The 72,089-nt window shown below is 42.2% G+C and overlaps 1 protein-coding gene across 24 annotated transcripts; it reads right to left on the bottom strand.

Moving 5' to 3' along the window:
• Positions 1-16,495: 16,495 nt before the first annotated feature.
• Positions 16,496-50,661, bottom strand: LOC145824542 (putative aarF domain-containing protein kinase At1g71810, chloroplastic). 24 transcript variants are annotated; one of them, XR_014366290.1, is made up of 7 exons: positions 49,525-50,028; positions 48,068-48,139; positions 47,848-47,928; positions 47,303-47,584; positions 18,642-18,720; positions 17,540-17,590; positions 16,496-16,890 (listed from the first exon to the last, which is right to left on the bottom strand). XR_014366290.1 is itself a non-coding variant. In XM_082924550.1 (7 exons), exons 2-7 carry the CDS (start codon positions 49,542-49,544, stop codon positions 16,773-16,775), a joined length of 426 nt encoding a protein of 141 aa, XP_082780676.1. In that variant the 5' UTR covers positions 49,545-49,610; positions 50,050-50,661; the 3' UTR covers positions 16,496-16,772. The 24 variants fall into 24 exon arrangements, 12 of the variants coding, with proteins under 12 accessions (XP_082780676.1, XP_082780677.1, XP_082780684.1 ...); XM_082924550.1 differs by lacking the exon at positions 47,303-47,584 and adding an exon at positions 50,050-50,661 and having other exon boundaries at positions 18,637-18,720; positions 49,525-49,610; XM_082924551.1 differs by lacking the exon at positions 47,303-47,584 and adding an exon at positions 50,050-50,175 and having other exon boundaries at positions 18,637-18,720; positions 48,068-48,131; positions 49,525-49,610.
• Positions 50,662-72,089: the final 21,428 nt, after the last annotated feature.

A 72,089-nucleotide genomic window follows, 5' to 3' on the forward strand; every position in this document is an offset into this window, starting at 1 on the left:
AAAGGTTACTGTGATGCAAACTGGATATCGGATACAAGAGACTCAAAGTCCACTAGCGGGCGTGTTTTTACTCTTGGTGGGGCAGCTGTATCTTGGAAATCTTCCAAACAAACTTGCATAGCTAGGTCTATTATGGAATCAGAATTCATAGCCTTAGATAAAGTTGGGAAAGAAGCAGAATGTCTTCGCCACTTCCTTGAAGATATTCCAATATGGCTAAAGTCGGTGCCTGCTATATGCATACATTGCGATAGTCAATCAGCAATAGGTAGAGCACAGAGTCATATGCATAATGGTAAGTCACGACACATTCGTTGTCGACATAATACAGTGAGACAACTATTCTCTAATGGAATTATTTCCATTGAATATGTGAAGTCTAAAGACAACATAGCGGATCCACTAACCAAAGGGTTAGCCAGAGAGTTAGTTGAAAATTTATCGAGGGAAATGGGACTAAAGCCTATTAAATAAGAGTTACCACAACGGCAACCCAACCTAGTTGACTAGAGATCCCAAGATCTATGTTCAAAGGGACAACCGAGTTGTGTATGACTCAGAAGGATCACTGGGGAGTCCAACTCCTACCCATTTCTAGGATGAAGTAGTGATGTCTACAGCGTTTTAGGTTAAGTAAAATTTTAATGATTCTTATATCTAGGTAAACCTAGTGGAGTATGGCAGGATACTCTTCATAAGAATCACCTATATGAGTGCGAACTGAGTCGGTTCTATGAGATTTGTGAAGGACTACAATTCTCTAGAGCTCTCATGAAAGACCAGGTTGTTTAGGGCCAAAATGAACACAATAGTGAAAACTAAATTGTGTTTGGAGATATATACTTTGTGAGTTCTATTGTCTTGGTTTACACAAACAGCTGAACAGTTCAAGACATCATGTTTACTGGTTAGCTAGTAAATCCGATAGTGTCTCACAAGGGAAGGTTCAAAGCCAAAAGCTACTTATCCTTTGCAAAATATTTCCAATTTCTATACTCTCTGTAATTAGATTATGTTGTTGTATTTTCTTTCCGTCAAATTCCATTCATGTGGGGGATTATTGGAAAATTGGTTTATATAAGGCTTATTTTGGGCCAACTTTGAGCCCAAAATTGAGTAGGCCCCAAATGTCTTTTGGAGTTGGTCCGAAGAGGTGACGTGTTCCTTGCCGCATGGCAAGTCACACGGTGAAGACGGTTAGTCAAAACCATTTATGAGTGAATGAGAAGTTGACGTCGTTTTTGGGTTCGTAGAATGAATAATTAAAGAAGTAAATGTGGGTTTCTTTGAAATAGGTTGTCTCACATTGAAACTTTAAGAGAGCTTGCGTATGTATATAAGCTCTAGACTACAACACTTGGGTTTGGCCCCGTGGGGCACCCCAAGTTTGTAGAAGGGAGGAGTTATGGACAAAGTGAACCTTGACCCAAACCACCACACATACGTGCGCGCGACCGCTGTCGTTCGTCCGCCCTGCCAGCCGTGCTGGGCGTGGGTGTGGGTCGGGTTGGTTCTTATATTAATTTTTTGGACAAAATTTACTTAAATTTTTAATGAAATAAAATTCAAATTTTGTGCCAAAAATTGAATTTATTTTCTGTCCATTTCCAGTCCGAAATTCAAACAGATTAAACAGTTCAAAACTGTTTGAACCCCAGACAGATTCAGTTCTAGCCAGATAGATTTAAATCTGTCCAGCAGTTTCTAACAGATAGAAATAGCTGGGCAGTTATCTGTTGCACTTGTCCAATTTGAAATTGCATCTGTTCACTTCAAAATTTTGCACCTGTTCAAGTCTATAAAGCCAAATCTGTTCCAGCAGATTTCATATCCAAAAATCAGTCTGAAAAGTTCCTTTTGCTGTCCAACTTTGCTCTTTTGGTGCATTATTCTTCATTCTAGTTTTGGAGAAAATTTTAATGAAAGCATAGAACCAAGATTCTAGTTCGCCGGACAAATTTGTTTGGAGTGCTACTAACCGTTAGTATCGCAGCGGGGCGAATCTGTCTTAAGGACAGAGTGTTACACACTCGACTTGGTCTTTTATTTTTCATTCGGTTTGATAAATAAATTCTGTAAGTTATTTATTTTATTTTGTTTGATTTAGTTTCAATTTATTTATTTACATAGAAGATTGTTCCAACAATCTTAAACCAAATTAATTCCAAAATAAAATAAATAACTTACAGAATTTATTTTATCGAACCGAATAAAAAATAAAAGACCAAGTCGAGGGTGTGACACTCTGTCCTTAAGACAGATTCGCCCTGCTTCAGTGCTTACGGACTAATGATGTCTATCTCCCAGGATACAATGATCTTCACAAATTTGTAGCAGCACTCTAAACAAATTTGTCCGGCGAACTAGAACCTTGCGTTCTATTACTCTTTGAATTTTTCTCTAAATAACTAATATGAAGAATAATGCAAACAAAGCAAGAAGTAGACTGCAAAAGATGATATTCTAGATGTTTTCTGGATGCACAAAACTGCTGGAACATGGCTGTATTTATAGGCAAAAAATCGGACCCGAATAGGTGATAATTTGAAGTGAACAGGTGCACATTTAAATTGAACAGGTACAAGCACTATTCAAACAGATAATTGCTGGAATAGTTGATCTGTCCGAAATGTATGAACCTATTTGAACTGGTAAAGAATCTGTCTGGTTCAACTGGGCAGTTTCTAGTAGTTAAAAAATTGTAAAACCAGTTTGAAACTGTGTGGAATTTGGACTGGAAATAAATTCAACTTTTGGTACAAAATTTGAATTTTATTTTTTTAAAAATTCAAATAAATTTTGTCCAAAAAATTAATATAAGACCCGACCCACACCCGGCACGGCTGGTCGGATGGACGGCGGCGGCGACGTGCGCACGCGTGTGTGTTGGTTTTGGTTAAGGTTCACTTTGTCCATAACTCCTCCCTTCTACAACTTGGGGTGCCTTTTGGGGCCCAATCCAAGTGTTGTAGTCTAGAGCTTATATACATACATAACCTCTCTTAAAGTTTCAATGTGGGACAATCCATTTTAAAGAAACCCACATTTACTTCTTTAAATTGTCCATTCCACGAACCCGAAAATGACGTCAACTTCCCATTCACTGAAAAATGGTTTTGACGAACCGTCTTCACCGTGTGACTTACTACGCGACAAGGAACACGTCACCTTTTCGGACCCACCCCAAAAGACGTTTGGGGCCCACTCAATTTTGGGCTCAAAGATGACCCAAAATAAGCCTAATAAAATCAATTTTCCAACATTCACATCCCTCAGAATGATTCTAGCATCTTCAACGAGTCCATTAAATCTTCCTCTAGGAGTTGAACATGTTCCGTATCTATTTCCACAATGACTTTGTCCATGCCTCTTTGGAGTAGTATGATAAGCCCCTTATACACAGCCCAGAGCTCCACTTCCAAGCTGGTGCAATTTTCCAACCTTTCATAGTAACCACTGATCCAAGCTCCCTTCTCATCTTGAAATAAACCTCTGAAGCCACCATGATTAGAGTTCCTTTTAGTGCATCCATCCACATTAAGCATGATCGTACTTGCAAGTGGACAAGACCACACTATTAGATGCCTTTTGAAGGGAAATTATACTCATATTGAAAGATTGAAAGATCTCATAAGAGTAGTTAAAAACAATTTTTACGCTCTCCTCGAGAGTTGTGGTTTTGTTCTAAAAAATTATTTTGTTCCTATTTTTCCAAATGGTCGAAAGAAAGGTGATAAACACAAAAACCAAGAGAGTAGAGGGTACAAAGACATTTTACTCATGGAATTACTCTTGATCTATAGCAGCTCGAGTTTAGACCCGACCCTTTTACATTCTTTGATTCAGGATCCGGTACTTATTGTTGCTGTTTATACTCCTTAATGTCTTCTTTTTGTTTGGGATTGGTTGTTTGGAGTTGCTGGTTGTGTTTTGAATAGGTTGGGAGTTAGTGTTTCAAAGGCATTTTTGTCTGTTTGTTATTAAGTTCGCTTGAGTAGTCTTTCATTTCTTCCAGAATTTGTGTTGTAGATATGAATTTCTGGAAGTGAGGTGTTCTTTGCTGAAGCCATGGTTTGGTTGCTCGAGCAGTATTATGTGCCTTACACTCAAGCAGCTTTTCTTGCGCTCGAGCGGTCTCTTTGCAAGTCTAAAATTCTAGGAAAGATCATTCTTTGCTCGAGTGATGACTAGTTCACTTGAGCTATCTGCTCTGTAGGGTTAAGGTTCTGGGTAATTGGTTTTTTAGCTTGAGCCATGGTTTGTCATTGGCGTGTAAGCTCTTAGGGTATCTCAGGGTTCGAGAATAACCAGTTTTAGTAGTCTAGTAAGGGATGGTAATGTTGTTAGTGACTGGTGGGGTAGTTTTGTTTTGGTTATTCTGTTTTTGTAACCGTGGGTTATCGTTTTGTAATCGTTATGTTGTTGTTTGTAACCAATGTGTCATGAGGATGTTAAGACATCATGATTGCTTTCTTATGTATGTATGTTTGTTTTTCTATTCCAATGGATTGGGGCATGTAATGAATTTGAAGTTTTCTTAATGTGATAAGTTGTCGTGGAATTGGAAAATTTGCATAGTGATGTGCAAGTACGATTACGTTTTGATTTGCGAAGGTGATATGTAACGCCCTCAAAAAAATACATAATACCCAACATTTCAGACATGCATTGATATAAAAGAAATCAACCATTTCTATTTATCAGAGTAATTCTTACAACTGTATTACATGTTAACAACAAAAACAAATGCCCTATGGGCTTACAGCTTTCCAAGTTAACACTTGGTTACAAAAAGAAGAGTACTAACTCAATACATATTAAGCCCTTGGCTGGAATTTACATGTAATACATCAAAATAAACAAAAGAAAGAGTCTTCAACTCTCATTATCATCCAAGCTACGTCCTTGGAGGTGGCATACTACCTGTACCTGAAAATAATGTCCCATAAAGGATGAGCCAACGCCCAGTAGAGATATGCTAAACACAGCATGAGCAATAACTAAGACATTAGCAATTGATAAATGTTCAATTTTCATAAACCAATTCATAACCCATTTCCATCTCATGACCACTACGTTCACGTTTCCTTTCAGTTTCCATTTCTTATCAATTTCACAATTTACATCAATGGCTCAGAACCTGGCCAACCACTTATATGAGACAGTGACTCATATTAAACATTTCTCATTATCACAATAGATAAACATACTAGTTGTATCAACATCTCAACAGGTGAGCATACAAGCTGTACCCGCATTTCAACAGATATGCATATTAGCTATATCAACACTTCTAATGACAAGCATATGAGCTATATCAACACTTCCAAAGATAAGCATATGAGCTATATCAACACATTATCTGACAAGCATATGAGCTGTATCAGTGGAGTCCATCTCCTATCTCCTCCCAAACAACATCCGGTTTAGAGGTCCATCCCCTATCTTCCCCTAAACCGTGGAGTACATCCCCTATCTCCTCCCACACACACACAATGCATATAAACACAAAGGTCATATACACAATCAATCAATACATAACGTTAATGTATTCTATCAACTGCCATACTCTATGACATATCCAATTGATTAGTTTTAGTTTGCCTAATCATCATGCATTGTCTACAACAATCAAAACTACCGTCCACCGGTAGCCCAAGCAATTATTTCTAAACAGATAATAAAAGCTCCAACAGATAAAATATCAATGTTTTCAAAAGTGAGCGATTTATAAATCCAACTCCATCATTTCACAACATAATGAGCCAATTTCCTTATTTCCAACTCAATTCCATAAGTTCACAATTTTCCCAAATTAATTATACCAATTAATTTTAAACAACAAATTAGGGCTTTTACCCCCAACTCTCGATATTAATCCAAAGGTTCCAATATCACCAACCAACAACAACATCATCATTTTGAAATCCAAAATACATATTATGAGCTAGGGGTGAGCAGCGGATATACCGATCCGCCAAAACCGACCGAACCGAACCGATCCGCCACATTTTGGACGGATGCGTGATGATGAGCGGACGGTTGCGGATTGATTTTCTCCAATCCGCCAATTTGGCGGACGGATGGCGGATTTGAGATTTTTTGGCCGCAACCGAACCGCCAAACCGCCAAATCGCGAGCACCTGTAGTAATTTATAAGACTTTGTATTTTCAATTTGTTTAAATATTATGTTTGTGTTTTCAATTGAAAAAGAGTTTAAATATTTTGTTGAAAAAAAGTTTTCAACTTGAATATATTTTTGAATTGAAAAAAATAAACATATTATTCATCTATATTTTTTAGTTTTTAAATCTAACTCTAAAAATAAAAAATAAAAAATATGATATATGCTGGTTGGTTTTTGTTTTAAAAAACATATGTAGATGTAACAATATAGAGACATTCAATCTCTACTACTGCTCTGTTTATGGTTTTGGTGGTTTGAATTGTTATTATATTTTAAGAATCACATATTGTAATACTTTATAGGGATGAATCATGCTGTAATTGTAATATGTGGATGAAGCATACAGTGATCGTGATATTCTAAAGTTTCAAACTTTCTTTCTTTGGATAAGGCATACAGTGATTGTAATACTTTTTTAAGTCATTGACTGTAATATTTTTTTTTTCTTTTTTTTTAAGGAAGTGCACAAGTTGAATTATGTTGAAAATTTATAAAATTTTAAACCGCCAAACCGATTCGCATCCATCCGCCAAACCGCCAATCCGCTCAATCCACATCCGCCGGATTGGCGGACGGATGCGGATTGATTTTCTTCAATCCGCCAATCTGGCGGACGGATGGCGGATTGGAGGTTTCGTGGCCGCAACCGACCCGCGCCCACCCCTATTATGAGCCCAAAATCATAAAACCCTCTTTAACACATTTTGAAACCCTAAGTTCCAAAATCAACCATTTAAACAATAGGCTCAAAATCTAGGTTAAAACCCATAAGAGTGAGTAGGAATCCCTACCTCAAAAGATGAGACCCAAAGAAGAAGATGGTGAAAACGAAGTTGCTCCAAACCACGAATTCCTCGGATCAAAAGATAGCCCTCGACGATCAACAACCTTTTTGTAAAGACCAAAGGTGAGGAAAACACCCTAGCTAGATCAATATCTAGAGAGAAGGCAAGGTTTTAGAGAGAGAGACTCTCAAATGGCCTTTTCGGAAAAGTAAGAGAGAGAAAGGATGAGAAAAAGTGATTTAAAACTGCCTCACAGCCAACTGATATACGACATTCCCGCTCGAGCGGAAAACACAACGCTCGAGCGTCAAGAACAAAAACTAGGTCCGCTCGAGCGCAAAAGGACCCGCTCGAGCGCCAAGACACAAGAATAAAGTAAACCCGCTCAAGCGCGAAAACTAGTCCGCTCAAGCATAGATTTCCCCCTCCCAGAACTTACACCTAAAGGTACTACCCGCTCGAGCGCCAAAGTACCCGCTCGAGCTCCACCGCTCGAGCGTAGAGAAACCCGCTCGAGCGTAAAAATCACACCTGCAGAAGTTTTGCAGGGACACGAAAATACTGGGAGTGTGCAATATCCGCTCGAGCGCAAGAAGACCCGCTCGAGCGGACCTCCTAAAATCTGGGCAACAAAGAATTGAAACCAAAGCCAAACCAACCTGTAACAACTCTGCCCAATACATCCTAAAACTCAATCAAGTGGAATTAAAGGATGACAACAACGTGGATACAACTACCATCATCACGGAACCGAGTCCGGAATACAACAGAATAGTAAAGGGACAACTGGGATCGCTATAACCTCCCCCCCTTAAAGAATTTCGTCCTCGAAATTAAACATAAGTTTTTCAAAAACAAGAATTTTCTCAATTCTCAACAATATTACAATAGAATATTAAACAACCCGACCCATTACCGGTCAATCCCATCTCTTTTCAAGAGGCAAAACACATTATTTAAAACAACTTGCATTATCAACATGCATTTTTTTGAAATTTACCAATTTCAACTCATTTTCCACAATTCAATCATACATGCAACATTATCATCATGCTTGCATTTCCACGATACATTAACATACGCAATGTTAAAACAAACTTCCATTAGCCAAAACATTCACAATGCTTTACAACTTAAGATACATACAATGTTCTTAAAGTTCAACAATATTATAGAGTTTCATTACAAAATTACACATTGATAAACATGTCTAGATACTTCTCACGGACTTCCGACTCATGTTCCCAAGTGGCTTCCTCCACTCCGTGATGTTTCCACAAAACCTTTACCAAGGGAATGGCCTTGCCTCGCAAGACTTGATCCCGCCTATCCAAGACCTGCACCGGTCTCTCCGCATACGAGGCATCCTCATCTACCTCCAAGTCGGTCCAATCTAACACATGGGATGGATCCGGCTCATACTTCCGAAGCATACTAACATGAAAGACGTCATGAACCCTGGACAACTGTGGTGGCAAAGCCAAACGATAAGCAACTTCCCTAATCCTCTCGAGGATCTCAAAGGGACCAATAAACCGAGGGGATAACTTCCCACTCCTCCCGAACCTCATCAAACCTCGCCTAGGTGATATTTTCAAGAAGACATGATCACCTACCTCAAACGCCAAAGGCCTCCTCCTACGGTCGGCATAACTCTTTTGGCGACTCTGGGTTGTAACAAGCCTCCTACGGATAAGCTCAACTTTCTCCGTCGTCTCTCTAACCAACTCCGGACCCAACAAAGGTGCATCACCCACCTCGGCCCAACACAGGAGACCTACACGGTCGGCCATACAAGGCCTCAAACGGTGCCATACCGATGCTAGACTGAAAACTGTTGTTGTAGGCAAACTCCACTAAAGGCAAGTGCCTCTCCCACGTCCCACTAAAGTCAAGGACACAACCTCGAAGCATATCCTCAAGGATCTGAATAGTACGCTCGGGCTGCCCGTCAGTCTGAAGATGATAGGCCGTACTAAAGGTCAACTTAGTGCCCAAGGCACTCTGCAAACTCTGCCACAACCTAGCAGTAAAACGAGGATCTCTATCTGAGACGATCGTCATTGGGACCCCGTGCAATCTCACTATGTCCCGAATATACAAGTCGGTGAGATGATCTACCGAATCTCTCACGCGCATAGGAATGAATTGCGTTGACTTAGTCAACCGGTCTACAACCACCCAAATGGCATCACTACCCCGCTGAGTCCTCGAAAGACCTACAACGAAGTCCATAGTGATATGCTCACACTTTCACTCGGCAATAGGCAAGGGTTGCAACAAACCCGCTGGCCTCTGATGCTTGGCCTTCACTTGCTGGCAAGTAAGGCACTTAAACACGAAAACAGCCACATCTCTCTTCATACCCCGCCACCAAAACTGACGACCCAAATCCCGATACATCTTAGTGCCTCCCGGATGCACCGCAAGACATGAATGATGGAACTCTCGGAGTACTTCCTCTCGGAAAGACTCTGGCACACATAGACGGTCTCGGTATCTCACACTCAGGTCGGGATACACCGTCAAACCCTTCTCAGCCTTTTCATTTGAGATCTTCTCTTGGAGGGATTCTACCTCAAGGTCACCCCTCTGTGCCTCTAACACTCGAGTCACAAGTGTAGGCTGTGCAACAACAGAAAACAAGGCCGCAGCCTCAACAGATTCGCCCAGATGCAAATCAAACTCGCCAAGTACACCCAACATCCCCCATTCCCGGATGGCTATACAAGCTACATCACTAATGGATTTCCTACTAAGGGCATCGACCACAACATTGGTCTTTCCCGGGTGATAGTGCAACTCAAAATCATAGTCCTCAATGAACTCCATCCATCTCCTCTGCCTCAAATTTAAGTCCCTCTGTGTAAACAGGTACTTCAAACTCTTGTGGTCCGAGAACACCTCGAACCTCTCACCATAAAGGTAGTGCCTCCACATCTTCAAGGCAAAGATCACTGCTGCTAACTCTAGGTCGTGTGTAGGGTAGTTCTTCTCGTGTATTTTCAACTGACGTGAGCCATAAGCTACCACTTTCCCCTCTTGCATCAACACACAACCCAAACCCTCTCGTAAGGCATCACAGTAAACCGCATAACCCAACCCTCTCTCCGGAATAATCAAGACTAGAGCGGTGGTCAATCTAATCTTCGACTCTTGGAACGACTTTTCACAAGTCTCACTCCACACAAACTTGACCCCCTTCCGCGTCAATCTAGTCAACGGCGAAGCTAGCCTGCAGAAATCTTTCACAAACTGACGGTCATACCCAGCTAATCCCAGAAAACTATGGATCTCAAACACACTCTTAGGCTGTGCCCAATCTTGCACTACCTCAACCTTGGATGTATCTACAGACACTCCTTCCCCGGATACCACGTTGCCTAAGAATTTCACCTCTCCTAGCCAGAACTCACACTTCCCAAACTTGGCATACAGCCTATGGGCTCTAAGCAACTCAAGCACCACTCTCAAATGTTCCTCGTGCTCCTCCTCAGAAGGCGAATAGATAAGAATGTCGTCCACGAAAACGACTACAAAACGGTCTAAGAATTCCCGAAAGATCCGGTTCATCAAATCCATAAAGACTGCTGGTGCATTGGTAAGCCCGAATCGCATCACCAGAAACTCATAATGGCCATAACGCGTACGGAATGCCGTCTTTGGAATATCCTCCTCCCTGACCCTCAACTGGTGGTAACCCGATCTCAAGTCTATCTTAGAGAAACAACGGGAACCCTTCAACTGGTCAAACAGATCATCTATACGGGGCATATGGTACTTATTCTTGACCGTAGCCCGATTCAATTTCCGGTAGTCCATACACAATCTCAAGGCACCATCTTTCTTTTTAGCAAAGAGGGCCAGTGCTCCCTACGGCGAAGCACTAGGGCGAACGAAACCCTTATCTAGCAATTCCTGGAGCTGAACTTTCAACTCAACCAACTCTGCTGGGGCAAAATGATAAGGTGCCACAGAAATCGGCGCTGTGCCGGGCACTAAATCAATAGAGAACTCTATCTCTCGGTGGGGTGGCAAACTAATGAGATCCTCGGGAAAAACATCTGAATACTCACAAACCACCCTTGGCAAAACAATCTGGGTCTCGTCACACTCATCACTCATAAAGCTAGCAAGTAGACCACTAAGCTCATTCCGCCTTCGTGGACCATACATCGGTGGCAACACACTACCAACCCGATCCCCCAAGAAATGGAAACACTCCTCGCTCAAGGTACAAACCGTGACCCTCTAGCGGTAGCAATCAATAACAGCCCGGTATGACGATAGCCAATCCATACCCAAAATAACATCAAAACCCTTCATGGGCATGACAACAAAAGGAAAAAGAAGCCTATGGTCGGCGACCTTTATATCACAACCCCTAACACCTTGTTTCAAGATCAACTCACCACCAATAGGCAATACCACACATATAGGAGATGCTAACTGCGCTAACTCTAATTCCAAAACAGATGCAAATGCAGCAGATACAAAAGAATGAGATGCACCCGTATCAATCAATACACTAGCAACCGAGTTGCAAAACAGAAAGGTACCTCTCATTACTGATGGAGCCGATACTAGGTCCTGCGCGGTAATAGCATACACGCGCCCTATAGGCCCCTGATCTACCTGCTCACCTCTAGGAGCAAAAGACTGCTGAACTGACTGGGATAACGAAGCTCCCGGATTGGCCCTCGAGGCCTGCACAGACTGAGTTGGCTGATAACTCTGCGTCTGCCTAGAACCAGACGCTCCTGAAGTAGCACTCAACTGTGGGCAATACCTCTTCAGGTGCCCAGGCTGACCACACTGATAGCAAGACAAAGGCTGGCCCCTGCCCTGACTCTGGCCCTGAGGTCTAGCTGAAGAAGAAGCAGCTCACTGACCCCCTCCCTTCTGCGGGCAAACCGAAGACTTGTGACCCAGCTGGCCATACGTAAAACAAGTCAAGCCTCCCTGACTACCTCTCCCAGAGCCCGTACTCGGCACTGGAAAGGTCGATCTAGCCACACCACCCTGAGACTGTTGAGGGTTAGAACCCCTCTGTCTCTTGCCGTCACCCTGACCATCATGGCTCCTCTTGGAGCCTCTCTGCCCCTCATCCTCCTCCTGCATCATAATCTCCATATGAGCAGCAGCATCCACCAAACGTCTGTACTCTCGGATGAAAGATCCACCAACCCTCAACTTGAGGCCTCGCCTCAACTTCCGCTCAAACTCAAAGCAACGGCGTTCCTCGGACGCCACTAGTTTAGGTGCAAACCTGGGCAGACTAGTAAAAGTAGCCTCAAACTCGGCCACTGACAAGCCCTGCTGTTTAAGTTGGCAAAACTGTTCCCTTAGCTTCTCCCTTGCAGCTGAAGATAAAAACTTCTCCTGGAAAGCATTCACAAATGCCTCCCATGCACCACCAACACTACCCTTCTCGTACTTCCACCATTGACCCGTATCTCCCTTCAGCTGGAAGGATGCCAGGGTCACTTTCAAAGCCCCGTTCTCGATGCCCAGCATCTCGAACGTCTTCTCCATCTGTTCCAACCACTCGTCAGCCTTAAGTGGCTCCCTTGGATCCCCAACAAACTCGTCCGAATTAGATCGGAAGAATTCCCTCTTCAAGAAAGAAGGCCCTGCCTCAGCAACCTGATTCTCAGCTCTGAGAATACCCAAAGCTCCCGCTATCTCTCGGGCCAAGACACCCATAGCCTGCTGACCCGCTGGCTCGGCCACGTTGGCCTGACCAACTCCCTCCTACACTGCCGGAACGTCATCCGGTAGAGGCACTTCCTGCCTACCATGCCTGCCACGTCTACCACGCCCTCATCCTGACATCCTAATGAAGGTAACCAAGACTATTAGCACATTCACAAATGTGCCGAAGCTATAACACTCGCGTCCTAATGCATGGACAACTGTAATTCACTCCACGTAAGCACATAAACACATAACCACTTACGAATTTCATTTCCGGATAATGACAGTCTCGAGGCGTTACTATAGTTCCGGTTAGAAACAGCATTGATCAAGTGCTTTTCCAACAAGACTCCCAGAAACCCAAGGATCCAATCAATATCCTAGAAACTAAATCCCATACCCACATAGTCACATAAGCATGTTATCAGTTAAGCACATGGCATATCACACTACGTCTAAGTCTCTATCAAGAGAGACAAACCCATTGTGATCCTAATCACTTCCCACGTACCCAAAGTATTCGAACTTGGTACGCTCTGATACCAAGTTGTAACGCCCTCAAAAAAATACATAATACCCAACATTTCAGACATGCATTGATATAAAAGAAATCAACCATTTCTATTTATCAGAGTAATTCTTACAACTGTATTACATGTTAACAACAAAAACAAATGCCCTATGGGCTTACAGCTTTCCAAGTTAACACTTGGTTACAAAAAGAAGAGTACTAACTCAATACATATTAAGCCCTTGGCTGGAATTTACATGTAATACATCAAAATAAACAAAAGGAAGAGTCGTCAACTCTCATTATCATCCAAGCTACGTCCTTGGAGGTGGCATACTACCTGTACCTGAAAATAATGTCCCATAAGGGTGAGCCAACGCCCAGTAGAGATATGCTAAACACAGCATGAGCAATAACTAAGACATTAGCAATTGATAAATGTTCAATTTTCATAAACCAATTCATAACCCATTTCCATCTCATGACCACTACGTTCACGTTTCCTTTTAGTTTCCATTTCTTATCAATTTCACAATTTACATCAATGGCTCAGAACCTGGCCAACCACTTATATGAGATAGTGACTCATATTAAACATTTCTCATTATCACAATAGATAAACATACTAGTTGTATCAACATCTCAACAGGTGAGCATACAAGCTGTACCCACATTTCAACAGATATGCATATTAGCTATATCAACACTTCTAATGACAAGCATATGAGTTGTATCAACACTTCCAAGGATAAGCATATGAGCTATATCAACACATTATCTAACAAGCATATGAGCTGTATCAGTGGAGTCCATCTCCTATCTCCTCCCAAACAACATCCGGTTTAGAGGTCCATCCCCTATCTTCCCCTAAACCGTGGAGTACATCCCCTATCTCCTTCCACACACACACAATGCATATAAACACAAAGGTCATATACACAATCAATCAATACATAACGTTAATGTATTCTATCAACTGCCATACTCTATGACATATCCAATTGATTAGTTTTAGTTTGCGTAATCATCATGCATTGTCTACAACAATCAAAATTACCCTCCACCGGTAGCCCAAGCAATTATTTCTAAACAGATAATAAAAGCTCTAACAAATAAAATATCAATGTTTTCAAAAGTGAGCGATTTATAAATCCAACTCCATCATTTCACAACATAATGAGCCAATTTTCTTATTTCCAACTCAATTCCATAAGTTCACAATTTTCCCAAATTAATTATACCAATTAATTTTAAACAACAAATTAGGGCTTTTACCCCCAACTCTCGATATTAACCCAAAGGTTCCAATATCACCAACCAACAACAACATCATCATTTTGAAACCCAAAATACATATTACGAGCCCAAAATCATAAAACCCTCTTTAACACATTTTGAAACCCTAAGTCCCAAAATCAAGCATTTAAACAATAGGCTCAAAATCTAGGTTAAAACCCAAAATAGTGAGTAGGAATCCCTACCTCAAAAGATGAGACCCAAAGAAGAAGATGGTGAAAACGAAGTTGCTCCAAACCACGAGTTCCTCGGATCAAAAGATAGCCCTCGACGATCAACAACCTTTTTGTAAAGACCAAAGGTGAGGAAAACACCCTAGCTAGATCAATATCTAGAGAGAAGGCAAGGTTTTAGAGAGAGAGACTCTCAAATGGCCTTTTCGAAAAAGTAAGAGAGAGAAAGGATGAGAAAAAGTGATTTAAAACTGCCTCACAGCCAACTGATATACGGCATTCCCGCTCGAGCGGAAAACACAACGCTCGAGCGTCAAGAACAAAAACTAGGTCCGCTCGAGCGCAAAAGGACCCGCTCGAGCGCCAAGACACAAGAATAAAGTAAACCCGCTCGAGCGTGAAAACCAGTCCGCTCGAGTGTAGATTTCCCCTCCTAGAACTTACACCCAAAGGTACTACCCACTCGAGCGCCAAAGTACCCGCTCGAGCTCCACCGCTCAAGCGTAGAGAAACCCGCTCGAGCGTAAAAATCACACCTGCAGAAGTTTTGCAGGGACACGAAAATACTGGGAGTGTGCAATATTCGCTCGAGCGCACGAAGACCCGCTCGAGCGGACCTCCTAAAATCTGGGCAACAAAGAATTGAAACCAAAGCCAAACCAACCTCTAACAACTCTGCCCAATACATCCTAAAACTCAATCAAGTGGAATTATAGGATGACAACAACGTGGATACAACTACTATCATCACGGAACCGAGTCCGGAATACAACAGAACAGTAAAAGGACAACCGGGATCGCTGTATGATAGCTGATGAGCCTTATTTTGAAATAAAGGTAGTTGTTAAGTTGAGTAATGCGTGTTTTGGTTAGGGTTACCCTTGGGGCAAGTAGAGTTATACTTGTTGAATATGTATGGTTTCGGCAAGAACTACCTAACAAAAGTTTTGGTCTATTATTATGAGAGTTCCTTGATGGGGTGTGAAATTTGTGTTTTGGATGTAAAGTGTGATGATTGGCACTTAGTTATGAACAATATAACGTGTTGTCTCGAGAGTAAAAGTTATAGGTTTTGACCTCAGAGAGTTCACTTCAGACTCAAGGGTAAGTGAGTGAGAATGTGTGGAACCCCATGTAGGGGTGAATGGTATTGAGTTATTGTTATGTCTGGTGTTGAATGTGAAGAGTTGTTGAATGGGTAATGTATTTAAGTGGCTTGAGTGGTGTTGAGAAGGGATTGTGGCAGTTGTACCAAGAGACGGATTAGCAGAACCAATATTCTTAGGAAACCTTTAGGAAATTGCGGGCAATGTTAGGAGTTAATGGTATTGGTGTTTGGGTGCTTGGACATTGTGGGCATAGTTACGAGTTGAGTGTTTTCATCACTATAACAAAAAAGGTTTTTACGGCACGCAATGCATGCCGCAAAAACCCTTCTACGACGTACAGCGCGCGTCATATTATGACTAGTCATAGAAAGTCATTCACTTTTAACGACATACTTCGTACGCCGTTAAAAACTATTTAACGGCATATTTTATGCGTCGTTGTTACTTTTTCTATGACATGCTAGAGTACGTCGTTAAAAACTATTTAACGACGGATTTTGTGCGTCATTGTTACTTTTTCTATGACTTCTTTTTCATGCCGTTAATTGATGAGACAAATAACGACACTAATTGCACACCATAAAATATGTAATACAACGACTTATTATGTCTGTCATAGAATATGCAGTTTTTTTTATTTTAATAAATTCAGCAGGTTATATTTGACCAATTTTGTACAATCTAATAAATATTACAAACAAGCATCATAAAACATCAATCAACCACCAAAATATTGTTTGAAACATTAAAAGAAGCTATATCTATAAATTATAAACAATCAACAATTGTCTACACATTTCAAACATTCGAAAACTATATCCTTAAGTTCTAAACTGTACAAAAAGTTTAAACCATCCAAAACTATGCATATCTAAGTTTCTAAACATATCGACAACTATTAAGAGATTTTCTAAAATTACCGACAACAGTTCCTATAATAGTTGCAGCTGCAGCTGTAGCAAATCCACTTGCTCCTATCACATGAGTACCATATTTTCAATGTTGTTCCATATTCATACCTCCAAATCGCCACAGCTACTTGCTATTGCCTCTGCTATATCAAGGGGTCTCTTCAAGTCAGACGAGTATACAAGAGAGATCTTACACTTCATGGATAATCGATGAGCTATCCTACATGCCATGATAATAAATCCAAATTCAAAAAACAACACACACAAATAAAGCACACATATAAATGTGTTTAAGCTATTATCATGATCTGTCAAAATTTAAGCATGTAAACCAATATATTATCATGATCAGTCAAAGTATTCATCTTGCATAAAATTCATGTAGAATGATTTTGTTCAAATGCTTTCAAAAATAGACATCTTAAATGATTTTTTTTTTTGAATAGTAAAATAGGGGTTCTCCTGGGAGGCATCATCTTAAATGAGTGTTCATAAGCATCATTCCTATCTAGTCTATTTAATATTAAAAGGAAAAAAAAAAAGAAGCAATAATTGAGAAATCAAAATTCATAGACTTTGACAAGCTAAGTTTAAGAAAGCGAATCATTCTAAACCCCTGGAAACAGAAATATATGCCATAGAAACAATTTCAGTCAGAGTTGGTAGCCTTCCAAACCAGCAAGGCTGGAATGTGCCATAAAACTTTTCTTGAGCATATTATATGAAGAATTATGGCAAGAAAAAAAAGGAAACCTGAAGTTAATCAACAAGTCCAATCAAGAATAGGCCAAGAGAATTATCCGACTATCACAAACATTAATCCAACACATAGATAGGTATATGCATGCACTAGTACAAGAGAATGGTACCTTCGAATAACAAGAGAAAAATATGAAGGTATTTGGAATTTGAACTTGTACCTACAAAATAAAAGAAGCAAACATAATTCAAACATGGAAAGGCTCAAAAATAGTAACAAGGGCAACAGGTGTGTACTCCACAAGAAGATGAAAACCTCTTCTTTGAACAACAACAACGCTCTAAAAAATTTGCATCACACAATTTGCATGTTTTAAAACTTCAACATTTTACTGGCACCAAGACTTTGAATGTGTCAATGAAGATTTCATTTTCTATTATTCTATAATTCTTCTTTTTATATTGTTTGTTAAGGATTACATGGTCAACTAAGACATTCTTGCCCCAAGACGAACAACATAAACTTGGGAAGAGAACTAATGCAACATCATTTGACTATCTTAACGCTCATATAATTTTGTATTTGTGCATCCAACATTTCACAAGCACTATGCTTGTGAAAGGAATCATATGCACAGTGGACTACAAGTCTCATGTTCTTAACTCTTAAGAATATGTCTTCTTAATCTCAATTCTATGGACTTACCACATAAAATAACACAAAGAAAACATGATAATGAAACTTGCCCTTTAATTATTAATTAAATGAAAAGAGTCTTTTACAAAATTATCCCATCCATGTCTTCAAGATTGGCTTTTAGGGCACAACACTAACAAGAACTTCTACATGTAGTCATTATCATGGTTGCCACTACTTTGGTATCCTAGGGCTGGAAGCAGGTACTAGCCATTACCTATGGCACTCATGCTATTTTTTGTTCCTCTTTTGTTTTTTTGTCCTTTTGCTTCCATTGCCTCAGAGGAGTTCTCCTTAGTTCTTAGCATGTTGCTCTTTATCCTATATTCCTCTACGAAAAAAATGTATGGATGATCTTACTTAGGGATGTCACCATAGCCTCAGTAAAACCAAACAAATAGAGCATGTATCCTTCAAATGTTTACATTAGCTACCCTCATAAGGTCCAAAACAATACCCTGAACCGAAAGAAGAAAATTATCCACAAGAAACATCCAAGGTAGCACATGAACCTATTTGTTCAGTGCAGTGCTAAATTAAGTACAAATATATAACAGTGCATCAAAGCACCTTACATGGTGGTTCCCAAATTTCCTAGAAGATCTCCAAAGCTTATATTGTGGACACCTTTGGCAACAGCATTTTTGAACACTCCTACAGAGAAACTTCCTATATCAGTGTGGGGGCCGAATACATGGAAAAATCAGATGGTACGTACCATTGGAAGACTGATATTAATTGGCTATATCCTACGAGAGTTGGGAGCCGAATATAATATATGTGCCGAATAAGTGTAAGTCCTTAGGGCCGAATAAAAGAAAGGACAATGATTAAAAAGTAGGCCCTGGCCCCGAGGATCAAAAAGAGCAGGTATAAATACAGGAACAACGGTTGTAGAAAGGTATATAAGATCACTTCACAAAAATTAATAAAGAAGCTATCCTGAGTGTCTGAACTAACTTGTCTGTCGGAGTGCTAATTCCGACACCCCCGACCGGAGTGTTTGTATCTTTTTAGGTGACTAGCTGAGGATCACTAGCATCTCCCAGGATCTGAAGAGTATTTCTAAACCACTTCTCCACAATTGGCGCCGTCTGTGGGAATACTCAAATACATCCATGCCAGGCGTGACTGAAGATCCTCTGGTAGCCATTGACGAGACCGCACAGGGAGATGACCTCACTCCAGCAAATATGCTCGGAAAAGAAACCATCACTGCAAGACGCGCCTTGAACTTCGACTCACCAACGACGTCAGCGCACGAGACAATGCAGGCGATCATCGAACAAGCAAAGCAGAATGAACAAAGGCTAGAGAACATGATCACTGAAAATGAATGTCTCCGTCAAGATTTGGCCCTCGAAGTCGCAAAATCGAGAGAAGCCATGTGCCAAGATCCCGAACGACCCCCGAGGGCCGGTGGACAACGACCTCGAGCCCTTCCAAAGGATACCGATAACGACTCCAACTCATTAACCACAGAGCTCAACAAGAAGGGACGATCTGAAACTCCCAGCTCCTCTGAAAAGAGTCTACATACAAGGAACAAGCGCAGGAGGAGCCGTTCAGATGAAGAGGACCAGCACGATCCTTTTGTCCGACGGATTGCAAGGGCGACCCTGCCCAATAAGTTCAAAGCTCTGTCATTCACTCTCTACGATGGAAAATCAGACCCCACTGATCATATCCGTCACTACAAGCAGGCCATGACATTGCATGCAGACAACGAAGCCCTCATGTGCCGAATATTCCCCAGCAGACTAGGCCATTAGCTGTCAGGTGGTATTACAAGTTGGAGCCGGCCTCGATCAAAAGCTTCCATCAATTACAGAAATCCTTCAGGGCCAGGTTCATCACCAACGAGGTGCAACCGAAACAGGCCGACTCTCTCTAGGCTATACAGGTTCAGTCAGGAGAAACGCTCAGAGCGTATTCGGCGCGCTATTGGGAGTGCTTGAACCTCGTCGACGATGCTTGCAACGACTTTATGGCCATCACCACCTTCAAAATGGGACTACATCCTGACAGCCCTCTTCGCAGTTCCCTGACTAGAAGACCCCCCAAAACAGTCTGGGTGTTGATGAAGAAAGTTGAAGAGTATTGCAAAGTGAAAGATGATGCCTTGAGAATAAAAGCCGGCCAAATGTCCAACAAAACGGCACCCCCTGAAATTGCTCAACCAATAAGTTCCGCGCCACCTCCTAGCCCAGAGCCTCGGCAATGCGCTAAACGAGACAAAAGGCAGGATAATCGCCGATCAAGCGATCAATGCTCCCATCGGACGAATGAACAACCGCAAGTCGACAGCAGGCATTCGAGGCGTGCCGACAAGAAGTTCACAGAGTTGTCAGAACCAATTGCTGCAATAATGACCAAAGTCCAACACCTTCCATTCTTCAAATGGCCGTCAAAGATGGTGAGGCCACCCGACACGTAAAAGAGGGATAGGTGGTGTAATAACCCGACCCTCATATGTGTTTCTGGTATCATATCAATCCCACGTTCTGTGCATTCAAATGCTTATTGTGAAATTTTATGTGAAATTAAGATTAATTAAATGAATCCTATGATTAAGGATGCGCATCTGTTTGATAAGAAAAAATCTTTGTTATGATTGTAATGTTTGGATCGGAAATTGAGGGCCTTGGAAGCCTGATTATCCGAAATTGCTTTTGTATTTGGAATCATCGTAAATTTTACGTAATAAGAAGCATTTTTGTAATAACCCGACCCTCGTGTATGTTTTCTAATATATTTTCAAACCCTATTCTGTGTTTTTGAATGCTTGTTGTGAAATTCCATGAGAAATTGAGGCTAAGTAAGTAAACCCCATGTTTAAGGATATCCATCTGTTCAACAAGCGAAAATATCTGTTACATCTCTAAGTTAGAAGCAGAAATTGGAAGCCTTAGGGCCTTAATTAACTGAAATTGATTATATATATATGATCAGCATAATTTTTATGTAATATTGAGCATGTTTGGGAAATTTCAATTTCGGATGTTTGAACGATTGATTTTTGTCTTTATTCAATATATGTATATATATATATATATGTCTATGAGAAACCTCTTTGAAGAAGACTTAGGAATTTCTCATAAAACCCCATTGGGAGACAAGTGAAGGGAAGAGTGGAACAAGGAAGGATTGAGTGAGAGAAGACCTAGAGGGGAAACTTCAACAAGATTAGAGATTGAATAATCTAGAGAGAATTGGAAAGATCTAAGCTCAGAAGTAAGTTCTTTAGCTTCTCTAACTCCTCTCTTGAATTTGAGTGTGATTCCATCATAATTGTACAACCTGGACTTGGAACATGCTTTCAAATTGGATGATTTTCAACTATGTTGTCTATGCATATATGTGGAGAAATTATCTTTTGTTTCTCATGAGAATTATGAAGAATTCACCATGCATATATATGTGATGTTGAATGCATAAGAAAGTTTAGTTATGTTTGAGAATCAAGAATCTAGTTTATGTCTAGATTGATATGTATGTATTTGGAGATCCTATTAACATGAGTTTTAGGTTATGTTTTATTGATTAAACATGTTAATTTGAGCCTTGTGGAAGTATCCCAAAAGGATGTGATTTTGAAGCAAAATTCGGACTGAAATTGCAGAATCGCCGCGCGTGCGGGATTCATGGCCGCACGTGCGGGAGCCAATGGCCGCACGTGCGGGGGTTGTGGCCGCACGTGCGGGAGAAGAACAAATTTGGGGTTTTGATTCTGCCAAAAAGGCACGTGCGGGCCGCACGTGTGGGACCAGCCGCCGCACGTGCGGGGATCCCAGCCGCACGTGCGGCACATGTGGGAAAATACGAGTTTCTCTGTTTTGCGTGTTGAACCCTCGGATATTTTTAGAATTTGCATTTTATGCCTATTAACATGTGTAAAATTCATTCGAAGTGAATTGAACCAAGAGAGGATTTAACAAGGAGAAGTGAACTAATTTGTAAGTTTGAATGTGTGCAGGGCACACTACGGGAGGAACAAGCATGTCATCACAACACTGTGAGTAATAGTACGAAGACATACATTTTATTTATCATTGATAACTATTATCACTAACGCTTTGTTTCTTGTAAGTGTTACATGAACATTTATGATGATTGAAAGTCAATGTGAACGTTGAAAGATTGGCATACATCGGCATGACTTTGAAATGACTATGTTCTGTTAATAACGAATAATAATTCTCTGTTATTTATAAGCAAACCACGTCGTTTCTGAATGAATATATGGAATTATGTTCATCTTTAAACCAAGTATCTGTATGAAACTAAGATTATTCCATTGTGATACATATGGACCTAAGGTCGTTAAGAACCTATGACAAACATGCAAATGTGTAACATTCTTATGGGACTCACGTTAGGATGTGGGTTATTCTGTCCTTATTAAGCATATGGTAATGATATATGTGGCCTCAGTTAACAGTTGTTATTATTATTATTCAGTTGTCTGCGAGACACCTGTATTAATTTGTAACCAAGCTATGGGAAACTTATGGGCATTATTACATAATGGTATTCTACGAAAACTGGAATTATTTCTATTACTGTTCCAATTATGCTATGCTAAGACATGATATGATGATTCGGTCTTTAAGACTTATGAAATTCTGGTATGGAGCAAAGTGTTGTACGGAACTAAGTACTGCAATGCGAGTTACCTCTAGAATCCGTACGAGCCACCTCTTGAGTCCATACATATGTGAAAGTTATGAGGCCAATGGCCATTTTGTATGAAGTATGAAACAAAGTGTTGTACGGAACTAAGTGTTGCAATGCGAGTTACCTCTAGAATCCGTACGAGCCACCTCTTGAGTTCATACATGTAAGACAAGGGCTTTATGCCATTACATGGGCTTTATGCCATTACACGGGCTTTATGCCATTACATGGGCTTTATGCCAATCTGATAAGGGCTTATGCCATTCTGGTATGAAACAAAGTGCTACACGGAACTAAGTGCTACGACGTGAGTCACCTCTAGAATCTGTGTGAGACACCTCTTGGGTTCATATATCTCTATGTTCAAGGGCTTTTTATGCCATATGTTTCAAGGGCTTTAATGCCAATGTGTTTCAAGGGCTTTATGCTATTCTGATAAGGGATTCATGCCATTTTGTTAAGGGCTTCATGCCATTTTGTTAAGGATTTCATGTCGTTCTGTTAAGGGCTTAAAGCCACTGTGTTTAAGATTGGGGCCAAGGCCGTTCTGTAAAAGATACTTTAAGTATAAATGATTTTGAACATGACTATGCTATACAATGTTTAATGAAATCCGTATTTTGAGTTACGAAATGTTTCATATGATAAGTAATTTCTGAAATGAGAAAAATGCTATGAACTTCTGATATGTTTATGATATGATACACTTTCTGGATAATTTTCCCAAAATGCCTAGATGCACTATGAAACCCCGAATATTCAAGATATGACAAGTTTTCTGAAAAAGATACTTTGCTATGCATACAGAAATAAATAAACCATATGTTCTCTTTGTTGATAAATGCACGGATATGTATTATAATTCACGTTGAGCATTGAATTGTTATGTGCTATTATTCACTGAGCTTGACTCACTCTATTCTATGTTTGTTTCTGTAGGCACTCAACCTGGAGGTCAACCTTAACTTGTGGCTTTTGTTACCCAATTGTCAATCCCTGAGTATCTAAGTTCCTAGATGTTGATCGTTCAAGTTATGGAGTTTTGCTAAGTTTTTAATTTGTACCCTAAATGTCTGTTAAGATCGATGTATATGTATATGTATATGTATATGTACATAGCTGTCTTCAGATGCACGTCTCTGTATATTTATTTGCATTATGTAATTTGTGATCCTAGCATGGTAGTGGTAGCTCAATGGGTATTATGTTACGCTATTATATGTTAATATATGCTTCCGTTCAGGGCCCATAGGTTATATTCATCAGGTTTTATGTCCGTTTCTGAGGTGGTCATACCCAAACTTTTAGGGGCGAGTTTGAGATGTGACAGGCGGTGCGAATATCACAAAGATCACGGCCACGAAACGGAAAGTTGTTACGCATTAAAGGATCACCTAGAAGAACTGGTGCAAGACGGCCGACTGCAACAGTATGTGAGAAAGGGAAAGCCAACCCAGGCATTGGCCTTGAGGCAGGACTCACCTCCACTTGGCATGATCCATATGATCTACAGCCTGCCTGCACCCCCAACCGTGCACTTAAATCAGTCGCATCCAATCCCCCAAAAGCAACGTATTCCGACTGAATGGCCAAAAGAAGCTCCGACAATTACTTACAATGACTCCGATCTTAGCAACACAATAGCTTCCCACATCGATCCGTTGGTCATTAAATTATGCATAAATCGGTTCACCATTGAACGCATTCTCATAGACCCGGGGAGTACTTCAGAGGTTATGTATTACCAAACTTTCATCAAACTTGGCCTCAACGAGTCAGATCTGTCTCCGGCGCCTCACCCATTGTTCGGCTTTAATACGAATCCTGAATACCCGTTAGGGAAGATCATACTACCTGTTCGAGCGGGCCCCAGAACGGTCGAAGTTGAATTCCTGGTTGTAAAGCTCCCTTCGCCGTATAATGTCATCATGGGGCGAACCTGGATACATATTATGAAGGCCGTTCTAAGCACTTATCATCAGCTTGTGCGCTTCCCGACAGCCCATGGCATTGAAGAGATCCGTAACTCCCCCCAATCGGCACAAGTAGAGATTTAATGAAAACCCTATCACTGACCCGACCTGTGGGCTTTGATACTTGTATATATATCACTTCTACAATGCAAACCATTTTTCTTCGTGGCTCCATTCATTTCTCAACGCCCCCTTTGGTGTATGACACCTTAGGACCAATTAAAGTCTCCGGATTCGGAGCCCCCTTTGGTGCATGACACCTTAGGGCCGACTAAGTCTCCGGATTCGGAGCCCCCTTTGGTGTATGACACCTCAAGGCCGATTAAAGTCTCCGGATTCGGAACTCCTTTTGGTGCATGACACCTCAGGGCCGATTAAAGACTCCAGATTCGGAGCGCCCTTCGTGGATATCATAATTGGCCAAACTAAGTCTCCGGATTCAGAGCCCCCTTTGGTGCATGACACCTTAGGGCCGATTAAAGACTTCAGATTCGGAGCGCCCTTCGTAGATATCACGATTGGCCAAACTAAGTCTCCGGATTCGGAGCCCCCTTTGGTGCATGACACCTTAGGGCCGACTAAGTCTCCGGATTAGGAGCCCACTTTGGTGCATGACACCTCAGGGCCGATTAAAGTCTCCAGATTCGGAGACCCCTTTGGTGCATGACACCTCAGGGCTAATTAAAGGCTCCGGATTCGGAGCACCCTTCGTGGTTATCACGATTGGCCAAACTAAGTCTCCGGATTCGGAGCCCCCTTTGGTGGATATCACGATTGGTCAAACTAAGTCTCCAGATTCGGAGCTGCCTTTGGTGCATGACACCTTAGGGCCGATTAAAGTCTCCGGATTCGTAGCCCCCTTTGGTGCATGACACCATAGGGCCGATTAAAGTCTATGGATTCGGAGCGCCCTTCGTGGATATCACGATTGGCCAAACTAAGTCTCCGGATTCGGAGCCCTCTTTGGTGCATGACACCTCAGGGCCGATTAAAGTCTCCGGATTCAGAGCCCCCTTTGGTGCATGAAACCTTCGGGCCGATTAAAGACACTAGATTCGGAGGCCCCTTTGGTGCATGACACCTTAGGGCTGACTAAGTCTCCAGATTCGGAGCCCCTTTTGGTGCATGGCACCTTAGGGCCGATTAAAGTCTCCGGATTTGGAGCCCCCTTTGGTGCAAGAAACCTGAGGGTCGATTAAAGTCATCGGATTCCGCGCCCCCTTTGGTGCATGGCACCTTAGGGCCAATTAAGGACTCCGGATTCGGAACGCCCTTCGTGGATATCACGATTGACCAAACTAAGTCTCCGAATTTGGAGCCCCCTTTGGTGCATGACACCTCAGGGCCGATTAAAGACTCCAGATTCGGAGCGCCCTTCATGGATATCATGATTGGCCAAACAAAGCCTCCGGATTCGGAGCCCCCTTTGGTACATGACACCTTAGGGCCGATTAAAGACTCCGGATTCGGAGGGCCCTCGTGGATATCACGATTGGCCAAACTAAGTCTCCGGATTCGAAGCCCCCTTTAGTGTATGACACCTTAGGGTCGACTAAGTCTCCGGATTCGGAGCCCCCTTTGGTGCATGACACCTCAGGGCCGATTAAAGTATCTGGATTCTGAGCCCCCTTTGGTGCATGACACCTGAGGGCCGATTAAAGTCATTGGATTCCGCGCCCCATTGGTGCATGACACCTCAGGGCCGATTAAAGACTCCGGATTCAGTGCGCCCTTCGTGGATATCACGATTGGCCAAACTAAGTCTCCGGATTCGAAGCCCCCTTTGGTGCATGACACCTTAGGGCCGATTAAAGTCTCCGGATTCGTAGCCCCCTTTGGTGCATGACACCATAGGGCCGATTAAAGTCTCTGGATTCGGTGTGCCCTTCGTGGATATCACGATTGGCCATACTCATTTGGGAACAGGCTATTTTAGTAACTTTTTAGCTTTTTACGAAAAGATGTGCAGAAAAATAGAGAAGTGATGTGACTAGTTTTAGTTGGCTTTTTGGCTTTTTGGCTAAAATAGCCACTCCCCAAATGAGGCCTAAGTCTCCGGATTCGGAACTCCCTTTTGTGCATGACACCTCAGGGCCGATTAAAGTCTCCGAATTCGGAGCACCCTTTGGTGAATGACACCTCAGGGCCAATTAAAGACTTCAGATTCGGAGCCCCCTTTGGTGCATGACACCTTAGGGCTGACTAAGTCTCCAGATTCGGAGCCCCCATTGGTGCATGGCACCTTAGGGCCGATTAAAGTCTCCGGATTCGGAGCCCCTTTTGGTGCATGACACCTGAGGGCCGATTAAAGTCATCGGATTCCGCGCCCCCTTTGGTGCATGACACTTCAGGGCCGATTAAAGACTCTGGATTCGGAGCGCCATTCGTGGATATCACGATTGGCCAAACTAAGTCTCCGGATTCGGAGCCCCCTTTAGTGTATGACACCTCAGGGCCGATTAAAGTCTCCGGATTCGGAGCCCCTTCTGGTGCATGACACCTCAGGGCCGATTAAAAATTCCAGATTTGGAGCGCCCTTCGTGGATATCACGATTGGCCAAACTAAGTCTCTAGATTCGGAGCCCCCTTTGGTGCATGACACCTTAGGGCCGATTAAAGACTGCGGATTCGGAGGGTCCTCGTGGATATCACGATTGGCCAAACTAAGTCTCCGGATTCGAAGCCCCCTTTAGTGTATGACACCTTAGGGCCAACTAAGTGTCCGAATTCGGAGCCCCTTTGGTGCATGACACCTCAGGGCCGATTAAAGTCTCCGGATTCGGAGCCCCCTTTGGTGTATGAAACCTCAGGTCCGATTAAAGACTCCGGATTCGGAGCGCCTTCGTGGATATCACGATTGGCCAAACTAAGTCTCTGGATTCGGAGCCCCCTTTGGTGCATGACACCTTAGGGCCGACTAAGTCTCCGGATTCGGAGGCCCCTCTGGTGCATGACACCTCAGGGCCGATTAAAGACTCCGGATTCAGAGAGCCCTTCGTGGATATCACGATCGGCCAAACTAAGTCTCCGGATTCAGAGCCCCCTTTGGTGCATGACACCTTAGGGCCGATTAAAGACTCTAGATTCGGAGCGCCCTTCGTGGATATCACGATTGGCCAAACTAAGTCTTCGGATTCGGAGCCCCCTTTGGTGAATGACACCTTAGGGCCGACTAATTCTCCGGATTCGGAACCCCTTTTGGTGCATGGCACCTCCGGGCCGATAAAAGTCTCCAGATTCGGAGTCCCCTTCGGTGCATGACACCCCAGGGCCAATTAAAGGCTCCGGATTCGGAGCGCCCTTCGTGGTTATCACGATTGGCCAAACTAAGTCTTCGGAATCGAAGCCCCCTTTGGTGGATATCACGATTGGCCAAACTAAGTCTCCGGATTCAGAGCCCCCTTTGGTGTATGACACCTCTGAGCCGATTAAAGTCTCCAGATTTGGAGCCCCCTTCGGTGCATGGCACTTTAGGGCCGATTAAAGTCTCCGGATTCGGAGTCCCCTTTAGTGCATAACACCTTAGGGCTGACTAAGTCTCCGAATTCGGAGCCTCCTTTGGTGCATGGCACCTTAGGGCTGATTAAAGTCTCTGAATTCGGAGCCCCCTTTGGTGCATTACACCTGAGGGCCGATTAAGGTCATCAGATTCCGCGCCCCCTTTGGTGCATGACACCTCAGGGCCGATTAAAGACTCCGGATTCGGAGCGCCCTTCATGGATATCACGATTGGCCAAACTAAGTCTCCGGATTTGGAGCCCCCTTTGGTGCCTGACACCTTAGGGCCGATTAAAGTCTCCGGATTTGTAGAGCCATTTGGTGCATGACACCATAGGGCCGATTAAAGTCTCTGGATTCGGAGCGCCCTTCGCGGATATCACGATTGGCCAAACTAAGTCTCTGGATTCGGAGCCCCCTTTGGTGCATGACACCTCAGGGCCGATTAAAGTCTCCGAATTCGGAGCCCCCTTTGGTGCATGACACCTCAGGGCCAATTAAAGACTCCAGATTCGGAGCCCCCTTTAGTGCATGACACCTTAGGGCCGACTAAGTCTCCAGATTCGGAGCCCCCATTGGTGCATGGCACCTTAGGGCCGATTAAAGTCTCCGGATTCGGAGCCCCCTTTGGTGCATGACACTTGAGGGCCGATTAAAGTCATCGGATTCCGCGCCTCCTTTGGTGCATGACACCTCAGGGCCGATTAAAGACTCCGGATTCGGAGCGCCCTTCGTGGATATCACGATTGGCCAAACTAAGTCTCCGGATTCGGAGCCCCCTCTGGTGCATGACACCTTAGGGCCTATTAAAGTCTCCGGATTCATAGGCCCCTTTGGTGCATGACACCATAGGGCCGATTAAAGTCTCTGGATTCGGAGCGCCCTTCGCGGATATCACGATTGGCCAAACTAAGTCTCTGGATTCGGAACCCCCTTTGGTACATGACACCTCAGGGCCGATTAAAGTCTCCGAATTCGGAGCCCCCTTTGGTGCATGACACCTCAGGGCCAATTAAAGACTCCAGATTCGGAGCCCCCTTTGGTGCATGACACCTTAGGGCTGACTAAGTCTCCAGATTCGGAGCCCCCATTGGTGCATGGCACTTAGGGCCGATTAACGTCTCCGGATTCGGAGCCCCCTTTGGTGCATGACACCTGAGGGCCGATTAAAGTCATCGGATTCCGCGCCCCCTTTGGTGCATGACACCTCAGGGCCGATTAAAGAATCCGGATTCGGAGCGCCCTTCGTGGATATCACGATTGGCCAAACTAGGTCTCCGGATTCGGAGTCCCCTTTGGTGCATGACACCTTAGGGCCGATTAAAGTCTCTGAATTCGTAGCCCCCTTTGGTGCATGACACCATTGGGCCGATTAAAGTCTCTGGATTCGGAGTGCCATTCGTGGATATCACGATTGGCCAAACTAAGTCTCCGGATTCGGAGCCCACTTTGGTGCATGACACCTCAGGGCCGATTAAAGTCTCCAGATTCGGAGCCGTCTTTGGTGCATGACACCTCAGGGCCGATTAAAGACTCCAGATTCGGAGCGCCCTTTGGTGCATGACACCTTAGGGTCGATTAAAGATTCCGGATTCGGAGCACCCTTCGTGGATATCACGATTGGCCAAACTAAGTCTCCGGATTCGGAGCCCCCTTTGATGCATGACACCTTACGGCCGACTAAGTCTCCGGATTCGGAGCCCCCTTTGGTGCATGACACCTCAGGGCCTATTAAGGTCTCCGGATTCGGAGCCCCCTTTGGTGCATGACACCTTAGGGCCGATTAAAGACTCTAGATTCAGAGCGCCCTTTTGGTGCATGACACCTTAGGGCCGATTAAAGATTCCGGATTCGGAGCGCGCTTCGTGGATATCACGATTGGCCAAACTAAGTCTCCGGATTCGAAGCCCCCTTTGGTGCATGACACCTGAGGGCCGACTAAGTCTCCGGATTCGGAGCCCCTTTGGTGCATGACACCTCAGGGCCGATTAAAGTCTCCGGATTCGGAGCTCCCTTTGGTGCATGACACCTCAGGGCCGATTAAAGACTCCGGATTCCGAGCGCCCTTCGTGGATATCACGATTCGCAGAACTAAGTCTCCGGATTCGGAGCCCCCTTTGGTGCATGACACCTTAGGGCCGACTAAGTCTCCGGATTCGGAACCCCCTTTGGTGCATGACACCTTAGGGACGATTAAATTCTCCGGATTCGGAGCCCCCTTTGGTACATGACACCTCAGGGCCGATTAAAGTCTCTGGATTCGGAGCCCCCTTTGGTGCATGGCACCTTAGGGCCGGTTCAAGTGTCTGGATTCGGAGCCCCTTTGGTGCATGACACCTTTGGGCCGACTTAGTCTCCGGATTCGGAGCCCCCTTTGGTGCAGGACACCTTAGGGCTGATTAAAGTCTCTGGATTCGGAGCCCCCTTTGGTGCATGACACCTTAGGGCCGAATAAGACTCCGGATTCGGAGACCCTTTCGTGGATATCATGATTGGTCAAACTAAGTCTTCGGATTCAGAGCCCCCTTTGGTGCATGACACCTCCGGGCCGTTTAAAGTCTCCGGATTTGGAGCCCCCTTTGGTGCATAACACCTCAGGACCGATTAAAGTCTTCGGATTCGGAGCCCCGTTTGGTACATGACACCTCAGGGCTGATTAAAGTCTCCGGATTCGGAGCCCCCTTTGGTGCATGAGACCTTAAGGCCGACTAAGTCTCCGGATTCGGAGCCCCCTTTGGTGCATGGCACCTTAGGGTCGATTAAAGTCTCCGGATTCGGAGCCCCCTTTGGTGCATGACACCTTAAGGCCGACTAAGTCTCCGGATTCGGAGCCCCCTTTGGTGCATGGCACCTTAGGGCCGATTAAAGTCTCTGGATTCGAAGCCCCCTTTGGTGCATGACACCTTAGGGCCGACTAAGACTCCGGATTCAGAGCCCCCTTTGGTGCGTGACACCTAAGTGCTGATTTAGCCTCCGGATTCAGAGTGCCCTTTGGCACGAACAAAAGAAAACTCGCCAACATCAGAAATAGGGTGCTTAACTGAGCATATAAAAAATTCAGAATAAGATGCAAATAAGGTGCTTAACTAAGTATATAAAAAATTCAGAATAAGACGCAAATGTTCGAAATAAAGCTTTTTATTCGATCAAACAATTGTTACATAAACGCAACCCGCATTTGAGCATTACAATTTTTATTTAATCACACAGTTGTTACATAAACGCAACTTGCATTTGAGCATTACAATACCCATTTCCAAACTCAAAAGCTAAAAAAGGGAGAAGACGCATTGGTAAAGCGGCAGCGCCGAATCAACTCCCGTCACCCGAAAGTCCTCTGCGGTTTGCAATACCTTGAGCCAACTGTGCCCAAGTCCTCCCCTGATACCATTGACAATGTCAAGGCAAAGATCCAGGACAAGGAAGGATAAAAACCCAACGGTCGTTGCCTTTCCTTTCGGGGTGATTTGCTTCGACGACTTGAAGATTCATGCCAACTTTTGGGCGCCCTACTTCCCATACGGATGGGTCCTTTGCCGCGCTCCATGGCAACACCAAGATTGGCTGAACTCCAGTCACTAACTAACATCCCCACTTATCCCACCACACATGAGTGATTGTTTATCTACGCGAAGCGCCCACTCCTTTTATTTTCAATACTGGCAGCGATCTCGAGGCCCCAATCCCGAGGCGATTTCACTAACACTAAACTCCATGAGAAAAATGTCGGTTGACATTCGCCACGGCGTAGTTATCCAAACAACTTTTTGAAGCACGTACACTGGCCGAAAATCTAGGCCCCGAGCCGAGTTGAATTTGCCGCAGCCACTCTCCCCATTGGCTTTCGGCTTCCTCAAGTTACAATAGCCTCATTCAGGGATAAACGGCTATCACGTATGGGTCGACCCTGCCGATCAACGTTTATACATTCATTCAAACATGTACAGTAAAACGAAATGCATACATACCAAATACGAACTGCAACAAAATATTTATCATAGAACATTTTTTATTCGATAAAACAAGCAATATATCACATAGTTTTGAACGCGATCTGCGTTTCAACCTTACAATAAGTATACTTATACGGCATCACCCTCATCCTCACTCTTCTCGACTTCAAAAGCAGAAAACGAAAAATGTTTACTGCGGTAGAGTGGCGATGCTGAATCAATGCCCGACGCTTGAAGAGCTTCTGCGGCTTAAGATGCCTTGATCCAACCGTGCCTAAATCCACGATTTCACATCGGCAAACTTCTTCGGCAAGTTTTTCCTTGGTCTTTTCGATTCCAACTTTTCGGCCATAATGAAACCTTGCTCATTCGCGCTCCTCCTCGCGTTCTCCATTGCGAACATACTCGCCGTCTCACGATCGGCAAGCACAGAACTGATGAGCCGACTGGTAACCCTTTCTTCCATGATTGGGTTTCCGTGCCCGGCGAGTTGTGCCTGGGCCGCCTTGGTCTTCCTTAACTCGCGCTCTGCCGCCTCCGCTCAAGCCTCTAAACTTCGAATACGTTCCTCTTTCTTCTCCATTTCTCGGCGGGCAGCGCGCAACCGCATGCCGATTTCATAGGCAGTGTAAAGCCCCTTCACCGCCCCGTGAATGCCTTCGCGAAATACTTCATAGTCCTGACGACCTACCATTGATTGCTGAACCTCAGGAGGAAAAATTTGTCGAGCAAACTCGACCGCTACATTTGGGTCCCGAACGATCACGTCCGCGTCTGTCATGGGTCTATTCCCCACAAATATTGCAAAGCTTAATGGGCATGGATTCGAGTCAGATCCCTTCTCGACTCAAGGTTGAGAAGATCTGCCCTGCGACTGCTTGTCCCGCCTAGGCGACCTGCTTCGACGTCAAGGAGACAGACGCCTCTCTCGATCCCTGGAACTCCTACCCCCTGTGCGCGAAGGGTCACCACCTCGATGCATGTCTCCACCCAGCACAGCTAGCGTCCTCGCTTCCCCTCTGCTGTTAAAGAAAAGTCTGTTCGACATTCACACGATACCTTCAAAAGCTGGAGTCAGTTGTTTACTATATTTATAAAAGTTGTACCCGTAATCATTTATCCTTTACAGAGGCAGCACCCTCGAGGCAATTTCATTAATTGTGAAAACCTCAATCGCCCAATGCCGACTAGATAGACCCGCCAGCGCCCGAATGATCATGCACCGCCTAGGGCAAGGGTGTGATAGATTAATCAATCTATTCGGCTTAGGTGCCCCAGCCGGCTCATGAATCGACTTCAGAATTATCATGCGCCGCCTGGGGCAAGGACGTGATAGATTTATCAATACATTCAGTTTAAGTGCCCCAGCCGAATCATGAATCGACAACAAAACTAAGTTCGCCTCCTCCGGCGCCCGAATGATCATGCACTGCCTGGGGCAAGGGCAGATTAATCAATCTATTCGGCTTAGGTGCCCCAGCCGGCTCACGAATCGACTTCAGAATTATCATGCGCCGCCTGGGGCAAGGGCGTGATAAATTTATCAATACATTCGGCTTAAGTGCCCCAGCCGGCCCATGAATCGACAACAGAACTAAGTTCATCTCCTCCGGCGCCCGAATGATCATGCACCGCCTAGGGCAAGGGCAGAATAATCAATCTATTCGGATTAAATGCCCCAGCCGGCCCATAAGTCATTTCAGCATAATACCAACGAACTATTCGGCATACGAATGATAAGATTGCCATGATATTCAATCATAGAAAGGTCAACAGAGTAGTCATTCTAACAAAAGTAGTGAAAGGCAAACATTCTACACCAACATAACATCACAAACTGTGCATTAGTAGTGAAACAAGAAGATAATTTTCATTAATAAATTGAGCGCAGACAGTAGCCAATTTATACATGAAAACTACTCAGAACAAACAAAAGTCCTAAAAACAAAAACATACATTAAAAGGGAAAGTATTTCATAAAATTCGAAAGACTCCCAGATCAATCCTCAGGGTTAGACTCAAATGGCTCAGCGTCCACTTGCTCATAAGGAATTGGCGAGGCCAATGTAACCCCAGTGGCATCAAGGGGCTTGAGCCACCCATGTTTGAACCCCCGATTCTCGAACTTGGGGACTTCATCTACGTATTCTTTGAAGGCGGAGCCTTTTCCTGCTTCGAATGCGGCAGAAGCCTCAGATTCTGTCTTTTCCTTGGCTACCTTTAACTCTGCTAACTCAGTCTCCATCTTGTTAAGCGCCTCCTCGGCTAGCGTAAGCAATTCTTTGCTCGCGTTCGCCCTATCTTCGGCATCAGAACGGTGCTGATCGGTAGCCCGAGCCCTTTCCACTTCGGCATCGGCTCGCGCAGTCTCCATAGCGGTCCTCATCATCTCAAACTCGGCCCTTCTCTTTTGATCGACCACTTCTGACTACAAACGGTCAATCCTCTCAAGGGCATCATGTAGGCGGCGGCCCAAGTCGGCGATCCGGCCGACCGTCTGCAAAACGAGTTGGGATCGTTAGATGCCATAGGCAACCAAAATCAAAACAAGTCAAAGTTCACCTACCAAAAGGGCCGACTGCGCAGATAGGGCTATGGCCACCAAATTCGGCACGGCATGAAAGGATGCCTTATCAGCAGGTAGAGAGACTAACGCCGCCAGGCTCAAGGCTACCGCCGAATCGGTAATGATGGATACGTCAAAAGGAATCGGTGTGTCTCTAATCTTTGGCTGAACAATAAAAAGAACAACCACGTCCGATTCTTCTAAGCGAGGCCTTTTGTCGGCAAGACTATCTTCTGAACCGGTCTCTCCCTCGGCACTACGCTTCTTGCCCCGCTCTTCCGAAATCAACCGTTCATCAATGACCGGTTGTTCAACCTTTTTCGCTGTTTCGGCTGCAACAATCTTAGCCGGCTCTTCAATAACGGGTTCGGAAGACTCAACCAAGGCAGGTCCAGAACGGGCAGCCTCGGCCTTTTTTCGGGAAGCCATACGCTCGGCATTTTTCTTTCGAGCCATCTGTGTGAGGCTTTCCCCAGCCATACCTTCAAAAAAATCACCGGGTAAGTCTTCCAAACCTCCAAAAATATCTCCAAAAGAAAACTCCGCCCGACCCGAAGTGGACGGCGAGGTAGGCTGACTACGTCTGGCTGCCTCAAACACTGAGTTTAGGGCCTCGTCAACCTTTTTGGCCTCCTCGGTGAACTCTCTGTCTGGTTCGGCGACTACCTCTACCACCGGCTCGACATCTTGCCCCGAGTCAGAGGCTTCGAGACCAACTTGTCTGAGACCCTTGAAGCTAGGGAAGATAAGAGCCGCAAGCTGTCGATCACCTGATGGAACTGGAATATTGTCAGCGGCCGAAAAAGTAGTGTAAGTAGGCTCGTATCGAAGAAGTATGTGGGCCGCTCTCCCTTGCTTCTGTAAGTTTGGATGGCTGAAGTATCCGAGTGCAGTCACAACCTGCGCAAGGACCGCATCGTCGGTAGAAACCAGAATCTTCTTCAAATTACTGCCTGCAAAGGGAAAGGGTTAGACACCAGGGGAAAGCCGAGTAAAAGAAAAGTTCAGTAAACACAAGGAGACACACGGTAACTTGGTTCACCTCTCCGTCTGGGAATAGGGTCTAGGCGATCCTCGCCTTCGCCAAATTCCCAGTTCCCTCAGATATTGACCATTACGTCATCCACATGCTTGCCAGAACTGGCGAGCATGGTTACCAAATGATGGTCAGTATCCTTGGCCCTAAGAAAGTACTGCCCAAGCCGACCGGAAGATTTGGCTAAAGCATAGCAGTGCCGAATGGCCGGAATCCCAAGATCGATCCTGAGGCGCCAGTTTAACTCTACGATCTCCATTACGATTCAAAAAAAGTTCACGTTGGGCTGAGAAGGAATCAGACCCCAATAGCGGAGGACGGCCCTAAGGAATGGATGTAGGGGAAAACGGACCCCGCCCTTTGCAATGGATAGGAGAGGAAAGACGAATGAATTTTGATCCTCTCTCTCCATATCCAGAGTGTTGTCCGTCACTAGAGATAGATGAACATTGTCGGGGATAGAAAAGTGTCGCCGGAATTCGGAGACACGACCCTCAGAAAGGAGGTCTTTCAAGTGTTTGGCCATTTTCACGGGGAATAAAGGGTTCACCAAAATGAAAATAACAAACAAAAAGTAAGATTGCAAAGAAAAGAGAAGAAGACTTACGAGGAGCAAGGGAGACGAGGGTAGACGGAGAAAAGTTGCAGAGAATGCGAGTCAGAGAAGGGATATCTGTTGGCGGTCCAAGAGTCTCGAATGCTCGACGAACTGTGCATTCAAAAGGACTTAAATTTCAAATCACAATAAATGCGAGACGCACAATTAAGGCGGGAAAGCGTAATAATGAACGAAAAGGTGTGCGTATCCTGACATCTATATTGGGGTACGCGAAGCCGCCTGACCTATTTTAACCTTTCCAATTCAAGACCAAACACGCCAATTAACTTCTGTCAATGGAGAGTTTGAGGGGCAATTGTGGGGGCCGAATACATGGAAAAATCTAATGGTGCGTACCATTGGAAGACTGATATTAACCAGCTATATCCTATGAGAGTGGGGAGCCGAATATAATATATGTGTCGAATAAGTGTAAGTCCTTAGGGCCGAATAAAAGAAAGGACAATGATTAAAAAGTAGGCCCTGGCCCCGAGGATTAAAAAGTACAGGTATAAATACAGGAACAACAGTTGTAGAAAGGTATGTAAGAATCACTTCACAAAACTTAGTAAAGAAGCTATCCTGAGTGTCTGAACTAACTTGTTTGTCGGAGTGCTAATTCCGGCACCCCTAACCGGAGTGTTTGTATCTTTTCAAGTGACTAGCTGAGGATCACTAGCGTCTCCTAGGATCCGAAGAGTATTTCCAAACCACTTCTCCACAATCAATACTACCAGAGGCACAGAGTAAATATATTCCCACTAGAAATAAAATCAAAAAACAAAAAGTCTTCACTAATGTAAACTCCTCGTTTATAAACAATTATTGAAGACAAAAACTTGTTAATGCCTTTGTAACAGCATCCTTGTCTGCCGTTGGTGGAAGAAGCCTGTGGAGTTTATTAAGTAACCCAGTCATACAAATGCTATCATCTCTAAAATTAATTTTTTAAGCCATTGAAGGGAAAGATAATCATGATACCAAAGAGTGACAAAGTCCTTGGCCAAGGCATCATAATCACGATTTACAAGATGAAGACAAGCTTCAATAAAACCATCACGAAGTTCTTATTTGAATTCACCCATCATACCAAAATCTGGGGTAAAGATACAAAAGTTGGTTGTGTGATGTATAGAACATACTGATATAATACTTAGTTATCAAAAATAAGCACAACAATGCAATACTGATAAATGAAACGAAATAAAATCATAGCCAAGAAAGATGCAACAAGGATTTGCAAAAAAAAAAAAAAAAAAAAAAAAAAAACCAATCTAAGTGGTTGTAAGCAAAACATCACCCTAACCAAGCATTTTTTCCCTAAATTGGTGCAAAGCTAGTTCAATATTTTTATTGGCTTTCATAAGTTTTGCAAATTAATCCAATAACACTCTTAAACCTGTTCAAATTTCTAAGAAGATAGGTGATAGGACTTCCAAAAACAATGTTTTGTTGTTTCACTTTGGTGCTTGTTCATCAGCAAGTGTTGGCATGGTACGGCTAACTGGTAAACTTGAGTCTTTCAAAATCTCATGGGACAGAAAATACTTGCCATTTTGTTTCCATAGATTAAAACACAAGTTTATCATCCGGCATTTTCACAAAACAAACCAAGTCAGCATTACTCTCTTATAATTAAAAAGAGAGAGAGAATAAAAATTTAAAAAAATAGTAATTGTCAATGCTTGACACATATTACTCTCTTATGCTGTCAGCATTTTGATGCCCAATATAGTCTGTGATGATTTTGCTAACCTCTTCCAAATTTCATGCTTGTGAAGTTTATTCCCCTTTTGCAATTCACTTGATATTTGTGTTACTACTGTAAGACATATTGAGAGAGGGCCTACCTCATTTAAGTTATAACTTGACTCTCGATGTCTCTCACTCCAGAAATTAATGTCCCAGTGGTTCAATTCTTTAGATTCTACAACGCCTTGACTTTTAGCAAAATCTTTGAGCTCCTGCATGTCTTTGATAATTGAAAGAACAACCAGGGAAAAAAAATTAATAAAGAGGTTGTTAGGGAAAACTTTCTTTTCTGCTCATGAAAGTTTAAGCCATGAAAGTTTACAGATCTTGTGTGAATGTTGCAGATCCATATCAGAAAACTCTAGCCTTAAGCCCTAGATCGACTTAGATAAGAGGAATTCAAACGATATTACAGACACATGCTCAAATCAGTGTAGAACAAGAATTTTCATATCATACATTTGTATAGGAAAAATGGTTTGTAGGGCAAGCAAAAAATAAAGAAAAAATTACGAATGTGCCAGATTTGAACCAGTTTTTGAACCCTGGCATCAAATTTGAATCCTGCATTTGACTTGCTGTCAAATCTATATATAGGGTAAGCACAAAATAAACAGAAAAGAAAAAAACAAACGAATGTGCAAGATTCCCAAGATATTTGTTGAATATTAACCTCTATAAGAATATTAACATTAAACAAATCACGTCATGTAACTTCCTGCAGACGCGCCCGAATCAGCCTTGCTGCTACAGTTTGGACTCAAATGTCATGGTTCTGAATCTAATCTCACAATGTAAGATGTGAGACCGATAAATCACCAAAGAGTCCAAATCCGGCAAATCGTTTTGGAAAACTGATTTTTATAAACAAGTGTCAAACATGGACTGCTTTGCCAGATACAGAGTCGCCACCTAAATATTTTATTTTGGGGGAATTTAGGAAACCCTGACTCATGCCTAAGGCCATGTGTCCGTCATCCCCAAAGTTGCCTCGGCTCGGGAACTTGGGTACGATTGGGGAAGGTCATATAATGAGCACCCCCGCTCGCCCGATCAAAGATCGGCCTGTACTAAGCATGATATCGAGTTTTTGAAAACACATGTGTTCTTATTCCAGTTAATTAGCTAGAATTACTATGTGATGCGCACAGCAAAACAAGTATAGACTAGATCGCCTAATTTGGAACAAAGCATTGCATATCTGTGTGTTTGGAAAATGGTTTGAAGTTTGCTACTCGCAAGTAGGCTAAAATGCGGATTTCAATGAATTGTCCCAATTCAAGTAATCCAACCTTCACCCACAGGCATTCAGGCAGTTATAGCAAATAAGCAATTAGTCTCATGGCAAGCATGCTTTCATGGCAACATTAACACACATGCAGTATGCAAAAGCGTAAACACTCACAGTGTACTTTGAGCCAAAACAAAGAACAAGTTAGAAATCATGCATGATCCTAGTTCATGTTAGAATGGCTAATGCAACACATGCGAAAATGCATTTAAAATAGGCTCGGCTATCCTAAAAATGTCATGTGAGATGCAACTTGGTATATGTATTCAAATTGGAATTGAAATATAATGCAGTTAGCATGATGCGCCGAGCCCGGTGCATGCAATACAGATGAATGGATGCAAACATGCAAGCAAAAGGTATGCTAAATGAAACGTGCCCTAAAACTAACCATCGTAAGCGGTTAAGTAAAAGGGAGAAAGAAATGGGGATTGGAAGACATGCATCACACACACACACGCTTATTACAACAATTGGCTCTCTCGAGGGAGAGACCGAATAAAGAGCTAACTAGCTAACCTAAGCTAATTAAACTAATTATTACAACACAATTAATTAACTAATCCTAGTTAACTAATTATTACAAAACAAATTGAATAGTTAACGCATTAACTATTAAAGGTACAGACCAAAGCAAAACCTAACTATCTAAGCATGGAAGCTAAGGAAAGCAATAAATCAGGAGCCTCAGAGGTAGAGGAATGCATGCATGTCCGGTCACCTCGTTCGGAAATCCAATGCGATGCCTCGATTTGCCTCTGTTTTCATTTGTTTTCAGAAACTTGCACCAAGCTCCAAAAGATGAAAATCCACCTTGGGCATCCAGTGGGAGGGTGGCCGACCACTTTTGGTCTCTCCAGACCCTTGCCGACCACTTTTTGTTGTTGAAAACCAAGAAAAGTGGTCGACTAGCTACTTTTTCTGGTTGGCTAACCAGTTGTTGCTGTTGAACTGCAATTTGCTACAACAGAGAGCAAGAAAAGGCATGGCAATGTATTTGCAAGATATATGTGCACAACCACCCTCCCTATCATGTCATAAACTCAAGGGAGTGTAGGTTCTCAACCCTCGGGCCACCAATCATGCATTTTCATGCATGATGGCCGAGAGGTGAAGTTGCACAATTCAATATGAAAATGAATGCACAGTCAAACACATAAAGCCTAAAACTCTATCATGGATGATCAAGAGCATCGGGACCGGGAATTAAGGCACGTTTCATCACTCTAAGTATGAAACGTCCCTCGTTTCGCGTGTTTGGACTAACACCTATTCCAAACACAATGCAATCAAGCATGGCATACACAAGGCGAATGAACTACATGGCATACTCAATTCAATGTGATATGATTAACTTAACAAAGCTAATGGCATGCAAACAATTCTAATGCATGCATACACAATGCAATGCTACGAGGACAAATTAGCAATGTTAGGGACATGCACACACAATGCAAATATCAGTTAGCATGCATAATGCAATGATGTAAACTAAACATACACAATGCAAAGTACAAGGCATACATAATGCGATGAACAATATGGCATACTCAATGCAATATACATGGCATGTTCAATGGACTTAAACTAAAAGGGGTAGACCTCAGTCATGCCTAAATCAGTGGCCATTGGTGATGAAACAGAGGCACCGAAAGCAAATACAAACATGCATGCCAATTGGCTCACCAATTAAGGCACTAAGGTGCAACTCTCAAGAACACTAAAAGAGCTAAAAGCATGGAAGTGTAACAACACTAAGTGCACTGAAATGAAGTAAGAAATGATGCCAAATCACTTAATCAACACAAGCAAGGCATGCAGGAGTCCTACGGCATGAAGGCTAGTAAAGAGAACTACGAAGGAGTCATGCAATACATGGCACAAATGCATGAACTAAGCATAGACAGAGCTTAAATAGGTCAAATCATGGACCAAAACATGCTGAGATAAGGGCCCAAGTACCTAGACATGCAAGCATACGAGCTAAGGTGTAAACTAGGCAACAATGCATAACACTCAAAGGCACTTAAAGCATGATTGAGGTAGGAACATGGCAGTGCTAAAAGCTCTAAAATGTCATGTTAGATGATGCTAAATCATGTACACAACACAAATGAAGCATGCAATGATGCTCAAAGCTTGAAGCAAGCAAGAACACTTGTACTACAAGTATACAAAACATGAAACATGTGATTAAGGCAACCCAAAACAGTCCTAGAACATGTTAAAATGAGTCTAAAACACACATGGAAGGAAGCCAAAACATGCTAGCATGAAGGGCATAAGGCATGATTCATACAAGGCAAATAAGGTGGATTACACTACACTTATTAAGACTAAGCATGGAATGACTTAAGCAATAAAAATTAGAGTTATATCATGGCAAAATAACCCCAAATAAACACTGAAATGGTGGCTTGCAAGCTATGGCATGAAGGCATACGCAATGGCTCATGTTAAGACATAAAGGGGGAAACCCTCCAACGCATTGAATGAGTGATAAATGCAAGTGCATGGCCATGAAACATGGACTGAAATCACATTATAAATGATGCCAAATCATTGAAATAGGCCAACTAGAGCATGTTAGTGGACTTGGTGTACAAAGCTAACAAGCTAGATTGAACTATAGCTATACAAAGCAAGTCATGCATGGCCAAAACAACCAAAATCAGAGCTAAAGCATGTCAAAACATAGACAAAAGCTTCATGAAGTTAAGCCAAAAGCATGCTATAATGAGATGTCACAACATGATGCATGTTAGACTATTTCATGGAAATGCACTACAAGTGCAAGGAACATGCAAAGGCTAATCAAACCAAACCTAAACAGAGGTATGACATGATGAAACAAGCCCAACAACATGCTGAAATGGACACAACATAGGCTAGAAATACATGCTACTTCATGAAGCATACAAAGCTAGTGTGTGTGATTTACACTACAAGTGTATTAACCATACATAGAATGACCAAGACAAGTAAAAACAGTGGTATGCCTCAGCAAAATAACCACAAATACAAGCTAAGACATGGTCAACATACACTTAACGAAGGTGCTCAAACATGAGGCATATTAAGGCATGTATAAAAGATGGAAGGGGAGGGGATGGCCCTCCCCTTTTTAGGACCTTAAAACACCATCCCCAACACAGAAATCCCTCTGGATTTTAGTGGTGAGAAGGTGTCGCGACCTAAACCCGCCCCTATGGGTTTAATATCGCAATCGGCTAGTAATCCGTGATTATCGAAGGCCTGCTTAACAGTAATGACAGTAATGCAGAGTAAGGGGCTGGCGGAAGCCAAACAATAATAAAAAGATGTCCAATGAGCTGTGACAAACTGAATGCGAAAAGACTTTTATGAACAAGTCACCTTCATAACCAAAACATATATACATCATATACATAGACATCCAAGTTAGGGACCAAATCCCTTCGCCATAACTGTACAGACAAGTCTTAATCATCTATTACAAAATAGAAACAAAAGGGTGAATTTGAACACCCTAAAACAGCCGTAGCTTGAATGGACTTGGAACCTCAATGCGAGGCACAAAGGTTGGCTTGACAAAACAAGAGCTAACCCGACGCTCCTAGCTCCGGTCCGGTGCCTGGACACCTACATATATATAAACAGTGAGCTAAAGCCCAGTGAATAACAAATGTGTAAAGAGGTTATGAATGAATGCCCTTTCATTAATCAAAACAATCATTTGCATCAGTAAATCGGTTATTCAATCAGTGGCTCAGAATTCATGTTATAACAGTTATTCAGAAACCATAATAGTCATATGTGGTACATCCCATAGCAGAGCAGAATAGTACAGTAACGGTAGGTCTTAATAGACCAAACAGTCAGTTGATGGCCATCAATACAGTAACAGAAGTTCCAAGAATAGAAACTGACAGAGATCTCTGTAACTGTAACAGTAACAGTAACAGTAACAGTAACAGTACAGTAGCAGTAACAGTAGGTTGCTATGGATGCCACAATACAGTTCAGAAAACAGGACAAACATTCATTCAGTAAATCAATGTCATTTCAGAAAATGGTACAGTTGATCATTTAGAAAATAATTGCAATTGAACATATCTTTACAACATTGTTACTCACAGAATACTGGGCTATAGGCAAGCTAGAGAGCGTCCTCGGATGCCAACCATACACAGTTACAGAACGAACACACACTAAGTCACACACTCGGGAATCAATAACTTAGCCCCTATCTTGACTCGGTGTGGTCCTATAGCATTATCCTCATTAAGATGTCTTAAACATGGCCTAGCAATGCCTAGGATGGAATGAGGAAGCAAAGATGCACTTTAAAATATTTTTCAAATTTTGCTGAAAACAGGGGTCTCTCTCGAGCGTGGCTTTCTACGCTCGAGTGAGCTTCCAAAACAAAGGTTTCGCTCGAGCGTGGACTTCCTTGCTCGAGCGGTTTGTAAAAATACAAAAAGTGCTGGATGTTGAAAATCAACGCTCGACGCCCGCTCAATGCTCGCTCGAGCGTGAGACACAGCTCTTCGCTCGAGCGTAGGTCCCATCGCTCGAGCGTGCTTCTGCGTGCACCAAAAACCTCAAAGCTTGCAATTTACACTCGAGCCAGCATTCCTTCGCTCAAGCGGAGCTCTGAACAAAAGGATGGTCGCTCGAGCGTGGAATCCTTCGCTCGAGCGTGGAAGCCAAAATCTGGAACTTCCAGATTTGCCTCCCAAGCTCAAACCAAGCATTCAACACATCAAAACTCAATCCTTTGGGCCCATTTTCTGGAAAACACTTGGAAACTCATAATACTACATGTTTTGAAGATCAATTTTGTAAAATCAAGCCCAAAGCTAAGCCAATTGAACACAATTTCAAAGAAACTTTCATGAATTATGTAAAAACATAACATGCATGAATTGTTATGAACTCTAGTGCTCTAACATTTGATCAAATGCAAGATTAAGCTCAAGAACATGATCAATTCATGGACCAAAACTATAACAGGAACATGCATGTGGGAATTTCATGAAAATGACATCAAAACACTATGATATGGACATGCATGTACACAATGGCTCATAATTCCACACTTTGAGCTAAAACTAGACTCTAACCTCCAATATTTCTATGAACCATGCAAGGAACAACTTAAATTCATAATTGAGAGGATGAATTCCCTACCTTAGGTCTTGAATTATAGATATGGAAGCTCAATGTACAATTCTTCTTCAATTCTCTTAAGTTCCAAGCTAAACTTGTTGAATCTACTCTTTTCTTTTATCTTCCTCTCCCTCACAAGGTTTGGTCTCAAGAAGAAGTATGAAAGGATGCCAAACAAATGTAAAGGGGTGAGAAAAGTAATGGTCTTGAACCAAGCCACTCAATGGCAATTTGGTAATTAACCCAAACTAATGTAATTTAACTTTATTTAATCTAATTTAATCACTCCAAATCAAATTTTAATTAAATCTACCATAAAATCACATAAATTCTAACTAGCATAAAACACTAATCAATTTCTGATTCGGCCGCCGATAAGGCCTTCAATTTGCAGTTCGAAATAAAAACACGAACAGATTGTTAAATGACAAATAGATAGAAATGCGTTTAAAACAATACACTCGTACAGTCAATTCAGGATTTCATCCTAATCAGTGACTTATCATGCTCAATCATAGTTTAACACTAATCAAAGGTGAGGGTTGTCACAGAAGGCCAATACAAGGTGGTCCCGAAGCTCACAAAAAAGGCTCAAAAACAAGGCCAAACAAGGCCTAAGAGGGGGTAAACAACCCCAAACATAAAAGTGATCTTAAACAAACTTTTTAAGCATGCAAAAATAGAACTTTTATCAGTTATGAGCTAAGCTTAAAACAGCATTCAAGATAGGCTAAAAGCTTAAGCAACAAAAGGGGGATTTAAAGGTCAAAAGCTCACCCTTGAAGACCCTCTTTATAACTGCAACTCCAGCAGCCTTTTTGAACTTAAACCAGTCCAAGAACACCAAAAACAACCTCAAGGAGCCTCAGCAATACAAGCAAGGTGTTTAAGTGTGTGCTTGTGTGTTAAAGTAAGACAAATGTACACTTTAAGGCACAAAAATGAAGCAAACAAGACAATATAAATACAACACTATATCTATCCTCTTCCCTCCGATTTTCTCAACCTGGAGGAGGGAGGAGGGGCCTCCCTCTTATAGAGAAGGAAAGGCAAAACTTCTAGTAGAAGCTAAGCACCAAGACAATCCCTTCATACACGTGTATGGAGGATGAGTCTAATGTCCTCCAGTTATGCCAGCTGGAGGAAAATATCTCCAAAAAGGTGCCAAAAAGCGGCCGACCACTTGAAGTGGTCGGCCTGCTAGTTTAAGTGGTCGGCCGACCACTTTAGGTGGTCAACCAGAGCAAAAACTGGTCGGCCATAGGTGGGAGAGGCCAACACACTAAATGCAAGGTGGCGGTGTGGTGGCCCACCAGAAAAGATGGTCCAAAGACCAAGAAAGCCAGTTATCTGATAAGAAAACTAGCTGGAAAAAGGAAAAGTAGTCTCCAAGGAGAAATACTGGTCTCCCACCCTTGTACCACCTTCCAAACAAGGAAAACAAGGTTTGTACCAAAAACAAACCAAAGCGGATGCAAGACGAGAAATCGGGAGGCGAAACACGCGGCCAAAAGTCCCCGAAAACTAGCTGACGAGCATCAAAAGTGATATGCAACCACAAAAGTGGTCTCCCGGACCACAGTGTTCCTCTAGGCAGAGGCAACAAGTTGTGGCTAAAAAACCACGCCAAACGGAGAATGTTAAGCGGTCCCGAGACAAGGCGCGCGGCCAAAGGCTCCAAAAATCGGAAACTAGTCTCCAAACGGAAAAAGTTGCCTACGACCACGAAAAGTAGTCTATGACCATAGAGAGATGGTCTACAAGACCACTCCCTCCCTTCGGGAAGGGAAAACAAGACTTGGTCCGCAAACCGAGCCAAAGCACAAAGAGTTCCGAGGCCTGGAGGCAAGGCTTAGCCAAAACTCCGAAACCTCAGAACGAGCACAACATACACCATCATCGAGTGCTCAATTGATGACGTCTGAGTTTTAAGGTCGGTCAAAAATGGGGTGTCTACAATTCCCCTTTCAATGAGAGATGGAGGAGATTATTGCAGGCAAAGTGAAAGAGGCATACTGCATATAAAAATTTCTCCATTACATATTGTGTGTGATTAGGCAGCTGTTTACTGCTTAAAATTGTCACAATTTATGGGTTCAAAAATTAGGGAAAAGAGAGAAGAAAAAGAAAGCAGATGAAACAAATATCAAAGAGAACTTCAACACCTCTATTTTGGTAAAAAAAATTCATCATAGGTCTCCTCATGGTCATAGAAGCAATCTACAATGTTGGTTGCAAATGGCTTCCAATATATGCAGCTGCCCATCAAAAACAGAGTCTGTAGGACTTAATGAATAGTTTCAATTTGTATTTCTTTTCACTCTAAAATTCATGTTGAGTTGAGCAAGAATACTGAGACTAGGAACATATGGTTATGAAAATCATGATCCGAATTGTAGGATTACTACAATTCTAAATTGCCAAAATGATCCAAATCATTGTTAAATTGATATTACAACAAGATTGCAAGTAGGTTCATATAGGATTGTGCAAGATCATAGTAGGATCGCAGAAACTGGTGATTTTTCATCTTATTTTTAATAAGCATCATCTTAATATTGGTAATTTTACTTTCTTTTCTTCTTTTTTTTTATTTTTTTTATAATGAAAAGTAAAATCTCATGATCCCTAATCTAATCCTACGATCCGACCCACGAAAGCCTCACATCGATCCCATATAAGATCCCAACCAAGTTCTTTTAGCTCGTTAAGTCCCGTTAAAACCTTTATTCCAAAAATACCTCTCTCCTGCAATGCATAAATTTCAAAGTCCCACATTGCTAATCACTGACCCTGCTACCCCTCCATTGGCAGGCCATTTCAGCAGCACCAAAGGCAACCAGCAACCCCTCTCTCTCTCTCTCTCTCTCTCTCTCCACCCGATACCACCATTCATGGCTGCACCTCACAGCTATAAAGCCCCAACAGCCACTCATTCTCCATCGCACCACCAACCAAGCAAGTAAACTTCATTGTCTCCCTCCCTTTTCTCAACCCATGGCAAACCATTGGCCACCAAACACCTACGCAGAAAACCCAAAAGCCACATAGCTCAAAACCAATGGAACCTATGAAATTATATTGGGATAACAAGGTAGCTACTATTATTAACATAGCTCAAAACCCAATGCAACATGACAGAAAGAAACACAATGAGGTGGACTTAATTTTATATTTTTGTGAAGAAATTTTGTTGCACCAGAATTGATGGTTTTCAATAACAAATTACAACAACATAATTGTGGGCCTAGAATAACAACGATTGAATGTCTAGAAATTAACAAACCTGAGATTCATAATAAAGCCCAACGTATACAAAAGCATAGAAGTATTCACTCTCCCGACCTCTTGAAAATGCAGCAACTTGCTACACAAAAAAATTCAAATGAAAATTTTGAAAATAAATGCTATTGACATAGCTAAAAATTTAGATGTTAAAGTGAATCTAAACCTTCTTAATAAGAGAAGTGCACAAGTTGCATTGCTTTCTATTAGATCAAGCAAACCTTTTCTGGATCACCACCATCTCTAAACATGTTGTAAGCTTCCCGCATGACAGGTCGTGGATATCTGCCCACCTACATTATTTAGCAACTAGTCAAAATAGTAGTATTGACCCTCCATGTAATAACATGGAAGTGAAGTCTATTTCTCATGATATAGTCTAAAATAGAAAAGGCAGTTAAAAGACATATAGCTACTCAGAAATTATAATAAACTTTGAATTCTCAAGTATACTTGTATTTCATATGATATCCGCTAGGGATTGAATTTTAAGCATAAGGCATACACATTTCACAACTTGCTTGATTAGGTTAGTTTAAGGATTACTTATTAGACAAAAACTAGTGTCCAGATAAGCCTATCTCATACTGTCATACATCAGTGATTTTACATCATGATGATTAAGAGAAGGTAGCACAAAGACATGTAAATTGGAAATTGTTAAACCACACTCTTCTTTAACTGGATCCACAGAGACACATCTCTCATCACAGTTGGATTCATTCGTACAAGAGGGAGGTTTGTGAACCCATAAAAAATACCATGGATCCATTCGTACAAGAGGGAGGCATGATAAATCTTTTATGCATTTGTTTTTACTCATTAAATTAGATTTATTTTAGTATTAAGAGATTATCACAAGAAGAACATGCATGCCCAATAGTCTCATAATAATAAAATAAAATAAAATAAAATAAAATAAAAGCAATGCCTAATTATCATATTTAACACTAACATAAATCTCAAAATCAAAAACCCAATTCACTAAATGACACTTCTATGAAGATTGAAGTCAAACAGAAACAAATCTATTCGAACTCAACTGTTATTCAGCTCATTAAATGTTACTTGCCTATCTTTTTCTGGCTTTACTGCACTTATGGCAAAGAATCTCAGGAAACAAAAAACAGACATGAAATGGCGCACATACGATTTCAACAATGCAATTAACTGAAACACAAACCACATCTTCAGTTGGCATAGGGATAACAATGCAATTAATATAACAAATATCAGTGCATTCCTTATGTCTTCAGTTGTAACCTGGATTCAAGCTTTTAAACTGTAGGAATACGATCACATTGTTTGAATCAGTGAAATTAATAAAAATCCATTTAGACTGGGACCCAAACAAAACAAAATTAGACATCAAATTAAACCTTTTCAATTAACCCAACATCAAATTAAGTTTGGCTGAGTTGAACTGGATTTTTCTAACAAACATCTAAAGAATCTACTAACTATTTCTTTTTGGCTGATCAACAATAATTATTGATTTATTTTCTAGTGGTGCATTTTCTCAAGAAACAAACAGAGGTTATCGAAATTTTCAATTATAGAAATAAATAAAATAATGAAGGAGCAGTAGATCAAGCCCTTATATGATCATTACAAGTAAATCAAACAAAAATATAAACGGGGAAAAAGAAAGTTGGGTTTAATTAGGGTTTAGTTTGACCTTCCAAAAGATCCATGCATGGAGTGGCGTGAAGAGCTCTAATGCAGCAAATCAGTGAGATTCCGAGATGGGATGAAATATCACAGCTTCGCATACAAATATTACAGATAGTATTAGAACCAAAAATCCCAAATTTCTAGCCATTCCCTGGGTAAAATGAAAACAAATAAGGAACAAGAGAATTTGAGATTGGAAATTTTTGTAGAAGGGCCTCCTCTAGATTTCGACTATTTTCCAATCATGAAATACTCTCTAACAAGATAGTTATGAAATCGTTACTCAAATTCATTGTCAGACATTCATAAACTTCAGGTTTTCAATTTAAATCCCATAGAGATCATCAGTTTACACATGTATTGGACTATGAAAATTTTTGAAGATTCGAGAATAATTGAGATGAACCTATAATAATCATCGAAATCATAAAATAATTAATTTGAAAATTTAAGAAAATAAATGGTCATAATTTAGATGAAATGCCAGAAATGATCTCAGTGCTGATGATCGAGCAACTCCATTCATTACCCCCAATTTTGATGAAAAAATTTGAATCGAAACTTCCAGAAACAATGCCTGTAGATTTGAAGCCTTCATTTCTCGTATCGTTGTCGTCCGAGAATGGCACGAAGATGGTGAAGACGGCGGTGGTGGTGGTGGTGGTGTGCAGTGCATGTGAGGGTGAAGACGGCGGCAACCATAGAAGAGGAGTAAAAGGGCGAGGAGATTGTCGTCAATTTGGTGAGAAAAAGAGAAGATGAAGAGAGAGAAAAAATGTAGAGAGAGAGAAAAAATGTAGAGAGAATCGATGTCCTAAAGCAACAGGCTGAGAGGAGAGAGAGAGGGCGGTAACGGAGGTGATGGCAGCGGCACGACAGTTACGGTGGCGGTGGCGGTGGCGGTGGCGTCAGAGGTAGAAGGGGGGGAGAGAGAGAGAGAGAGAGGAGATGGAAGAGAGAGAGGAAGTGTAACCATGTATGGTTTGGACCGTATATGATGTGGAAGATTGGATCAAGCGTGGAGGAGTTCTGTGAAGGTTTGATCTGTTGATGATGATGAGTAGGAGGTTAGGGTTTCTGGTTTTGGGGATGGAGAGTTGGGATTTTTGATTTTTTTTTTTAATTTTTTTTTCTGTGTTTGGCGCACAATTTTTTTATTTTGGCGCCTATTTTTATTTTGATCATACTATTCAAGGCAGAAATTGTGTGTCGTGAAAAGTAAAACATTTTTAACGGCTAGCATATGTGCGTCGTGAAAAGTGTACTTTTTAACGGTCGACTTTTTGTGCGTCGTAAAAAATACTATATTTTTAACGGCTAACTTTTTGTACGCCGTAAAATGTTTAATATTTTTAACGGCGGGTATACGTGTGTTGTGTATAGTTGATATATTAACGGCATGCCATATGCATGCTATAGAAAGTTTTATTATTTACGACTAACATTGCAAGCCGTAAAAAAATTATTATTATTAGCATTCACGGCCTTCGTATTAGACACGTCATGGTTGAGAAATTATTTACGACATGTAAAAAAAACATGCTGTAAAAGTCAGAAATCACGGCTTGCATTTAGTGCATGTCGTTAATGTGGAGCCGTAAAAACTCAATTTTGTTGTAGTGCATGGAACTCTATTCCTAATCCATTAAGGGTAATTAGTGTTGTTTTTTGTAGTTACCATTAACCATAAGTCAACATTTGGTTTTTAATATCAGTGGTATACGGAAGTGTGTTGTTTTGGGTCTGTAGTGTGTGTGGTGTGTTTGATGTATTGCAAATAGAGCTTATTTTATAACATTTGTTCTATGAATAGGAATGTTTTATGTTGAGTGTTGAGGGTTGTGAACCCGGGATGCTGATTCCTTGGTTGGTTAGATGTGGGTAGTACTTGAGTTGTTTAGGACTTAAGATGTGTGGTTAAGTCTAGGAAACGTGAGTTTTGACTCACGAGATGGAGTTTCTAGAGTTTGTTATATTTGAGGAAAGGAGGTAGATGGAGGTAACGGGAGGTAAGAAGTTTCAAGTTATATTATTATCGAGGAAGGCTAACGTAATGGCCAAACCTGTGGGAAAGAATTTTGTAAGCAAAGTAGCAAGTGTTGTCCTCTAGGAAGTCAAGTTATGTCTTTCTTATATACATATTAGGGAACTAGAGTATGTTAGTTTTCTTTTTGGCTATTTCTTAATCTTGGTATATGTGCTATAGTCAATTGTCTAGGTTGTTATCAGGATGAGGTTAATTGTAGTAGCTTGTTTTGCAAACGAGAGTGTGATAGCACGTGGTTGGTAGATGTTATAGTAGTAGTGATGGAATGTGATTTCCAAGTATGGGGGTATAGGTTGTTTCCTGATGTTGTTAAACTTCTGGTTGTCGCCTTTAACATGTTTTAGCTATATTTTGTCATCAGGCTAAAATATTTTTTTTTGTAATGATTGAATTCTTGGTTGGGTGACGACTTGGGGTCATCAATTGAAGTATTTTAAGGAGAGAATCGAAATTAAAACTTTTTGTTAATTAAAAATTTTGGTTGTGTTGAAATAAAAGTTTAGGTATTGTAATTGCACCTAAAGTAAATATATATATATATATATATATAAAGATTCATATTATGTGTTGGAGGTTATTCGAGGTTTGGCCTCAATTGCCATTGTTAAATTAAGAATATTTTAGAGTTAATTAAATTTGTAATGAGGGAAGATGTTTAGAAAACCTCTACGTTTTGAATGGAAATCAAAAAAATGTACCTGGTTGTGGGTGGTGCTGGTGTGAGCACCTTTTTAGGAAAAATTTATGGAAGATGTTTAAAGAAATGAAGAAATTTTCATTGTAACAAAGCTAAATTGTTAATTTTAGTACCTTGCATAGTTGGTTTGTGTGGTGACTTAGCTTGGGTTGCTAGTCATATGTTGGTATGTTTTGTTTTGAGGACAATTGTTATTTTTTTTAAAATTTTTTTTTGGAGCTTGTTATGTTGAAACATTGTCCTTGGGCCATGTTTTAGGGTACTTCTTCTTCTTCTTCTTCTTCTTCCTCTTCTTCATTTTTTATTTTTTATTTTTTTTATGTGAGGGTTAAGCCTTGATTTCAATAGTATTCTCGAGTAATGGCTGTAATTCTATATGAGTTTATCCTCTCTCTTGTGTCATCGAGTCAGTTTAACTGTTCTGTGGGAGTGTCAAGATTGTGTTGAGTGCGGTGTGTTATTCCTTGCTAAGTGTGCGAAGTTCTTCGTGATTTGGGGAAGAAGTGTTCCTTAAAACTCGTATTGAGTGGAGAATGTTCACAGTTAGTCGGCATGATGTTAGTCCCAATGTCTGGATTCATTTGAGGATGCTTAGTTTGTTGACATTGTATTGATCTCTAACGTTGATTTGAGGATTGAGCGTTGCAATTGCAAATCATTTGTTATTATGATTGTTGTGTTTTTGAGCATGAAGATTATGTTGGACCATCGTGAATGTTATTGAATTTCATGCTTATAATTATTGTTTCGGTCGTTGCTGATATAGTGGCCATGGCCCTATTAGAAACGTGATGGTTATTGTGGAATAATGTCGAGATTTCGATCTCCCTAGTTATGATTGAGTTGTTGGTTCAATGTTGACTTCTTGTTGTCTTTCATGATTGAGTTATTGTTATTGCCATTGTCATTGGTTCATTTTGATGTTGTTGTCATTGCTCAGAATTTTCTTATGTTATGGGTTTGTTGTTGTCTCTTTGAAATCATCCATGAGAGGAGTGGTTAAATTTCAAGATGAAATTTCCTAAGGTGGGGAGGTTGTGATGTCCGGGTATGTAACCCATGTTATTCTCCTCTAATCACGTGTATTTTCTTGTGTGGGGTGTCGGAAAACTAATTTGAGGCCTCATCGATTGTTTAGGTCCATCATTCTTGAAACCTTTCTCAGATTTACATTTTCAATTTTTGTTCCGGAATCGAGTTTTTCTTATTTCGAAGTGTAGTTGGAGTCGAGGTGGTCATGGGCACTTGTTGAGCTTGCAAAAATCTAGAAAATTGCCCGTGCAAGGTGTAGACGTCCCCGAACGTCTTGGGAAAATCCCGTTTTGTTCATTGGACTCACTATAGTTCAGACTCAATGTCACGGTTCTTAATCTGATCTTGCAAAGTGCAATGAGAGATTGATAAATCACCAAAGAGTCCAAATCCGGCAAATCGTTTTGAAAAACTAATTTTTAGAAAGAAGTGCCAAACATGGACTACTTTGCCAGATCAGAGTCCCCACCTAAATATTTTATTTTTGGAAAATTTAGGAAACCCTGACTCGTGCATAAGGCCATGTGTCCGTCATCACCAAAGTTGCCTCGGCTCGAGAACTTGGGTACGAGAGAGGAAGGTCATGCAATGAGCACCCCCGCTCGCCCGATCAAAGATCAGCCTTTACTAACATGAAATCTTGTTTTTGAAAACACATGTGCTCTTATTCTGGTTATTAACCTAGAATTACTATGTGATGCGCAGAACATACAAGTATAGACTGAATCGCCTAAGTTGGAACAAAACATCTCATGCTTGTTTGTTAAAGCGGTTTGCTACTCGCAAGTAGGCTAAAATGCAGATTTTGCCACCCTCAAGTGGACTTAGAAAATATGGTGATTTGCCACTCTTAAGTGGGCTTAAAACTCGCAATCAATGAATTTGTTCCAATTCAAGTAATCCAACCTTCACCCACCGGCATTTAGGCAGTTATATCACATAAGCAGTTAGCCTCATGGCAAGCATGCTATCGGGGCAGTCACTCACACACATGCAAGGATGCTAAAGCATAAACACTCACCGAGTATTCCAAGCCAAAACAGAAACTAGTTAGTAATCAATGCATGATCCTAGTTCATGTTAAGATGGCTAATGCAACACATGCAAGAATGCAACTAAGATAGGCTCGACTATTCTAAAATGTCATGTGAAATGCAATTTGATACATGTATTCAAACAAGAATTGAGATACAATGCAGTTAGTATGATGCGCCGAGCCCAGTGCATACAAGACAGATGAATGGATGCAAACATGCGAGCATAAGGTTGCTAATTGAAACATGCCTTAAAACTAACCATCGAAAGCTAGTAAATAAAAAGGAGAAAGAAATGGGGGTTGGAAGACACGTATCACACACACGCACACTTATTACAATATTGCCCTCTCGGAGGAGGGTCCGAATGAATAATACAGGACCAACTAGCTAATCTAAGCTAATCAAATTAAACTAATTATTACACAATGAAATGAATAACGAACTACAGCCAATTATTACACAACCCTAACTAATTAACAAATTAGCTAAGTTAGCAATTGAATAAGCATATAAACTATATGATGTAGGCTGCCTCAGCTTTGCTTTGGATGATAAAAGATGTATGCATGCTCGAGTCGCCTTGTTCAGAAATCCCTCGCAACGCCCCGATTTGCCTCTGTTTGCAATTGATTTCAGAACCTTGCACCAAGCTCTAGAGAGATGAAACTCCACGTTGGGAATTTGTGGGAGGGCTATCGACCAGCTATTGGCCTTGGAGACCACCTGCTGACCACTTTTTGTGGTGAAAACCAGAAAAAGTGGTCGGCCAGCCACTTTATCTGGTCGGCCGACCAGTTTTTGTTGCTGGTTTCTGGTTTCTGCAACAGAGGGCAAAAAAGGGGGCATGGCAAAGTATTTGCAACACATGTATGCGCGACCACCCTCCCTATCATTACATAAGCTCAAGCGAGAGTAGGTCTCAACCTTCGGGCCACCAATCACGCATCTCGATGCATGATGGTCGAGGGGCCGAATTGCGTAACTCAATACGGAATGAATGCACATATTAACACGTAAGGCCTAAAACTCCATCATGTATAGTCAAGAGTGTCAGCGACTAGGAATCGAGGTACGTTTCATCATTTCGAGTATGAAACGTCCCTCGTTTCCTGTGTTTGGACTAACGCCTATTCCAAACACAATGCAACAAACATGGCATGCGCAATGTTATGTAACATGGGATATGCAAAAATGCAATGCAACGCAAGCATGCAAATATGCAATGCAACATGAACAACCTAACAAGGCTAATGGCATGCACAATGCTAATGCATATATACTCAATGCAAGGCAACACAAGCATGCAACCATATGAACAACAACTAGCAGACACAATGCAAATGGACATGGCATACACAACGCAATAAACCACATGGCATACACAATGCTTAATGGACTTCAACCAAAATGGACTGACCTCAATCATGCCCAAATCAGTGGCCATGACACCAGGACTAAGACACCAAAAGGCAAGACACACACGCACACATATTGGTCCACAATCTAGGCAACAAGAACACAACCCTTAAGGGCACTCAAGGGGTGACAAAAGTGGGAGCATGGCAAGTCTATATGCTCTGAAATTACATGTAAAGTGAAGCCATATCATGCAAATAGCTCAAATAAAGCATGCCATGAGACTTGAAATACAAAGCTAGTCAAGGGCTTTACACTACAACCATACTAAGCAATGCTCAAATGACCTAAAGCACTCAAAACAGACCTAATGCAGGTCAATATGGTAGCAAAAACATGCTAGGCTCGCAACAAAGATGTCAAGAAAGATAGTCTCCCGAATTAGCCCACAAACAAGACATGAGGGCATAACTCTTAAACATAATGAAAGAGTGATAAACATGGGAGCATGGTAGAAGTTTATGGTCTGAAATTACCTACCAAATGATGCCATGCCATGCAAAAGGCTCAAATATGACATGCGAGGGGTCCCATTGTGCAAGGCTAGCAAAGCCAAATGCACTATAGCTATGCAAAACCAAACATGCATGACCAAAATCAATTAAATTCGACGTCAAGCATGTTAAATCAAAGCCAAAAATGTGCTGGAGTGGAGTCAAAACATGCTAGAATAATAGGCTACAACACCGAGCATGTAAGGCTAGTAAGCAAGATTTGCACTACAAGTACATGAAGCATGCAAGAGGCTATCAAACCAACTATAAACAGAGCCATGACATGCCAAATGATGGCCAAAAACCCATTCAAATGGAGCTAATACATGCTAGATTGACATGCTACTTTGATGAGCCATAAATGGGAATACACTACACCTATGAGAAGCATGCCAAGGGTGACCAAACTAACCATGGACAGAGTCTAGGCAGGCCCTAAAAGTCACCAAAAAGTGCCTGAATGAAGCCTTGAAAGTATGAAAATGTATGCTCCTTTGATAGGCCAAAAATGCAAGCAAACAAGACCAAAAGAGACAGGGTCACCCCTCTCTGATTTAGGACCTCAAAACCACATGCCAACCACTGAAAATCAACTAGATTTCAGTGGCTAAAAGGCCAAGCAAAGATTAGAATGAGAACCAAAATGGATGGCTCAAAACAAGGCCTAACAAGGCCTAAGAGGGGGTGGACCTCCCCCAATGCAAAAATGACCTTAAACAAACATCACAAGGACTGGAAAACAAGACTTTTTCTAGTAGGAAGTTACGCTCAAATCAGCATGCAAATATGGCTAGGAGAGTAACCAAAAACAAAGCTTAAAGAAGAGAAAAGGGGTAACCCTTGAAGCACTGCAAAACCAGCAGGTTTCCTGAGCCAAAACCAACTTTTGAACTCCCACAAGACTCTCCAGCAACTCAACAACAAGGTAAGAGTGTTTGGCTAGGAGGTTGTGTGCACAAATGAAGGAATAACACTCTTTAAGGCACAAAATATAGAGGGAGAGAAGAATATAGAGAGGGAGATGTATCTATCACCCTTAGCCAACTTCAAAACTTGGAGAAGGGAGAGAGGCCTCCCCTCTTATAGAAAAACATGAGCTAAAGCTTCTTGGAGAAGCTTAGAGCTTGGATGCCATCCCTCCATACACGATGCAATTTGTGCACTCCAGCTGGCACAGTTGGCATCCACAACACTTGTAGAATATGCAGGAAAGCTGCCGACCAATTAAAGTGGTCGTTTGACTACTTTTACTAGTAGGCCGACCACTTTTCATGAGAAAGTGGTCAGCCAGCCACTTTTTCTGGTCGGCCAGCTACTTTTTTTGGTTTTTCAGGACAAAAAGTGGTCTCCTAGAAAGAAAAGTGGTCGGCCAGTGGCTGCTAAGACCAAAAAGTGGTTGACTAGTGTCCAAAACGAAGCCCCAGAAGTTAGCTTTCCAATGGCACCATCCTTGCATCAAAATTCCAATTGTGCAAAACGTTATGCCTATTTTGGTGAAACCGCGCAGTTTCAGTCCAACCGGATTGATCCCCTACTTCAACCAACCATATCTCCCCCATCCGGACTTGGATTTTGGAGATTCTTGAGTGTAAAATGAAACCCCGGAAGTAAAATTTCCAACGGTGGTGGCCTCATAGCTAAATCCAAGTGTATAGATAGATAGGCATGATTTAGTGAGGACCGCTCGGCTCTTTCTTAGCGATTCATACCCACCTTCTTCTTCGACTTGGTTTCTTCCCTCTTCTCCAATTTTCCTCAACTCAAAACCCCTAAACAAGGTGTTTTGAAATATTTTTAAAAGATTGCAACTCTCTTTCATTCATTTCCACTTCGTCCTTGCTCGGCTTACCAAAAAGCGCAACATTTAACGAAATGCGAGCGTCGGAACATCGTAGGAACTTTATTTTCAAAACATTTTGAAAGAGAGAGTTTCAAGGTCTAAAATCTTTTGATCAAGATTGTTTTAGTCCAAAAGGGGTATGAAGTTGAGATTTGACTCTCTCCATGCCGAAGAAACTGAACTTTTGCCCTGCACACCTTTCTCCACCAAGTAAACCATCAATAGTGCCTAAGTCTTAAGGGCGGTCACAAATGGGGTGTCTACAGTTGCCCTTCTTTGACAGAAATCAGAAGTCAAGAAGTGACAGGAGTGAATGTCAAAGCCCAGAGACGTCCCATTTTTGACAAGGTCGAAGACTTGAACAAATAAACAAAGTACAGGTAAATAAATGGTTGCGCCCGCAGGCTGCCTACGTATTCCTTTGCAAGGAATCAAACCAGTGTAGTTCAGGGGCAGGATACAAAATGTTATGTAGGAAGATTTTGATAATTGGACTTATACGCTACGCGAAGCCAGTTTGATAATTGGACTTATACGCTACGTGAAGCCGGTTTGATAATTGGACTTATACGCTACGCGAAGCCGGTTTGATAATTAGACTTATACGCTACACGAAGCCGGTTTGAAAATTGAACTTATACGCTACGCGAAGCCGGTTTGATAATTCAGGATTTATGCAATGCACTGCAATGTAATAGCTAGGAAGTGAAGGTACCTTACAGGGGCAATTGGCAATGATCTACCTCATGCTGCTGGGGACCTTCCCCTTCTTCTCGGTTGAACCGCAGGTACTCCTTTTCTCCTTGACTATGGTTGCAGCTTTCCCTATTCTCCAACAGGGTGACAGACTAGGTTGGTTCAGTATCCAGAATTGAGGCGCATACACATGCTATCTCAATCTATGGGGCTGCCATACAGATTTCAAGCCGAGGATATACCCCTGGGTATTTAAACCAAACTTTAGTCTTGGAAATCAGGCACCTTTGCATTCTAGGCATGAGCCATTCGAACTCTAGTTTCCACCGTCTCAATTGGTCTCCTAAGAACTCACCGCAAACACAGGAGGTGGCTATACCAGACCACCGGAAGTCGTTCGGGCACGACAAACACCAAAGGAATTGCACCTTTAGAGGATTTAAGGTCTCCTAAACCAGAAAATGCACAAGACAGTGCGAATGAAGATGCAGGATTTAAGGTCTCCTAGACCAGCATAAAACAGATATGATGCAATGGATGTAACAGATAGAGCAATAGATGCAAAAGGGGTTACGCACTCCAACAACGTTGGAATCGTGAGAGGGCAAAGAACAAAGAAAACCAATCAGGAGGGCGTTCCACTCAACCGAAGATAAATTCTAAACACGCTGAAATCGTGTGAGGAAGGGGACACTTTAACCACGCTGAAATCGTGAGAAGAGGCTTGAAAACAACCACCTAGGTGCTTACACAGCGCAACCTGAGATGAATTCCAAACACGCTGAAATCATGTGAGGAAAAGAACACTTTAACCACGTTGAAATCGTGAGAAGAGACTCGAAAACAACCGTCTAGGTGCGTACACAGCGCAACCTGAGATGAATTCCAAACACGCTGAAATCGTGTGAGGAAAAAAACACTCTAACCACGCTAAAATCGTGAGAAGAGGCTCGAAAACAACCGCCTAGGTGCGTACACAACGCAACCTGAGATGAATTCCAAACACGTTGAAATTGTGTGAGGAAAAGAACACTCTAACCACGCTGAAATTGTGAGAAGAGGCTCAAAAACAACCACCTAGGTGCGTACACAACGCAACCTGAGATGAATTCCAAACACGCTGAAATCGTGTGAGGAAAAGAACACTCTAACCACGCTGAAATCGTGAGAAGAGGCTCAAAAACAACCGCCTAGGTGCATACACAACGTAACCTGAGATGAATTCCAAACACGCTAAAATTGTGTGAGGAAAAGAACACTCTAACCACGCTGAAATCGTGAGAAGAGGGGTTTGAACACAAACAATCAGGAGCGCGTTCCACGCAACCTGAGATAGCCCCGAAGGACAACGATCCTAAACGTTGCACAGCGTGAAAGGATAAACGATACAAGATAACACAAGATGCATATAAATGCAATAAGTGCAATGATACGATACATGTTACAACATGTTACAAGTAATGCAGTGCATGATGCTTAGGGATTGCAATAAACAAACAAAGCGGCACTTTAGAAAGCACCTCACGAACTATGTTTTTCTTTTCTCTTTAATTCTTTTCATTTCTTTTCATGTTTTTTCACCTTTTCTTTTTCATTCTTTGTATTTTTTTTCTTTTCTCTTTTCTTTTTTTCTTGCTCTAACTTTTGCCTGGGTCGCCCTTCCGGGTTTTTGGCCCAGCGAGCCTCTCAAGGGTAAAAGTGTAGCTTTGTCCATGTGAAATGGTTTTGAGATCCTGAAGTCATCTAAATCCAGGAGAATGGTTAATGTTCACTGATGATGTAGGAGTCCATCCAATGGGGGCTGAATTTGCCCCTAGTGTTGTGGATAGGAACTCAGTTGTCCTTCAGCACAAACTTTCTTCTTTCCTCTCTTCTGGGATTTGGCATTCTTGCCAATCTTCATTGATTTACAGAATGATCCATCTTCGGCTCTTCGAGCACGTCTGATATTTTTTGCCCCTAGTTCGAGGGGTGCTTTTGATCTAGCTTTGCAAGCTTCTTTCGATGACATCTGACCTTCTTGATCTGATTTTCTTGCCCTTAGTTTGAGGGTTGCTTCAAATCTGGCAACACAAGCCTCACATTGTGGTTGACCGTTGAACATTCTGAACCCAAGTTCAAGGTTTTGAGAGCAAAGGGGTTGAATCTCGAGGCTGAGAGCGATCCTAGGCTGCACAATCTCAAGAGTGATTCCACACAGGTCTTCGCAGGAACACGCAAAACATTTTTTGAAATCTTTTAAGAAAGCGACAAATCGCTCGCGCTGAAGACAATGCAGAACCAATTTGGATCAAGCCAGGATCCTTCTCAGTACTCACACTAACAAGCATGATTTCATTCATTAAGGGCTTAGCATGTCTTTCTATCTCTCAATTGATCAAATTTTTACAAATCCCGAGGAATTCCTTCCTCTTCGTTTTCATCACAATGTTCAAAAGGTTTTGAAAAACTTAGGTCAATGCAATAATTTAAAGGTGCAGAAGAGCAGGTGAGATGCTCTGCCATTTCATTCTAGACTTGTTGGCACAACAGGTTCAAAGCAGAAGCAAACACAAGAGCATGAAAATCACTGCTGTTTCATTCAGATCTGTTGGTGTAACTGGCTCCACGACAGAAACAGACTCAAAAAGAAAGCAAAAAGACAAATGCAAAAAAAAATAGTGATGTCCGAGGTAACATCCTTGGAATCACTCGACTCTGACACAACAAGACAGACTCGGTACAACAAGACTGACTCGACTGACCTAGTACAAAAGGACTGACTCAATACAATGTAACAAGACTGACCCAATACCCAAGTCAGAAAGTACAAAAACTAGTATTTGCATATTGCTCAAAACAGCGCGTGCCATTCCCACGTCTGGAGTAAATCGAGCGCCACCCGCAGCTAGTTCATCCCTCGATCACATGATCACAGTATCCCCCAAGTTCACCGATCCAGTGCCGATAGACTTTGCAGGATTGGGCGCGGTGATGACCCCGTCGTCAATCAGATCTTGTATTTCGTGGCTAAGACGAAAACACATGTCAGTGTCATGACCGGTTTGTTAATGGAAGGCACAATACTGGGCAGCATCATGTGTAGCCGGAAGAGGATTCGGGAGAGGCCGAGGCTCAAGGGGTTTGAGATGGCCTTGTCCAACAAGGATTTGGAGAGCTTTGGACAAAGGCATATAAAGGGCATAGAAGACCCTCCGACCTCGAGGTTAGTACTTCAAGGTTTGTGGATTTTTGCTGGACGCACCAGCAAAGGGATTGGCAGGTGCTGGCCTGGTTTGCTGATCTCTTCTGAGTGGAGGATTAGAGCTAACAGGATCGTTTCTAGTACGACGACCCTTCTCCCGATTTTTCCCTTGCTTCGAACTGAGTGACGAAAGTATCCTCCATAATCTTTGCAACAACTGCAATCACTTGCTGTTTGTTCAGCCCTTCGACTCTCAAAGCCTCCACAGCCCACTGAAGGTGTTCATGGGGACCAATGCCTACCCCTACCTTGTTCTTACCACCTTCCTCCACTTTGCCAAGGGTTTAGCTTTCTTCAAATGCAGCCCGTCCTAAGATTAGGGAGCCTTTCGACATGAAATTCCTGGTATGTGGTGTGGTCAATGATGGAGCCAATATCCCGAAGGCTAAATCTGCCACAGTTCTCTGAAGATCTTCGATCATCCTCATCAGCTCAGAAGCAGTAGGCTCACGGGTTTGAGATGATTGGGGTTCAGGCGCATCCCATCATGCACAAGTCCGTGCTTTCTGGAATGAACACCTCAAGCTTGGGTAGATGGACTGGGGTGATGTATATGCTGGGATCATAGCCAGATGGCAGTGTATGGATCTGATTGAGATGCAGAGATGACGGGTCAGTATTGGCCCGAGGTCCTTTAGGTGGAGGTATGGTCTCTTCGTCAATAAGATCCTGAATCTTATGACGGAGGCGGATGCAACGGTTTGTATCATGACCGTGTTGTTGATGATAGGCACAGTATTTAGCTGGGTCATATCTTGGTGGAAGAGGATTTGGAAGGGGTTGAGGTTCTAGGAGCTCTAGGTGTCCTTCCTCTCGAAGCATTTCCAAAGCTTGAGAGAGACTCATGTAAAGAGGATAGAATTTTCGGGCTTAGGGCCGATTTGAGGTGGTTGGTTTTTGGCCATTGAGGGAAGTGGTGATAGTGTCTACTTCTGAGCATTTCACAACTGTGCTACCTTCAGTAGTAGCATTGGAACTGTGAGCAACATTTCTCTTCAAAGGCTCATTATCTTCTGCAAAGATCCCATGTCGGATGGCATCCTTGATTTGAACCCCCATTCCATGAAGGTCTAGAAAGGTAAACAGTGGTAGAACGATCATCTTCTGTAGCAACTTGCCATGTAGATTCTGAACAATCATCCTGATCTGATCTTTGTCGGAAGGCCTTATAGTCATCATCGAGGCCTTTGCTCTCCATCTCATCACGAACTCTGAGAAACCCTCCTTTGGCTCTTGGCCGGTGATTTCGAGTTCACGAGTTGTGACCTTGATCTGTGTGTTGTAGGAGTATTGAGCAATAAAGGTCTCAGCCAGCTCTTCCCAGTTCAGTTTCACAGAGTCCTCTAATTTTGCATACCAGATTGCGGCTATCCCGGACATGGTCTAGCCAAAGAGAGATAACTTCTGGATTGTGGTCTAACCCATTGGCCTCAGGATATCAAAAAACATGTGGAGATGCACCATTGGGTCTCTAGAGCCATCGAAGCAATCGATACGCGGCATTTTAAACCGCTCCGGTAAGGTAACTACAGATTCAGTATACCTGTCCTCTAAATCCGGGATGGAGTTCACTCCCTATGCTCATCTGAATAACTTCTCTAGTTTATTGACCTTAAGTGCAGTTGGGTCAATCTCAAATCCTAACGGAGCTTCAGCTTGATAAACAGGAGCTTTAGAGACTTGCTCTGGGATTGGCTCCGCCAGATTACCCTGAGTCTCTTGGACATTTGCAGTATGGGCAGTGGCTCCGGGTGTTGGGTTACCTGTGGGGGGTGCATGAGATGTCGAAGCCACAGCCTGCTGTGGCTGTTGTTGTTGTAGCTGGGTTATCACTTCGACCTGACGAGCCATGACTTCAGCTTGACGAGCCGTGACTTCAGCCTGACGAACTGCGTCCTGCTGCAGTGCCTCGATTGTTTGTTGCAGGTACCGCATCTGTTCTTCCACATTGGCTGGGAGATACTGAGCCATGGAAATGGATGATTGATCTCGTGCTGAACTGAATGCAGACAACTGTTCCCAAACCAAACTAACCCGGGTGAACTGAGGGATGACTGCTGTAGAAACTGTAATGGTGAATTCTGCCTGAACCTCTTTCGTCTTGTAACCAGTGGGGGTAAGGAAAACACAGGTTGCTTCTGAACCAATTCTAAATTGACAAAGTCCATAAGTCCAGTGTACCCGGGGGATATTGGAGCCTTCTGAAGCTATGGTTCCAAGACTACCTTGCAAAAGAGAAAACAGATAGCATCTCAGCCTAATTTTACGAGAACAAATATGAGCACAGCTAAATAACTGCACTCTTTACTGAATTCTGCCCAAAATTCTGCCTGTAAACTGATACCCTCAGATAAAACTGATTCCCCCAAAATACTGATGCCCTCAGGCCTGATACCCAAATTTGCAAACTGATACGTGCATTACCGTAGAGGCCAACTCTAAAAGCACATAGCAAGCAAATGAGAACTAAAACACCCTTATGTTGGGGTAGGGTTTCCCTGTCCTATTTTGTCAGGAGCTAGGGTTTCACTACGGACATAGCGGTTTCAAACAACCTAAGATCGGGTAAGCAACCTGTCCTAGTTTGGAATGGTCACTATGGATTCCGAATATGCACTAGGTCGAATGGTCAAAAACGGTGCCCCGGTAAAAACCGGAGTTTGTGTTCCCATCGTGGCAGAGCCCGTAACCGGTTAGCCTTATGGCACGCTTTCTCAAAGCGAGCCTCCGGCAAACCATTCAGGAATAGCAGACGGCAAACACTGTGTCTTAGGCGCACCAATGCACATGTAATGCAAAGAAACACATAAATGTAGTCAAAACAAGATATCATAAGTTCGAGTCAAGTTCTCTAAAATCCCCAGCAGAGTCGCCAGAAACTGTAGACGTCCCCGAACATCTCGGGAAAATCCCGTTTTGTTCATTGGGCTCACTACAGTTCGGACTCAATGTCACGATTCTTAATCTGATCTTGCAAAATGCAATGCGAGATTGATAAATCACCAAAGAGTCCAAATCCGGCAAATCGTTTTGAAAAACTAATTTTTAGAAAGAAATGCCAAACATGGACTGCTTTGCTAGATACAGAGTCGTCACCTAAATATTTTATTTTTGGAAAATTTAGGAAACCCTGACTCGTGCCTAAGGCCACGTGTCCGTCATCACCAAAGTTGCCTCGGCTCAGGAACTTGGGTACGAGAGGAGAAGGTCATGCAATGAGCACCACTGCTCGCCCGATCAAAGATCGGCCTTTACTAACATGAAATCTTGTTTTTGAAAACACATGTGCTCTTATTCCGATTATTAACCTAGAATTACTATGTGATGCGCATAGCATACAAGTATAGACTGAATCGCCTAAGTTGGAACAAAACATCTCATGTTTGTTTTTGAAAACGGTTTACTACTCGCTAGTAGGCTAAAATATAGATTTTGCCACCCTCAAGTGGGCTTATAAAATATGGTGATTTGCCACTCTCAAGTGGGCTTAAAACTCGTAATCAATGAATTTGTTCGGCCGACCAGTTTTTCTGGTTTTTCAGGACAAAAAGTGGTCTCCCAGAAAGAAAAGTGGTCGGCCAGTGGCTTCTAAGGCCAAAAAGTGGTCGACCAATGTCCAAAATGAAGCTCCAGAAGTTAGCTTTCCAATGGCACCAGCCTTGCATCAAAATTCCAACTGTGCAAAAAGTTATGTCTATTTCGGTGAAGCCGCGCAGTTTCGGTCCAACCGGATTGATCCCCTACTTCAACCAACCATATCTCCTCCATCCGGACTTGGCTTTAGGAGATTCTTGAGTGAAAAATGAAGCCCTGGAAGTAAGCTTTCCAACAGTGGTGGCCTCATAGCTAAAATCCAAGTGTATAGACAGATAGGCATGATTTAGCGAGGGCTGCTTGGCTCTCTCTCAGCGATTCATACCCACCTTCTTCTTCGACTTGGTTTCTTCCCTCTTCTCCAATTTTCCTCAACTCCAAACCCCTAAACAAGGTTTTTTGAAAGATTTTTCAAAGATTTCAACTCTCTTTCATTCATTTCCACTTCGTCCTTGCTCGTTTTACCGAAAAGCGCAACATTTAACGAAATGCGAGCGTCGGAACATCGTAGAAACTTTATTTTCAAAACATTTTGAAAGAGAGGGTTTCAAGGTCTAAAATCTTTTGATCAAGATTGTTTTGGTCCAAAAGGGGTATGAAGTTGAGATTTGACTCTCTCCCTGCCGAAGAAACTGAACCTTTGCCCTGCACACCTTTCTCCACCAAGTAAACCATCAATAGTTTCCAAGTCTTAAGGGCGGTCAAAATAGGGTGTCTACACAAGGTTTGGAGCAGCAGGTGCTGACAGGATGCCACATGGCTGGAGGGTGAGTCGTACATGTGAGGAGGAGAAACTTCAGGTGGTTAGGGACTGAAATAATCGCACACACAGGAGTGAGTGTCGCACGTGTAGGAAAGTATGCTCCACACGTGTAGGGAATGTACCTCACGTATGGAAAATGCTAAATGTCTGAAATTTATTCCTTTTCTTGGGCTAAGTGTATTTCATTTTAACCCATATCTCTCTTTCTCTAAAAATCTATTTCCTCTCTCTTTTTTCTACAAACACCTAACAACCACATTAAACTCTTGATTTCTTCAAATCCATTGAAGTTTTAATCCAAGTCCCTTCATCAAAGTTGGAGAGCTTACCTAGGGATACATTTTGTGCGGTGAAAATCGAATTTCAACACTGTTAATTTTGGGGTTTTCTCATATTCTTTCTCCAAATCTTGAGGTAGGGATTTTCTTTGAGCTATATATATATATATATATATATATGCAAGTCTATGTGTAGACGTCCCCGAACGTCCCGGGAGGAAATCCTGTTTTGTTTATTGGGCTCACTACAATTCAGGACTCAAAGTCACGGTCTTGTATCTAATCTCACAGAGTGCAATGCAATACTGATGAATCATTAAAGAGTCCAAATCCAGCAAATCGTTTTGAAAACAGATTTTTGAAAGAAGTGCCAAACATGGACTGCTTTGCCAGATACAGAGTCGCCACCTAAATATTTTATTTTGGGGAATTTAGGAAACCTTGACTCGTTGCCTAAGGCCACGTGTCTGTCATCACCAAAGTTGCCTCGGCTCGGGAACTTAGGTACGATTGGGGAAGGTCACTTCGTGAGCACCCTCGCTCGTCCGATCAAAGATCAGCCTCTACTAACCATGATATTGAGTTTTGAAAACATATGTGCTCTTATTCCGGTTATTAGCCTAGAATTACTATGTGATGCACACAGCATACAAGTATAGACTGGATCGTTTGAGTTGGAACAAAACATTTCATGCTTGTTTATTTGAAAGATGGTTTGATGGTGCTACTCGCAAGTAGGCTAAGACGTGGATTTGCCACCCTCAAGTGGGCTTAAGAAAACATGATTTTGCCACTCTCAAGTGGGCTTAAAACTCTCAATTGGTGAATTGTTCCAATTCAAATAACCCAACCTTCACCCACAGGCATTCAGGTAGTTATATCACATAAGCAAATAACCTCATGGCAAGCATGCTATCATGGCAGTCACTCACACGCATGCAAGGATGCTAAAGCATAAACACTTACCGAGTACTCCAAGCCAAAGAAAGAAGCTAATTAGAAAACATGCATGAGTCCTAACCATGCTGAAAATGCCTAATGCAACACATGCAAAAATGCAGCTTAAGATAGGCTCAGCTATTCTAAAATGGCATATGAAATGCAACAACTAATACACGTATTCAACTCGGAATTGAAATACAATGCAGTTAGCATGATGCGCCAAGCCCGGTGCATGCAATACAGATGAATGAATGCAATCATGCGAACATATAGATGCTAATTAAAACATGCCCTAAACTAACCATCATAAGCTAGTAAATAAAAGGGAGAAAGACATGGGGTTGGAAGACATACATCACACACATGCACACTTATTACAACATTGCCCTCTCTCGGAGGGTCCAAACAAATAATACACAACCGAATGAAAAATGAATTACAACTAATTATTACATAACCCTAATTAATTAACAAATTAACTAGATAAATAAATTAGCATGCAAATTAAACCAAAATGGACTGCCTCAGCTCGGTCTTGAATGATAAGGAATGCATGCATGCTTAAGTCGCCTTGCCAGAAAATCCATCGCGATGCCCCGGTTTGCCTCTGCTTGCAACTGGTCCCGGAATACTGTACAAAGCTCTAGAAGGATGTTGACCAGTTTTGCTGCTGGTTTCCGGTTTGCTATAACAGAGAGCAAGCAAGGGGCATGGCAAAGTATTTTCAACATATGTGTGTATGACCACTCTCTCCATCATTGCATAAGCTCTAGGGAGTGTAGTCCTCGATCCTCGTGCCACCAATCACGTATCTCGATGCATAATGGCCGAGGAGTCGATTTGCACGACTCGATGTAGAATGAATGCACATACAAACACAACAAGGCCTAAACTCCATCATGGGTAATCCAGAGTGTCGACGACCGATAATCGAGACACGTTTCGTCACTTGGAGTACGAAACGTCCTTCGTTTCCCGTGTTTGGACTAAACCCTATTCCAAACACAATGCAATACACATGGCATACACGATGCGACTAGCATACAATCTTAAATGAAATGCAACTAAGACATGAGGACATGCAAGGAATGACATGCAAAGATGTGACTGTCATATGCAATGCTATGAACTACAAATGGCATACTCAATGCACGTGAATTGATATGGCATACATAATGCACATACAAAGATGGACATGTATGAAGACATAATCAAGGCATACGCAATGCGACGATTGAGCATGTGACAACATGAATATGGCATACATAATGCAAGATGGACTTAAACTAAAATGAGTGGGCCTCAGCCATACTCAAATCAGTGGCCAAACATGATGAAATTAGGCAACAAAACACATGCGAATATGCACAAATGCAAGGGATCGAACCTAAGGCATCAAATGCCACTCTACCAAAGCATGGCAAGGGATGAAATATGGCATGGAATCATATATTTTCCAGCTCTGAAATATGATGCAAGACGGTCCCGAATCATGCAAACACTTCACACAATGCATGCTAGAGGGCCCGAATACCAAAACTAGTGAAGTGGATTACGCTATAGGCATGCAAAGCAATACTCAAATGGCCAAACCAGCCCCAAACAGTCCTCATACAGGCCAAAACAGTAGCAAATATGGACTAAAATGATGGCTCAAAATGTATAGAAATGGAGCTCATGCAATGGTCCAAAAATGAGGCATTTATGCATAACTCTCAAACGCATTTAAAGAGTGGAAAACATGGGAAGATGGCATACACGTAAGCTCTGAAATATGATGCACAATGGCCCCAAAACATGGAAACACCTCAACATAAGCATGCAATAGGCTCCAAAACTCAAAGCTAGGCAAGGGTGTTGAACTACAACCATGCATAGAAAGCATCATTCGACCATGAGGCATAAAAACAGAGCTAAGGCAGTCCAAAACATGCATAAAATCAGTTTAAGGCATGACCAAAAAGTGCTAGAATCATAGACCAAAATAGCATGCAATACAAGCTAGTGAAGAGGGTTCACACTACAAGTATATGGAGCAATCAAGAGGCCATCAAACTAGCAAAAGTAAGAGGTATGAGATGCCAAATAAAGCCCAAAAACCCACTGAAACATGGTCTATGTATGCAAGAATGATAGGCTCCTTTGATAGGCTATAAAGAGGGTTGTTCTACACATGCAAGATGGATAGCCAAAATGGAAAAATGGGCCCTGTACAGAGCCTATGCAGGTCCTAAAACTCACCAAAAAAGGCCTGAAATATGGCTTGGAATCATGCAAATAAGGGCTCATTTGTTAGGCCAAAAATGCTAGTAAACAAGACAAGGGGTGAGAGGGTCACCCCTCTCCGATTTTAGTGCTCAAAATAGCATGCTAGCCACTGAAAATCCACTGGATTTCAGTGGCTAAGAGGCCAAACAAAGGCCAATGCAAAGGCTTAAGTGCATGGCTCAAAACAAGGTGAAAACAAGCATGCAAGGGGGTAGATGACCCCCAACAGAAAAAAGGTCTTAAACAAACATATTAAGGGCCTCAAAATAAGACTTTTTTTAGTTTATGACAAAGCTCAAAAATGCTTGCAAGTATAGCTAAAAGATGAAGCAAAATAAGGCTTAAAAGAGGAAAAAAAGTGTTACCCTTGTAGCAAAGAAGCTCCAGCAGCTTATGGACCAAAAATGCAGGCCTTCAACCTCTGAAAACTAGCTCCACAAACCTTAGAGTGATGGAGGAAGTGTGTGGTTGTGAGGTGGTGTGTAAAAGGGTCAAGAATTATGGAGCTTTGAAGCTGAAATAAAGAGACAAAGAGAGAGATATAGTGTATGCCTCCAAAACCAATTTCTAAACCTTTGCTAATGAGGAAGAGGCCCTCCTTTATAGAGCCAAGGGTCTAAAGCTTCTTCAAGAAGCTTAAAACCAAGGGCAAACATCCTCCATACACGTGTATGGAGGATGCACTCTGTGGCTTCCAGCTGGCACAGTTGGCACACACTCACAGAGACAAGACAAGAGGGAGTAGGCCGACCAGTTCAGGTGGTCGACCGACCACCTTCCTTGGTCGGCCAACCAGGTTCAAAGAGGTCAGGTGGGCGGTTGCCTCTAGGGGTGGTCTCCCAACTCAAAACAAGCATGTGGTGTGGTGGGAGACTAGTAATTGTGGCCCGAAAGTGAGGGAGACCACTTACCTATCAAGAAAATTGGCTGACCGGGAAAAAGTGGTCTCCAAGGAAAAAATGTGGTCTCCCATCCTTGTACCACCTTCCAAATAATGAAAATAGGGTCCATGCCAAAAATGAACCAAGACGGATGCAAAACGAGGGTTCGGGGGCCAAAACGCGCGGCCGGATGCCCCGAAAACAGGCTGTTAAGCATCGAAAGTGGCGCGCGACCACGAAGGTGGTCTCTCTAAAGAGAGGAAACAAGGTGTGTGCCAAAAATTGGACCAAACGGAGAAAGTTAAGCGGTCCCGAACAGAGGCGCACGACCGACGGCTCCGAAAACCGGAAACTGGTCTCCAAATGGGAAAAGCGGCCTACGACCACGAAAAGTAGCCTACGGCCACTGAGAGATGGTCTATGAGACCTCTCCCTCCCTTCGGGAAGAGAAAACAGAACCTGGTTCACAAACCGAGGCAAAGCATAAAAGGTTCCGAGGCCCGGAGGCAAAGCTCTCAGCCGAGACTCTGAAACCTCGAAACGAGCACAACATGCGCAATCACCGAGCGCTCAATCGATGACGTCTGAGTCTTAAGGTCGGTCAAAAATGGGGTGTCTACACTGTGGTTATTATGATGTTGTTTGGAGTGTATTGATTTAGGATTTCATTTTATGAGATTGTGTTTTGTTCAAAGAGGGGTTTTTCTCAAATCTTTTACCAAATCTTTTAATTTATGAACTATGAGTACGTGTTGGGAATTTCTTGAGTAAAAACCTTTCAAGTATAAGAAAACCCTAATCTAGTGAAAACCCTAATCTTGAGGAAAGTGTGGAAAATGTTGTATTGCAAAACAAAATATGAGTTGTGTGATGGTTGGGGTTTCTAAAAGTGTTAAGTCTTTCTAAGGAGAAACTCTATTTTTTTCTTTCTTTTGTGAAAAATTTGGATTTTTGGAAATTTGGAAAAAAGTTAGGATTTTGTGAAATCATGAAATGTTGAGAGCCATTTTGAGAAATGATGAGAAAATTGATATAGTTAACTTTATTTTTGAAATCCCTTGTAAAAGAGGAATTGATATTGAAAAAATAGTTAATTGAGTATTGTTTTACTTATCTTAAAAAGATGAAAATTGAAAAATAATGAATTTTCACACGTTGTTATGTTGATTGAGATATCCATGGAATGGATGAATTCTGTTGTTGAGAAATCATATGGATAGCATGATTTTATATATATACTTGGACTATGAAAGGAAAATGAATAATGATTGTGAACATGAAATGGTATCATATGTCACATGGATATGAATTTTGGTGATGATTTTGAGAAATTGAGAACT

The sequence above is a fragment of the Camellia sinensis genome, chromosome 4, assembly GCF_055761805.1.
Source record: "Camellia sinensis isolate YWXY chromosome 4, ASM5576180v1, whole genome shotgun sequence".
Classification (NCBI taxonomy): Eukaryota; Viridiplantae; Streptophyta; class Magnoliopsida; order Ericales; family Theaceae; genus Camellia; species Camellia sinensis.

Excerpts from the sequence above, each read along its gene's own strand:
- LOC145824542 (XM_082924548.1), bottom strand. The coding sequence starts at position 49,618 with ATGCGAAGCTGTGATATTTCATCCCATCTCGGAATCTCACTGATTTGC. Across the intron at positions 48,132-49,524 it reads ATGCATGGATCTTTTGGAAG|ATATCCACGACCTGTCATGC; the intron begins GTCAAACTAAAC and ends GTAGGTGGGCAG. Across the intron at positions 18,721-47,847 it reads GGCTTTATTATGAATCTCAG|GAGTGTTCAAAAATGCTGTT; the intron begins GTTTGTTAATTT and ends GTTTCTCTGTAG.